Source organism: Malaclemys terrapin, chromosome 3, assembly GCF_027887155.1.
Source record: "Malaclemys terrapin pileata isolate rMalTer1 chromosome 3, rMalTer1.hap1, whole genome shotgun sequence".
Classification (NCBI taxonomy): domain Eukaryota; kingdom Metazoa; phylum Chordata; order Testudines; family Emydidae; genus Malaclemys; species Malaclemys terrapin.
Genome location: NC_071507.1, coordinates 16,398,817 through 16,470,905, shown reverse-complemented (window position 1 = coordinate 16,470,905; position 72,089 = coordinate 16,398,817). Strand labels below are relative to the sequence as shown.

The 72,089-nt window shown below is 45.3% G+C and overlaps 1 protein-coding gene across 1 annotated transcript; it reads right to left on the bottom strand.

Moving 5' to 3' along the window:
• Window positions 1-22,377: 22,377 nt before the first annotated feature.
• Window positions 22,378-55,674, bottom strand: SLC1A4 (solute carrier family 1 member 4). Its single transcript, XM_054022341.1, has 8 exons — window positions 54,922-55,674; window positions 41,195-41,237; window positions 39,337-39,399; window positions 32,612-32,778; window positions 28,439-28,672; window positions 27,886-28,080; window positions 26,088-26,222; window positions 22,378-23,179 (listed from the first exon to the last, which is right to left on the bottom strand). The coding sequence occupies exons 1-8, from the start codon at window positions 55,449-55,451 to the stop codon at window positions 22,945-22,947; spliced, it is 1,602 nt and encodes a 533-aa protein (XP_053878316.1). The 5' UTR covers window positions 55,452-55,674; the 3' UTR covers window positions 22,378-22,944.
• Window positions 55,675-72,089: the final 16,415 nt, after the last annotated feature.

Below are 72,089 nucleotides of genomic sequence, written 5' to 3'. Positions count from 1 at the left end.
CCAAAAATTAGTGGCAGGAAAATTCCAGTTTTTCACCATTCAACTCCTCAGCTGAACGGAGAGGACAAGAATGAGCTAAAGAAAAGGAGACTAAATAAAGAGTTTGCACTTCCCCTGTCTGGCCACATGGTGTACTCCTTGCTCCAAAGGTTGCTTGGTCGCCTTGGTGATTAAACACAGAGTTTGGAAGTCTGGTTTAGAGTTTTCCTTTTGTTATTGCTAACTGCTTCCCTTTTGAGTTGTGTTTTAAAATTCCCAAATAAACAGATTCAGACAGGGCCAACATTGACATATGAGGGCCTCTGGTAGTTACAGAGCAGGAATAGGTGATACCGTCCATCCCAGTATGGATGAGATTGACACACTCTTGTGAAATGAAAGGGATCAAATCAGAGGGAAGTGGCAGCTTTTAATCTATGTGAATGTTAATAGACATGGGATTGGTATCTGCAAGTAAAGGCTTGGATAATAAGTGACATTTTAATTTTTTTGACTGGGCAAAGCCGCAAGGTTGGTTTTTTGTTTTTGTTTTTTTAGCGACACCAGTTTGACAATGTGTATTGGTCAGCAGGGTTGGCCTTACCATGAGGCAAACTGAGGTGGCCGCCTCAGGTGCCAGACTATACGGGGGCGCCAGTAGGACCCAGAGTGTAGAAAATTGTGTCTGCTGCTGGTGCACATGTATTCTCTTTGCTCTAGATGCACAGAGATGGTGGAGTGCTGTGCTGGAGGAAGGAGGGCACAAGAGACATAACAGGCAGGCAGGAGAAAAGGTGAGAGGGAATAATAGAAAGCAGCAGGAGCTGCAGGGAGAGAGAGGAGGAGGAGCCTCTTATGTACCTCGCTAGCACCCCCAGGAACCTGGACTGATTAACACCAGCTTCTCAGGGAGCTTCCTGTTTCCTGCTGCTTCCCTGAACCCACTTGAGGAGAACAGGCAGTCAACTGAAGTAGTAGGAGCCAGTTAGGCCCTTAAGATGCTGATATCTTCCCTCACTCAGGCCCTGCTACCAACCTGCTTATTTGTCCCCTTCAACTGAGTGTTGAGAGCAACTATAGCTGGCACAGAACAGCAGTCATGAGTGAAAGAAAAAAACGCCCCTCTGGGGCAGCATTCAGAAAAAGAAATAAAGCAAAGGAAGCTTTTCTATCTAAGCAGGAAGGTGCTCCCCTTAGATACAGAGACACAAATGTTCACGGTGAGCCCTCCGGCCCCAGTGAGGATGTGAATGGTGAGGAGATGCCTGATCTTCCAGTTAGTCAGAGTGCAGGTGACCTGGCAGCTACTGCAGCATCCATATCTCCATCTCAAATGGATGTAACCATGCACATTCCTGAAGAAAAGTGTAGATCAGAGAAGAATGTGGTGGAGGCGCAAGAAACAGCTGTTGCTGAGTTTAGTTCCTTAAGTCAAGATGATCCAGGACTGTGGACCCACTTGAGCAGTAGCCTGAGGGACTTCCTTGTACTGCCACAGCAAGTGAAAAACTTCATGTTCCCCAAAGACAATGAAAATAGAAGTTTCCATCCAACACATTAGTGGCGTGAAATCCCCAATGGTAACGAAGTGGAGAGGCCATAGCCTATGTATTCAAAAACCCAGAATGCTGCATCCTTTTTTTTTGCAAACTCTTCCAGTCTAATGTTCCAGCCACATTGGGTTCTACAGGAACAAAGGACCGGAAAAATCTGGCTAGAAATCTAGCATGCCATGAGAAGGCAGCAAATCACCAGAGCGCATTCTATAGGTGGAAAGAGCTTGAGATGAGTCTAAGGTTAAAGGACACCATAGATGATCAGCATCAAGAGAAGATTGCATCAGAGTCTCTTTACTGGCAAAATGTTCTGAAAAGGCTCATTGCCATTGTGAGAATGCTTGGTACCCAAAACCTAGCACTGCGTGGCACTTCAGATCAGCTGTATGTGCCAAATAATGGAAACTTCCTTAAAATTGTGGAGCTGGTGGCTGAGTTTGATGCTGTACTCCAGGAGCATCTAAGAAGAGTCACCACCCAAGAAATGTACATACACCACTACCTTGGAAAAACAATTCAAAATGAGATCATAACTTTACTGGCAACAAAAGTCAAACAGAAGATTGTGGCAGATCTGAAGTCAGCAAGATATTACTCTGTTATTCTGGACTGCACACCTCACATCAGCCATACGTTAATGGTGCGTTATGTAACAATAACAGAACCTAGTGAAAATGTCCCTGCAATGGTGACTGTCAGGGAGCATTTTCTAGAATTTATTGACATTGATGATACTTCAGGAGCTGGTGTGACAAATGTGCTTAAAAAGCTGGAAGATATGGGAATTGCGATAGCTGACATGAGAGGTCAGGGCTATGATAATGGTGCCAACATGAGAGGAAAGAACAGAGGAGTGCAGACACGGATCTGAGAGTTAAACCCTCGAGCATTTTTTGTCCCGTGCAGTTCTCATTGATTGAACTTGGTGATCAGTGATGCAGCATCAGCTTCTAGTGAGCTGCTGAATTTTTTAATGTAATTTAAAGCATCTATGTATTTTCTCTACATCAACTCATCGATGGCAAATTTTGAAGCAACATCTGGGATCATCCTCTCTGACACTGAAACCACTGAGTGCCACACGATAGGAAAGTCGAGTGGAGGCGATAAAGCCTATCAAACACCAAATTGGGAAGATAGATGATGCCATAGTTGCCATTATGGAGGATAATGCTATGACAGGAACTGTTCATGGGAGAACAGTGGCAGAGGGAAATGGAATCACCAGAAACATACATAACTTCAAATTTCTGTGTGGCTTAGTGTTGTGGCATGACATACTGTTTGAAATAAATGTTGTAAGCATGAGACTCCAAGGTGTTGACCTTGATATATCTGGAGCAATGGAACAACTGGACAAAGCAAAGTCATACCTACAGTCTTACCGGTCAGATGCGGGATTTCAAAATGTTCTGAAGAGTGCACAGAAGTTGGCAGAGGAACTTCACACTGAAGCTATTTTCCCACCCATTCAAGAATACAAGAGTCACCGAAGATGAAGACATTTTGATTATGAGGCACGGGATAATCCCATAAGAGACCCCAAACAACAATTAAAAGTTGAATTCTTTAACCCGGTGCTAGATTGTGCAATACAGTCAGCTGAAGAACATTTCATGCAGCTCAAGGAACACAGCAGTATATTTGGGATGTTGTATGATATTCCAAAACTCCTCACTATACTTGAAGAAGAAGTACACCAGTAATGCAGGGCACTAGAGACAGTGTTGGCACATGATGACATGTGCAATATTATGCGAGTTATTTGGGTGATGAACTGAAAGCCCTTTCAAGATACATTTCAGCAGGATCAACTCCAAAGGTGGTTCTGGAATATATGTGCACAAATAAGATGACCACCTTCTTTCCAAATGCTTTTGTTGCTCTGCACATACTTCTAACACTTCCTGTAACAGTTGCCAGTGGAGAACGCAGCTTCTCCAAGCTGAAGTTAATAAAAACACATTTACACTCCACAATGACACAGGAGAGGCTGGTCGGCCTTGCAACCATCTCAATAGAGCATGAGCTGGCCCAGACTGTGGACCTTCAGGAAGCAGATCAAATCTTTGCAACCAAGAAGGCATGGAAAGCACCACTTTGATTATTCAAACAGATAAAAATGCCAGTGTTTACTATGCAGACGAGAAAAGTTACATTTGCCATTCAGGCGTTTGAAAGTTGAGTGTTACTTAAAGTTTTTGAACAAAGCATTTTAAGTTGTTAGTTCTCCTTTATTGGGGTAGGTAGCAGAGCAGTACCACGAGAGGAATAGAACAGGAAGAAGGCAGAATTGAGACCTTTCAAAGTTTTGGCCCAAGCGAGGTGGCATGGGGGCGTCATTCGAGCTCCCCGCCTCAGGTACCAAAATGTTGTGGGCCGGCCCTGTTGACCAGGAAGGTCATTTGCATTAGATTTTGGACCTTACATGCCTTTTTGGATAGAGCTGAAGAAAAGGAAGAGGCCCTGAAAAAGAAGAATTGTGTTCTAAAAACAAACCCACAAAATACAAGGCCAAAGAGAACAAAATCAGAGTCTGCGGGAAGCGTACTCAGTTGAATTATTTTGATTAAAGATGCACTAGCAGGAAAACAATGCTGATTCGTCACGCATGACCTAGATCAGTGGTTCTCAGACTTTTGTACTGGTGACGCCTTTCATATAGCAAGCCTCTGAGTGCGACCCCCCCTTATAAATTAAAAACACTTTTTAATATATTTAACACTATTATAAATGCTGGAGGCAAAGCGGAGTTCGGGGTGGAGGCTGACAGCTCACGACCCCCCATGTAATACCCTCGTGACCCCTGGAGGGGTCCCGACCCCCAGTTTGAGAACCCCTGACCTAGATCAACCAGTTTGTGATATTCAAGGTACAAATTTTATAGGCCTCTCTCTGAATCTGGTGGCTTCAGTCGCCTTCATCTAATTACAGTGCATTACACCATAATATAGAGCAATGGATATAATGCTTCATGATTGTATATATTTGTGTGATCTTCTGATGATGATAGTAACCCAGCACTTCTGATCACCCTTCTCCAGAGAAGTATTAATCCTATTATGGCTCTGGGGGCTTAATGCAACATAGATGGCCTCTGGATTCTGGAGCCAGCTTGTATAATCAGCCTGGTCCCTGGCATAAATTGCAGCAGCCTAGCCTGCATGATTGTGACAATAACATTCAAAGAGTGAATCAAATGTAAACCAAGGCAGTGATGTCTGCCTGTGCCTGCAGCTGCCAGACAGAAACAATGGGTGTTCCGTCCCATGCAGCGCAGAGTTAGGTCAAACAGTGGTGATTTAATGATAACCATTGTTAACTATTTTCCTAACGATCAAAGCACGCACAACAAGGGGGGCAATTCTATTATGAAGAGCTGTATGATTTACTCTGAGTCGCATCTCACCTGCAGCATCTGGGAGTACGGTATTAGCACTTATTTTAAAAATCTGACTTCTGGTGAAAAAATACCCAAGGCCCATGTTGTTTAACAGGTTGGTGTAAAGCAGAGCAGCTCTGTTGAAGTCTGGGGGTTACACTGATTTACACCGGTGTAGAATCTGGCCCTAAGAATGGGTTATGAGACTGCTGCCCAAGGAAAGGAATGTTAAGCAGTGGTAGAGATCCTTCTTATCTTGTCACACCCATCCTCCTTCTTCTCCAGTTCTCGCAATCTCTCTGCCACACGCACTATCTTGGACAGTAAGATAAAGTGCATCCATTTGTTTTCTGTACTGGAGAACTAGTGCTTAAAAAAAAAAAAAAGAAGAGGGGGGAAAAAGGGAAACTCTCAAAGGGCATCTGTCCTTTCAGGAGGATAAACTGTTGCCACATAAGCCAGATAGCATTATAAATCCACTACTACAGCTCTTTCCTAATAAACAGACTTGAAAAATAAACACAGGTGCTAGCAAAAGAAAAATACAAAGCAGGAACGCAATTTTATTTTTAGTAGAAAAGCAACAACCACTGTTGTCTGTAACTTCCATGATTCCATAACTAACAGCAGAATTATACCAAAACCTGTTTTAGACCCCAGCCATTCACTTGGCAGCAAAATACAGAGGAAAAAATATGGCATGTCTCTCTTGCAACCATTTAACCCATCAGCACAGGAGCTTCATAGAGATCTGAGCTGGAAAAAGACTGGTCCATCACCCTATCAAACCTGGATATGGCCTCCCAACAGAGGATGTCTCAGAGATTAAGCTATAACCGTGGCAGCTGCTTTTGTTGTAAATGTATAACAAATGTTGCCCTTCACATGAGTCAGTTAAGTGCTCTGTGTTTTTAGAGCAACAACTTGAGCTGGTTAGGAAGAATAGGAAAAAAAGTTACAAATATTTTCTCAAAACTTTTTTCCTTTGTTCTAACATTTAGAGAAAAAAAATCTCAAAAATTTCATTAAAATTTTTTCAATATTTTTTGTTTTAAAATGTTTACAAATGCCCCTCTTTGATTCCGCACTGGTCAGTGTCTCTGAAAGCCTGTCCTCCTCCCCACATCGGCAAACAGTGGCTGTCCCAAGAAGCCCCCTTAAAGAAGGGTTCTTGCTGCAGTGGGCTGTGCAGAAATGTAATGCAGCTTCGGGCTGCCCAGAGATGCGTGTGGCCAACGGTGGGCGGAATGATGTGAAGCTATCATCACTGATGTACGTCTGAACAATGCAGGAGCAAGGGTGTAGGACCTGAAAGCAGCTAAAGCCCAAGATCCCTACTCAGTTTTCACTCTGTCCTTAGGCACACTCTCAATAAAGTCAATAGCAATTTTCTAGAGTAGAGATTTTAGGACTGGGACTTTGGGGGTTCAAACCTGCAGTCCCCTGCTCAAGTCTTCTGGGAGTTTTGTCTGAACAAGATCTGAGATTAGGAATGTAGGCCCAGTGACGTGTTATGTTTTCTACATACTGTGTCTAGATGACTTTTATTTCAGATTAAGGAAACCAACTGTGTCTAGATGACTTTTATTTCAGATTAAGGAAACCACCAAAGAACGAACAAATAATAACGTTCAATGAGAGAGCGAGTGCATGAGCAGTGTCACTGCCTCTGTGACAACCATCTTGATTTGACCTGCAGCACTACCTTCCCCACTAGACAGGCAGGGGGACTTTTTTACATTTAAAGGTTCAGTACACAGAAAACAGAATTATAGCTACCCAAAATTCACTTAGCTACATATACAACAATAAGGTCCTTTATGAAGCTGTGCGCACACATACAGATCTGAGCTAGCTGGATAATAACTAGGCTTTTATGGAGTCACAACGGTCAAACCAGAGAATATCTTTAAAATACTATTAGTTAGAGACATTCACAAAGTGCACACAACAGCACTAGCTAGCTAGCTAGCTAGCTAGCTAGATAGATAGATAGAGACACATATATTTAATGGAGTAGTTATTATTATAAGTATAAGCAACATTAGTTTTGGTCTCAAGGCAGATACTTGTATCTGAGGGATATTAGTTCAGTCACCATTGAAAAGCTCTAGTACGGATGTTGGAGTTTTTTGTGATTTATTAAAGGACTTAATCAAATTACTTAACATATAAAAATATAAGACCTGTCCCTCCTAAATAGGGACAATTTGTGTCTATGTAAAGAAACAAAACCCACCCACACAAAGGCTGAAACATTAACGGTGAGGAGTTGACAGGGTAAAGGAAAGAAACTCACTTTTCCCCTTGCCTTGAATCAGGTTCCACTTTGATACCAGCTTCTCACATACTCCTCTTTATCTCCAGTGTCAACTGAGTCACATACCTGTGGGTGCATAGTTATAGTCAACAGCCAGACAGTGAACAGGGAATCAGGCCAAAACACAATAAGGCAGGTTTCATAGCTCTTGTTTAGAATTAGACCCTTTATACTTTGTAGATGTGTCTGGTGCCCCTGAGTCGAGCCTATTGGTCAACCCCCCAAAGTATGAGTGGGTCATGATCAGTTTCCCCTAAACACGAGGGTCTCCAGAGAAACAGAAACACCGCCCATTAACATACCACGGATGAGTATTGGGTTCCTCGTGCGACTAGGCAGGCTCTCCCTAAGCCATGATGCATGTTTGTATGTACAAGCCTTACAAAGGTGTTACAGAGATCATCAAGATAGATGTTAACCAGTGTAAATAAAGTGTTGGATGGAAAGTAATGTGAAATAGGTAATGAGATAGGGCCAGTTCATGAGCCCATTTCTTCCACTCGTGAGCAGTTGTGCTGGTCCGTAAGGCGGTATTGGTAACATAGAGCCTACCATGCGTCACAGTGAGGAGCCGGACAGAACTTAGCTGGCTTGATTGGGACCATTAACCATGGAACCCTGCTTAGCTCCCAAGGGTGAATTGCTCTTCAGGTCTGGTCATGTTGTCTCTAGGCAGCTGTTCAGCCCAGCCCCTCCCCCAGAGTTGGAATCCAAGGCTCCATCTCCCCGCAGCAGGCCACAAGACACTCCAGCACTGGTGAGCCAAGTCAGAGGAGACAGTGGTAACTTTACTAACAATGCACTAAAGGGCCCTGGTCCTAGCTCTGATCTCTTCCCCATGGCAGCAACTACTACAGCAGGAGTCACCTCTGCAGGCAGAATACAGAGTGGGGAAATGAATCCAAGGAATTAGGGCCACCTTCTTGGGGATCAGGGCTGATTCATCTCCAGAACTAGTCTTCTTTGAGTGGATCCAGTTTACATGGCTACATGGCTAATGATGAGTGCTCCATGATGAAGATGCCTCTGGGTATGTCCCACAATCTTTGAAAATACGCACCCCTTTCCTCTTTATTACACGATAGGCATTTTTATGAACAGTAGCTTCTTAAAATGAAAAAAATATTGGGACAGATCCTCAGCTGGTGTAAATTGAGGTATCTCTATTGAAGTCAAGTCCATCAAAATCAATGGGGCTATGGTGACTTATGACAGATGAAGATCTGGCCCAGCAATTCGAGTTTCTGTTAGTACTGATGTAAGCTCCAGTGTGTATTAGTTAATATTTGGGGCTATTTTCATGATTATACAATCTGAATACTGTTCTTTTTGTGTGAATGTGTTTAATACTTAGGGGGTTTTGGCAATGTGTATAAAATTTCCTTGTAGCAAAGCATTCTGGAAAGATCTCATATTTAGTTCTGCAATTTGTACTGCAGTTAGCATAGATTTTATGTACACATCGTTCGTCTTTGTTCATAAAGTAAATATTAGCTAAATAGTATGTTGCTCTGATCAGCCTTACGCGACTATGTGATGAAAGACCTTGTCATAACGCAGAGTTGCAAAAGGGCAGAGCGAACGTTATCCTGAGAGCCTTCATGCTGTATTTCCTGGCCTCTGTGGGTTTAAAACCATAACATTCATGTTGCTTTAATACAGGGTTGCCTTTGCAGTTGTTTCCTGTCAGGTTTCTGTAGCAGGTTGACCTTTTGTATGAGTAGGCCAGCCTGCCTTGCAGCCAACTTCTGTGGCCCTTTGGGAACTTGCCTACCTGGAAAAGCCTACTGTGCATTTTTGTTGAGTGAGGCATATGGGGTCTCATCCTCTGAGGTGCTGAGGACCCACAGCTCTCACTGAAATCAGTGGTAAAATATGAATAGCACACGATGTTGTTTGAGGATGCTCAGAACCTCAGAATCAGATCTGTCGGGAAGTAACCCAGGGAATATGTGTCAAATGAATGAGACCCTCATTTTATGTTTCTTAGCTTGTGGGAACTCCAGCTCAAAGGAACGATGAACCTTTACATGTTAACTCTTCACTTTTAGTTTTCCACCCAGTATAAACCAGAGTCTGTGACATATTTCCTCAACTTCAAACAGTAATATTCCTTGCCCAATTTATTAACCCCAGAATGATGTTCTGCATCCACTACATATTCCTTATTTTGAGGGGAAGGAGAGGCTTCTAGCTAATGCACCAGATTGGAAGTCAGGAGAGCCGAGTTCTATTCCTAGCTCTGTCTCAGACTTTCTGGGGGACCTTTGGCAAGTCAGTTCACGTTGCTGTGCGTTCATTTCTGCACCCGTTAAAGGGGACAATAGTACTTGCCCATCACAAATGTCCATAGCTATCTGTGTGTGGGTGGCACAATGGATGCGTGAAGAATTAATATCAGTGTGAGCTGTATAACTTCTTCAGGTGTGAAGATGGCGTTATTGTAGCTAGACAAATTCTGAGCCGTTTGCATCACGAGGAATATATAGAGGGCAAGCTTCTTCAATGTGCTGTCCAACATTGGGAAAGGTCTTGGAATCATTTCCCTTGCCGCCTTCTCTCCTCCATGAAAATGAAGTGGCAACTGAACATGGTTCTCATCAATACACTCAACAAACTCCTCTTTCTGGTTATATAAAAGCTTTATATGGAGAAGCTTTTGCCTCAGCCATTCAGCATATAGAAAAGTGGGACAGTCAGTGATCCAGAATTGTACTGTTATTTCTCTGTGTTAATGGCTAATAGCCAGTAGCGGCTTATCAGAGGCCTGGAATTGGCATTCTCTGTCTGCTTATTTCTCAATAATTGTATACCAGACAAATCTCTGCACTCTGCCTGGCCCCCCCACAAATCTTTGCCAGAGTGCAGGGATTTGCATTTCCTCAAGTCTGGAATATGCAAATTCCTGCAATCTTTTCCACTATAGCCCATACAAGGCCCTGTCCATTTGCCCATAGCAAACATGGCCACCTTTGCCTCTCAGCCCATTCCCTTCTCTATCAACCCCCACATTCCCCTCAATCTCTTCCCACCCCCAGCTCCTCCTTCCTCACAAAGAGTGTCCCCTCCCGCATATCTCCGATGAATGGATTCCTTTATTACCTTTACAGTTGTAAAGTTTCTACCCTAGCCTTTGTCTAACATCTCATCACCTCTTTGACCTTGGGAGTTTGTTTAGCGCAGGGGGTTCTCAAACTGGGGGTCGGGACCCCTCAGGGGGGCGTGAGGTTATTACATGGGGGGGTCGCAAGCTGTCAGCCTCCACCCCAAACCCCACTTTGCCTCCAGCATTTATAATGGTGTTATATATATATATATATATATATATAAATTTAATTTATATGGGGGGGTCACACTCAGAGGCTTGCTATGTGAAAGGGGTCACCAGTACAAAAGTTTGAGAGCCACTGGTTTAGCGTATAGTGGCTATTGCCTAGTACACAGGAAATCCCCTCAATGTGACATCTAATGTTTCCCTCCAATGAGGTCACTGCTCATCCATATGTAATTAGAATGATGAAGAGACACATGAGAGCAGGATTATATTTTTCCCAAGCTTCCAGAAAATGTTTATATAACTTAAACCGTCCAGCCACTGCCCTAAATCCCTATCCTCCTTCACCAGCGTTAGGGTGTGCATGGGGACCCTTATATTAGCAGATATATGTGGGGAAATACATTTCCCCAGTACTTACTCTGCCTTGTGGCTCTAAATGAGCAGTTGTTATTCCACTTGATTTGGCCTTCATGTAATCCAGGATCTGTCAGGATGGAGGGCAGTGATTTCACAGGGTATTGCACTCCCTTGTTTGACCAAACCACACCCCTTTTGGCATGCCAGCAAATCTGAAATTGCCCCACAAGCATCCACTGAACTAGCACAGTGAATCTAACCTGTAAGAGATTGATGCCTTTATCTGTCAGATAAAGAACACACTGCACCTTGTACACTGCACCAGTGACTTGAATTGCTGCACAACAGATTGATCATGTTCAGTCCCGTATCGGCGGGTAGCAATCGATTTATCTGGGATCGCTATATCGCGTCTCGTTAAGACGCGATATATCGATCCCCGAACGCGCTCACCGTCAATTCCAGAACTCCACCAGAGTGAGCGGCGGTAGCGCAGTTGACGGGGGAGCCGCGGCCGTCCATCCCACGCCATTTGGACCTCAGGTAATTCGATCCAAGATACTTCGACTTCAGCTACATAGTGTAGCTGAAGTTGCGTATCTTAGATCAATCCCCCCCAGTGTAGACCAGCCCTTTGGCTAATTAGCATGTTTTATTCATTGTTATTAATATTTAGGGCTTAGCATCTTCAGAGCACTTTACAGACATTTTAACTCCTTGCTCCTCACCCTACCCCTATCAGGTAAGTATTGTTATTCTTATTTTACAGATAAAGAAACTGAGTGATGGAGGATTTCAGTGATTTGTCCAGCTCCACACAGTGAATCAGTTGCAGGATTAGAATTTAGGGGGAAGACCTTCAGCAGGTGTAACGTAGCAGGGCCCCACTGCAGTCAATGGATCTCAGGCAATTTACAGCAGCTGAGGATCTGTCCCTAAGTTTCCCATCTCCCAGTCCTGTGCTTGTTCCTTACTCTCTTGGGAGGAGTTATTTACATAGGTGGCATCTGTAGAGGCTGAGAGGCAAAGGATGGATTTCAACATGAAGAACGTTGTCAGTGGGCTGTGCCAAACAGAACTGGGCTGTGCTTGTGGACTGCTGTGAATATAGATTCAGCCCCAGAGCGTTCTCCAACTTGACTCTCTGCAAAAGGCACCTTGTGTAGCCGTGCCTCAGAAGTGTGGTATGTAACACAAGGAAAGGACACAGCGCCCAGTGCCCTAAAATTTTGGATTTGGTGTGTGGACTGCCTGACAGATGAAGCTCTTTCTTCAATAGCTGCCTAACGCTTCATCCTTTATTTGTTTCCTGCGGCATATGACATACGTTTTCATAAGAAAAAGGGATTCAGCAGATAAGCAACCATGCCATAGGAGCCAAATTATCCAGCAAGAAGGTGGCAGAGGTTTGGTTTTATCAGTTGATTTGGTCGTGGCTAGCAGCCCTTGTTTTCATTCTTTCTTGAGGGCCAACAATGTGCACAGCGCTGTACAATACACACCTGTAAACACAGCCTCTGCTTCCTGGAGCTTTCTGTCCAAAACTATTGAGCACCGTTCATCCTCAGTCTAAGCTTGCGTCTATCAGGCAGGCATAGCCATTCTCACCAACCGTGAGGGACGTCCCAGGAGGATCTTAAGTTCTCACAGTTACTGCATTTCATGCAGCCTGATGGCACCACTACAACTCAACGACTAACAATAATGACTTTATTCAAATGTTTCTCACGGGTGACGCATATTGACCCTTCCTCTGCTTAAAGCAGAAGTGGCTTGTTAGGCAGCCCGTCATACCAGCAGGGGAAAAATTCCTCTTTCCCAGGATAACCATGTACGGCTTCATTTCCATACAGAGAGAGAGAGAGAGAGAGAGAGAGAGTGAGTGTGTGTAGTGTTTATAACCATTTTGCTTCTCTTTCCTCTATTCTTCTTCTAGGAACTATTTTTCACAGAACCAGGAAGGATATGTGGCACACCCCCTTCTAGAAAATGGCCATTTACGATGACTGAGCCGTTCTCTCACAGCGCTAAGCCTTGGCAGACGGTGCATCAGGAGGCTACTGGAGCACTTCATGTGTTGAAATTGTGTTTCAGACTCACTTCTTGCAATGCTTCCGAGGCACGAGCAGTGACTCACACACACAGGTGTGGCTTCGTACTGTGCTGTCTCCATTTGCAGAGAGATTCTCTTTTTTAACCTAAGGCCTCTTTACATCATGCTGGAAGTTTAAACAGACATTGAAGTCCCAGTGCCAAATTGTTGTAAAGGCGTCTTAGGGCAGGTCTACACTACCTCTTGAGTTGATGTAACTTACGTTGCTCAGGAGTGTGAAAAAGATACCCCACCCCCTGAGCGATGCAAATGACAGCGACCTAAGCGCTGACGCCGACATAGCTTCCGCCTCTCACAGAAGTGGAGTGATTGTGCTGATGGGAGAGCGCTCTCCCATTGACATAGAGCGTCTTCACCAGACACACTACAGTGGAGCAGCTGCATCACTGAAGTTGCGCCAATGTAGCGCTTCTAGTGTCGACCTAGTGTAAATGAGAATCTGGGTCAGATAAGTTAAGTGACTTGAGTCAGTGGCAGAACTGGGACTAGACCTCAGGGGTTCCTGGCCACCAATCCCATACTTATCTCTAGCCCACCCTGCCTCTCACAGGCTCTCTCTCTAAACCGGAAGCATTCTCTCCCGTAGTACATCCCACAGTGGAATCACAGCAAACTGACAGACTTAATTGGGAAAAGGGCCACACCACAACGACATAATAAAAACAGCAGCACTTTGGAACTGCAGTATAAAGATTGCTCCTCACACTGACAGCCTGAGCGATGTTCAAAGTACCACAGTGAAACCCACAGGTCCCTATATGCGGACACCTGGCTATCCTAAGAAGGACTAGAATACTCCTGTTTATATGACTTCTTAAACTGTTCAAACTAGGAAACTTTAGATACTTCCCATTACAGAGGTAGCCTCTACCCAAAGCAAAGGCAGGTTACTTGAAGTCTCCAAAGAACCTCTACCCGCTGAACAACAATGTGGCACTCTCTTCTCTGATGTCACACGCAGAAGTGCCAGCCACCTCTGCAATCAGTATTTGCACGAGCATTGCTGGCTGGAATAGGCTGGTGAGGTCATACTGTGGAAATATCGCTTTGTGGAATAACGTTTCCAGGAGTGATATCAAGAAAACAATGGTCTTGTGTCAGAGAAACCCACCACTAAACCAGAGAATCTGAGGCCTGGTCTACACTACGAGTTTAGGTCGAATTTAGCAGCATTAATTCGAATTAAGTTCACACAACGAAGCCCTTTTTTTTTTACTTAAAGGGCCCTTTAAACCGGTTTCTTTACTCCACCTCCGACGAGGGGATTAGCGCTAAAATCGGCCTTTGCGGGTCGGAATTGGGGTAGTGTGGACGGAATTCGACATTATTGGCCTCTGGGAGCTATCCCACAATGCTTCATCGTGACCGCGCTGGACAGCACTCTCAACTCAGATGCACTGACCAGGTAGACAGGAAAAGCCTCGCCAACTTTTGAATTTCATTTCCTGTTTGCCCAGCGAGGAGAGCACAGGTGACCACGCAGAGCTCATCAGCACAGGTAACCGTGATGGAGTCCCAGGATCGCAAAAGAGCTCCATCATGGACCGAACGGGAGGTACGGGATCTGCTCACCATATGGGGAGATGAATCAGTGCTAGCTGAACTCCGTAGCAGTAAACGAAATGGCAAAATATTAGAAAAGGTCTCAAAGGCCATGAAGGACAGAGGCCATAACAGGGACACACAGCAGTGCCGCGTGAAAATTAAGGAGCTAAGGCAAGCCTACCACAAAGCCAGAGAGGCAAACGGAAGGTCCGGGGCAGAGCCGCAAACATGCCGCTTCTACGTGGAGCTGCATGCGATCCTAGGGTGTGCAGCCACCACTACACCAACCGTGTGCTATGACTCCGTCAATGGAGAAACACGCAACAGGGAAGCGGGTTCGGGGTACGAGGAAGATGAGGATGAAGATAATGTAGATAGCTCACAGCAGCAAGGAAGCGGAGAAACCGGTTTCCCCAACAGCCAGGATATGTTTATCACCCTGGACCTGGAACCAGTAACCCCCGAACTCACCCAAGGCATGCTCCCAGATCCTGAGGGCACACAGGGGACCTCTGGTGAGTGTACCTTTGTAAATATTACACATGGTTTAAAAGCAAGCATGTTTAATGATTAATGATTAATTTGCCCTGGTAATCGCGGCCAGTACAGCTACTGGAAAAGTCTGTTAACGTGTATGGGGATGGAGCGGAAATCCTCCAGGGACATCTCCAGAAAGCTCTCCTTCACATACTCCTAAAGCCTTTGCAAAAGGTTTCTGGGGAGGGCTGCCTTATCCCGTCCGCCATGATAGGACACTTTACCACGCCAGGCCGGTAGCACGTAGTCTGGAATCATTGCATAACAAAGCATGGCAGCGTATGGTCCCGGTGTTTGCTGGCATGCAGACAACATCCAATCCTTATCGCTTTTTGTTATCCTCAGGAGAGTGATATCATTCACGGTTGAAATGGGGTGATTTTATTAAGGGGACATTCAGAGGTGCCCGTTCCTGCTCGGCTGAACAGAAATATTCCCTGCTGTTAGCCACGCGGTGGGGGGGGGGAGTGAAGTGATCATCCCAGAGAATTGGGTGTGTGGGGGGGTAGTTGGGTTTGTGCTGCATGTTAACCCGGAAACCGCAGCCCCTCCTTTTACATTGCATCCGAAGAAGTGGGCTGTAGTCCACGAAAGCTTATGCTCTAATAAATTTGTTAGTCTCTAAGGTGCCACAAGTACTCCTGTTCTTCTTTTTGCGGATACAGACTAACACGGCTGTTACTCTGAAACTTCCTTTTACATTGCAAACCCATTTTAAATCGCCAACCCAACGGGTGCTTGGTATGGGAAATGAGGGCGCTACTGTTTGAAACCATTCCCACATGTTAAGAAGGTTAAAAAAGCCAAAAGACTGTGGCTTACCATGGCTGCCTGCAAGCCGAAATCTGTTGCCTGGCACTGCGTGAGTGATCTCTCACACCAAACTGGCAGGCCCTCAATATAAGAGGAAAAATGCAACCTTGTAGCGAAAGCACATGTCCTGTGTAATGTGAACAGCAAAATTTAACGTGAAAGAGTGTACCCATTGTTCTCTAAAATGTGTCTTTTTTAACCACTTCTTCCTTCTCCTCCACCAGCTGCAAATGTTTCTCCTTCACAGAGGCTAGCGAAGATTAGAAGAAGAAAACGGCGGACTCGGGATGATATGTTCTCGGAGCTCCAGATGTCCTCCCACGCTGACAGAGCACAGCAGAATGTGTGGAGGCAGTCAATGTCAGACTACAGAAAAGCACAATATGAACAAGAGGAGAGGTGGCGGGCTGAATCGCGGGCTGAACAGAGCAAGTGGCGGGCTGAAGATGATAGGTGGCGTCAGCTTGCAGACAGAAGGCAAGAGTCGATGCTCCGGCTGCTGGAGCATCAAACTGATATGCTCCAGCGTATGGTTGAGCTGCAGGAAAGGCAGCAGGAGCAGAGACCGCCGCTACAGCCCCTGTGTAATCAACAGCCCTCCTCCCCAAGTTCCATAGCCTCCTCACCCAGATGCCCAAGAACACGGTGGGGGGGCCTCCGGCCACCCAGTCACTCCATCCTAGATGATTGCCCGAGCATCAGAAGGCTGGCCTTCAATAAGAGTTAAAGATTTAAACTGCAGTGTGTCCTTTTCCTTCCCTCCTCCCCCACCCATCCCGGGCTACCTTAGCAATTATCCCCCTAGTTGTGTGATGAATTAATAAAGAATGCATGAATGTGAAGTAACAATGACTTTATTGCCTCTGCAAGCGGTGCTCGAAGGGGGGAGGGAAGGGTGGGGTGGTTGGTTTACAGGGAAGTAGAGTGAACCGGGTGGGGGGGGCGGAGGGTTCATCAAGTAGAAACAAACAGAAGTTTCACACCGTAGCCTGGCCAGACACAAAACTCGTTTTCAAAGCTTCTCTGATGTGCACCGCGCCCTGCTGTGCTCTTCTAACTGCCCTGGTGTCTGGCTGCGCGTAATCAGCGGCCAGGCGATTTGCCTCAACCTCCCACCCCGCCATAAATGTCTCCCCCTTACTCTCACAGATATTGTGGAGCGCACAGCAAGCTGCAATAACAATGGGGATATTCTTTTCGCTGAGGTCTGAGCGAGTCAGTAAGCTGCGCCAGCGTGCTTTTAAACGTCCAAATGCACATTCCACCACCATTCGGCACTTGCTCAGCCTGTAGTTGAACAGGTCCTGACTACTGTCCAGGCTGCCTGTGTACGGCTTCATGAGCCACGGCATTAAGGGGTAGGCTGGGTCCCCAAGGATCACGATAGGCATTTCAACATCCCCAACGGTTATTTTCTGGTCCGGGAAGAAAGTCCCTTCCTCCAGCTTTCGAAACAGACCAGAGTGCCTGAAGACGCGAGCATCATGTACCTTTCCCGGCCATCCCACGTTGATGTTGGGGAAACGTCCCTTGTGATCCACCAGGGCTTGCAGCAGTATTGAAAAGTACCCCTTGCGGTTTATGTACTCAGTGGCTTGGTGCTCCGGTGACAAGATGGGTTCCGTCTATCGCCCCACCACAGTTGGGAATCCCATTGCAGCAAAGCCATCCACTATGGCCTGCACGTTTCCCAGAGTCACTACCCTTGATATCACCAGGTCTTTCATTGCCCTGGCAACTTGGATCACAGCAGCCCCCACAGTAGATTTGCCCACTCCAAATTGATTCCCGACTGACGGGTAGCTGTCTGGCGTTGCAAGCTTCCACAGGGCTATCGCCACTCGCTTCTCAACTGTGAGGGCTACTCTCATCCTGGTATTCTGGCGCTTCAGGGAGGGGAAAGCAAGTCACAAAGTTCCATGAAAGTGCCCTTATGCATGCGAAAGTTTCGTAGCCACTGGGAATCGTCCCACATCTGCAACACAATGCGGTCCCACCAGTCTGTGCTTGTTTCCCGGGCCCAGAATCGGCGTTCCACGGCATGAACCTGCCCCAGTAACACCATGATTTGCACATTGCTGGGGCCTGTACCTTCTGTGAGGTCTATGTCCATGTCAATTTCCTCATCACTGCGCTGCAATCGCCTCCTCAGCTGGTCCTGGTTTTGCTTTGGCATGTCCTGGCTCTGCATATACTCCAGGACAATGCACGTGGTGTTCATAGTGCCCATAATTGCCGCGGTGATCTGAGTGGGCTCCATGATCCTAGTGCTATGGTGTCTGGTCTGAAAAAAGGCGCAAAACTATTGTCTGACGGAGGGAAGAGGGAGGGGCGAGTGACGACATGGCATACAGGTACAGGGAATTAAAATCAACAAAGGTGGCTGTGCATCAGGGAGAAACACAAACAGCTGTCACACAGAATGGCCCCCCCAAAGATTGAACTCAAAACCCTGGGTTTAGCAGGCCGTTGATTTCATGGAGGTAGGGGGAAGCAAATGAATAAAGAACAAATCTATTTTTTACATCTTAAACTGGCAGCCAACGGTGCAGCATGACTGATCGCCCTCGGCATCTTCTGGGTGCTTGGCAGAAAATACTGGGCGCTTGGCAGAAAATAGTGTACTTCGACTGATAGCCGCCATCATCATCGGGAAGGCAGCAGAATATGACTGGGGGACATACAGAGTTTCAGCCATCATCTGATCAAACTGCAGTATGACGACAACGGATACCAGTCGTAATACACCATCTACTGCCAAAAGGCAAGGGGCTGCTGCTGTGTAGCAATGCAGCCCCACGTCTGCCAGCACCCAGATCACCGATGAAGGCTACCAGTCATACTGCACCGTCTACTGCCAAAAGGCAATTAGCTGCTGCTGTGTAGCAATGCAGTACCACGTCTGCCGGCACCCACATGACATATGGTGACGGTGAACTGAGCTGACCCATGCTTGGCGTGGTATGTTGTCTGCACAGGTAACCCAGGTAAAAAGGCGCGAATCGATTGTCTGCCGTTGCTCTGACGGAGGGGGAGGTGCCTGTCGACACATACCCAGAACCCCCCGCGACACTGTTTTGCATCATTCAGGCATTGGGATCTCAACCCAGAATTCCAATAGGCGGAGACTGCAGAAACTGTGGGATAGCTACCCATAGTGCAACGCTCTGAAAGTCGACGCTAGCCTCGGTACTGTGGACGCGGTCCGCCGACTTAATGCACTTAGAGCATTTTATGTGGGAACACACACAATCGGCTGTATACAACCGATTTCTATAAAACCGGCTTCTATAAATTCGACCTAATTTCGTAGTGTAGAAATACCCTGAGATAGCTGTGGATAACCTGGTAGATCTTCTAATCCCACCTATGGTCCCTCTCTGCCTCCCCTCTCACTGGTATAAATCAGTAGTAACCTCAATGAAATCCATGCAGCTGCACCAGTGCTGAATAGGGTTAAGTGAGGGCCTTAGCATCTAAACTATGCCGTTATCCATGATCCTGGTCCCTGGCTCCCTCTCCTTAGAGAGTGCAACCACAGGAAAGGGAGGGCACAACCTCAGAAGATGCCATAGCAGCCTGGAGTCTGTTGAGGGAGGGCTATCTTTCAACCCCTGTGGAGTACGCTGGCTCCAAGGAGAAGGGACAGCAATTTCCACTTCTGATTCATACAAGGGAACTGGTATATTAATGGAAGGAAAATCAATTGACTCCACATGTTTTCAGCCCGGAGCCAAATCAAGGAAGGGACCAGTGAAATTGTACAACTCAATTATACACATTCATGCAAAGGAATTGGAATTGTTTACAGATCGTATCAATAGTTCAAAGAAATCCTGGTGATCTGTGCTGGCAGCAGTACAGATGTGATTGGCTTTATTGGCCTGGCTGCCGAGCGCATACAGCTGCTTTGTCTGCCAACATGCAGTCCCTTTGCCACAGCTTCTGTAAAGTGCTCTGAAATACGGTGTTCTGTGTGTAATACGGTCTGGTGCATCATAAGTACTATAGCCGAATACCAGGCCAGTCCGACACAATAAGAACAGTGAAGATGCTTCAAGGACCTTTTATATAATTTTTTTGGTAATGATGTTATTTTAAGGACCCGATTTAACGTCAAGTGAAGTAAACAGAAAGTTTCTCATCAACTTAATTGTGTTTTGGATCAGGCCCCATGTTACAACAAGGACAGATGCTAAAATGTACAATCTCATTTGCATTAAAGATACTATAACCTTGGATCCATTACAATTTTGCATAGTACATGCAACTCAAAGAGTACAAACAAAAGGAACACCCAAGTAGAAATGACAAAGCCGTCATATAGGACTGCACAGTGTTTAAGGCAACTAACATCATGTATAAGATCAGACAATGAGAAATATTACTTATGACAAGGATTATCAAAAGACATGTGTAGTTTGACTGGCACCGAGAAAGTGATTTTCCAGGGAATCTCTTGGATGTTTCTTGCTACATTAGAATAATGAAAGGACTGGCTCATTTTACAAGCTTAAAATAGTTTTGCTACCTGCAATATTCCAGATTTCTTGAACATTAAGAAGAATGGTCCTGAACAATCTTGTGGTCCATACAAATGCTCTGGCACTTTTTTGGACAAGCAGGAGTGTTAGCCTTGGTTAAATTCCAACTCCAGTAATTGGCCTACCTCCCTCAATGTAACGAATGCAATGTGCTTTATATGAGGCGCCATCTAAAATCTATCCAGAAACTGAAGCTGGTGCAGAATTCCGCAGCTCATTTGTTACAGGGTATGTCCCGTGGGGAACACATGACACCCGTGCTTTTGGATCGGCCCAGGCAACCTATCAGGTACCATGTACAATCTGAACGATGCGCTTTGCCCTATAAGGCCCTCAATGGCCTGGGACCTAATGAACACGCTATGCTGACACAGTTGGGACTGTGGAATAGGGACAACTGGGTTGGCACCCCAGAGAGGGGGGCAGGGTATTCTGTCAGGGGCCTGCCAATCTAAGAGTCGTACCCCACGTTGGTCCAAAATATCTCTAGTGTATTGACCTTCAGGACAGGTGGTAAGGTCCCTTTTGTGTTCCTGAGCTAAGAGGAACTGGGAGGAATCTTACGGGGGATTGTAAGATTGTGATATTACTGTCAGGTGCTGGGTGGTGAGCACAGAGTCTCTTTATACCACTGTATTTTTAAAACGAGTCAAGGAGTGTCATGTGCTCTTTTTTTCTGAACATGGGTTTAAATCAAAAGAATAAATTCTATGTGCAGTTTCAGAGCTGACTGACTCATTCGTCGCTTTCTATCTTAAGCATGTGTGTAGCATTGCTGTGCACAATTCATTTCACCTCACAGGTGGCTGCGTTTCATTGGTGTGGGCTGTGATCCCTGCGTACACCTTGTGTAGCAGTTGGTAAAGGAAGACTAAGGGAGAGAATTGCTGCTTTTTATCCAGGATCAATGTTCATTGCTGAGACAAGCCAACAATAGCACAACTGCTCCCCTCTGTTCCACAAGCAATAATCATGCTAATCATGCCTGGGAGGCTCACACGGAGAGGAGCCGGGGCTCTGCATTGGATTGACGTGTGAGGAAAGGGAAGCCCCACCATTTGAACAGTATTCAATCTGGGGCCCTGTCTTTGTGGCAGTCTGGCCATTGCTTTCAATGAGCTGTGGCTCTGGCCCTGTGGGGGCAGTGTAGAAGTCAGGGAGCAGCTGGTTCAATTTCAGGCAGAATACCCTGTAGGAATTAAAACTTGCACCATTAAGTCCTGGCCTATGGCTTCTTCCACCTCCTGTGGTAAGAACGGACACGATAAGAGTGAACTGCTGCAGACAAGGGGTCCAACAGCAGCACAACTGTCAAGCTGGCTCTGCTGTTCGAAGGGACAGGGACACCAGGGCAGCGTACAAAGAGGGGGAGGCACAGCCGTCCCAAGAGCCAGCAGGAATCAGTGGACTCCACACGCCTTCCCGTCTCATGCCATCAGTAGTCCCTACTCTGGCCATCCAGGGGATAATGCTTTGGATTTTTCATCAGTTTCCACATTTTGAGTTTTTATATTCCTTTCTCGTCTGAGAAATGTTGCTTGGAAAAGGATGTGTCCCAGGACGTCTGACTTGAGCCATTAAAGAAACATGAACAGTTTCGAGTGGCAGTAGATGCACGTGTGTGTTTAGGTGCGTAGAGCTGAAGTCTTTGTCACTCAGTGTTTTTATAGACAATTCTCTTGTAGACACAGTTATACTGTAACTATAGAAGTTCGTGTAATTACTTTGCCAAAACTGGCTTAAAAGTGGTTTGTCGGTTTTAAATAGGGAGTAAAGCAGATCTTTTGTCTGACTCCAATCTTTGTTATTTTAGAGTTTAAAGTTGTGGGGTTGATTTCTATCACCGACAGCTAGGAGAATAGAGAGTGAACGCTGCCACACTGTCTGCTTCCTGGGGATGTTTTGATAAAGTTGCCTGGCAATAGAATGAAGATCAGATTCCTCTGAGCTATTAATTTGGATTTTAAAATTACTGGTCTTCAGTATTTATTTGCTGTAATGTGTGCACAAAGGACAAGGAGGGTGTGTGTGTGTTATAGAAAGTGCATTTCTTTTCCCACTTGATACTATTAAATAGGTGTTTCTGAGAAAGTACTGGTTCCTGCATAACATTACCCTGCCACTCAGGATCCCCTAGTTCTCAGACCTGTTTGTGGTGCAAATTCCATCTACAACCAGTATGTCCTCTCTGTTTAGCCTCTTTTCCCCTCCCCATGGACTTTTACTAATAAATATCTTTTTAACCCCAAAAAAGAATCCTTATTGGTACTGTTGTCATATGCATGTATGCATGTACACACACCACACACATACCTGTGTTGTAGGAAACATCATAACATCATTGTGAAGTGATTGCTCTCTCCAGGGAGAGACAGACAGACATACGCCTAACAAGTCTGTAGCTTCAAATCATTGCCACTGAAACTCAAATGTGAACACACAGCTAGTCCCTAACAGCAGTGCAAATGGTCTAGCATGTTAACAAGGCAGCAGTCCACCTGTTTGCAAGTTTTCCCCGAGTTCACAGTACTGATTCTTTTGACTCTGGCTCCGCAGTGCTGGCTGGGGTGGGGACTTGGTTCCTGTGTGTTACCAGAGGTGATGTTTCCCCTTCAGATTTGCAGTTGGGAATTGCTTCTACATTGACTTCATTTAGCTCCTGCTCTTTCGACGTCTTTTCTTTTTGATTCAGATAATGAAGGATACCTGCTCCCAGGGCATCTCCTTCAACGTTCACAACAGTGGTGGTTCGGTCCCTGGTCAATGGCAAAAGCACATAGGCACCCTTTTAACTTAAGCAATACAATTCAATATATGGGGCCAAATTCATCCCTAGTGTAACGCCACTGAAGTCAATGGAGACAGAAGATTGACAGTGGCATTAGCTGTTCTCTATAGGTATCATCATAGTTTAAGTATTATAGAAATGTAGCGTGTTTTATGGGTGGCTCCAACTATTAGCATTGGCTGTTCTCAAACTCTATGCTTCCTCTTCAGCTGCCAGTGTAACACTTCACCTCTAGACGGGGGGGTGGGGGGGAGGGGAGGGGGGAGACGGACACACAAGGGATCTCCCCTGAGACAGATGAGCTTTCTCCACTATCCCACTGCTTCCACTTCCCTCCCTCCACAGCTGTCTCCACCAGCACAGGAAGAGAGAGCCCTGAATCCATTCCTGACCTTGAGTCCCCTGAATGGCCACTCATGGCCCACTGCTAGTCTTCCATCACAGAGGTGGGGCAGGCTGCCAAGTTTGGATATGGATGAATTGGGCTCTTTGTTTTTAACTAAAGGGAAGCCTGTAATATCTACATCACCCAAAAGCTCAGCGAGCACGTGGGGGCCCTGTTCCAGGACATAGACAGGCTCTGTTCATGCCTTTCCTTCTCCCCCACTGAGCTCCTTTTCATTAGTGCCTCTGTCCCACCGGGCCCAGCTTTTCATCCAGCTTTCACTGGATTGTTTCGCTGCCTTTGCTCCATATTCCTTTTCCAGCCTCCTCTAAGCGCAGTGAAACCTGGTGATGTTCTAGCCTGAGTCAGACCTTCCACCCCATGATGTCCAGGTGAGTATGAAATCAGGCACAAAGGGTTCCCCCATCACTAGTGCTGCTGTCTGAGCTTTGGCACCATGTCCCATCCTGATGCCCCTTGGCCAAGCACCACAAGCGAATGTGACAAGGCTACAGTGTAATGAAAGGAGGTTTCCGGATCACGTTGTCACTCTGAAGTGGGAGAGAGGATTAAAACAACAGCTATCTGCTAAGAAAGGCACATTTCTTCCCTCTCTGCTTTGGGACCTCACTCAGTCTGCTCACGGCCTAATTTCACCATGTGCTTAACTTGTGACTTGGTACTACTTGTTTATTCAACGCTTTGCAATAAAATGAGTCACAAGGTTACTTCCCTCCCACCCCACCATCCTCATCATTATAACCACATCAGCTGCAACAACCAGGCTGCTTCCCGTGCAGTGCTGACAGCAATGCATTGCTGTGTACTACGAAGGGAAGGGGACTGTGTGGAGGAGGCAGGTGATACACAGAGAGCGCAGTTTAGTCCTCAATGAAGAGTGGGCTAAGAGCCATCCAGACCTAGAGGGAGCACTGGGAAACCCTATGCACCACGACTCCTGCAGCACCCACGCCCACAGAGGATGGTGCAGCCACTGTCACACCCGTCAGGCAGGTGCGTCATGTGTGGCGACGTGTAGAGGGAGGGGGGTGGGGCTACTGCTTTGCCTCCTCCCACAACCCCTTTTAAAGTGGCTAGTGCCCTAGGCGACAAGGCCAGGGCCTCTAGGAAGCACAAGGACTGTGACTATGGCTGGCCCTGCACAATGAGGACAGAGTGGGTGGGGGTGAGGTGGGAAGGAAGAATGATTGTTGCCCTTTTCCCTTGCCTTGTGCATCTAACAATAACCTGAGCCAAGGATTTGCCTCAATAGGCTTCTCCAGCCAATGGTCTTGACTGCAGACTAGGTCAGCGCACTGTAAACCTGTTATTTCACTAGCACTCCAAGGTCAGTGTTAAAGTACTTTAATGTTAGGCTTTCTAGGTTATTAAGATTGATTGATAAATTTTCTGGCCATCGGGGCACGGAGGGGTTCAGAGTCAGTGGGTGAAACTTTGCTGTAGCTAGGCATGGGCACCAACTGGGGGGAGTTCACAGGCAGACAGCAATGATTAAAGGGGGTAAGAGATTGGTTGAATGGAAAGGCGAAGAGCCCCATTTTGGATAGCTCAGTTAAAGTGACAGGAGAGCTATCTACACCTCTCAGGTATTCGCAGATGGTCTCCGTGTCACTTAACTGAGCTATACAAATGGAGTCTTTTAACCTTTCCCCCGGGAGAGGAGTTATTTAGGGCGGTACAAGAGGGTAAATCTAGGAGTCACGAGAAGAAAGTTAGTCTGAATAGCAGGATCAGACTCTTCACGCTGGGATCTGTTAGGCTGTGGGATAATTTCCCCTGATTTCAGAAGGGAGATATGTCTTGGTAAGAACTGAGCAGAACTGAATAAGAACGTCAGAATTGGGGCCTTACCTGGCCCTTTCCAACAGCAAAGAAAGGAGAGGTGCAAAAATAGCTAACTAAACTCCTGATGAAAATTGCTCCTGTCCAATAACATGTTCATGCAGCAATATCAGCTCTTATGATCACTGCTTGTCCCCTGACTCCACTCTTCTGCCAATGTAGGATTGTTCCCAGTCCTTTGTCTAACCTAGTTTTAAATGTCTGAAGCAACAGGATGTGTACTGCTTTCCCCAGGAGACCGTCACACCACCTAATGAATCCAATACTTAGGAAGCTTTCTCCATTATTCAGCCTCAGTTCTCTTTCTCTTCCATCTAATTTCTAGCAAGACCCTTTGTACAGCTCTAAATAATTCCTCTTAAGGGAACTAGCATCTATGGGAATTTCATCTCAGCAAAGATGAAGTACAAGTTGAATAAGTACTTTAGGATCTGCCCCCCAGTTCTTATTTAATTGAAACTGAATTATGTTATTCTTGGCCTTTTCCGGTGAAGAGAGAGAGTGTGTGTGTGTGTAAACTCGATATACAACTGTGTGATTTCCGTTTTTATTTTCTAGACTATTGCTTTTGTTCCCCCAGTCCTGTGCTTCCAATTACATATGTAGCAGCATATTATACAGTACTTACACAATCCAGTCCACTGCTAATATCAAGGATAGATCGTTGGTGGGAAGTCCAATGGCCTCCAGGATAATAGCAATGGTCAGAACTCCTCCAGCTGGGACTCCAGCCGCTCCAACGCTGGCTGCAGTGGCAGTCACACTGAGAATGTTTTCAAACACGCGTTAGTGCAGTTTCAGTAACACACTCATTCAATGGTCACGGTGCCTATTTTCCTACAGTGTCAATTTTAACCAAAGCAAAAGGAGGGGGGCAAATGTAACTTCTTTGTCTACAAATTCTTCCGTATCGGGCCATGCATTCTGCAGATGTCCAATAATAGAAATTAATACTGTTGGGTACTGAGTGCTGTTATTCTGCAAGACTCAAAACTAGCTATCCAAGTAATGACTCTGCTGCGAATACTACCAGTGTATTTTCAGATGAGCAACGTGCACCACGGTGTATCTCTGCCATTTTCATGAAAAATGATAACAGCAATCAAAGTGTGCTGGATGCTTTGCAGTCAGAATTAGACCTGTTCCTGCCCAGAGGAGTGTGAGTGATCCAAATGGACACGGTGCAGGCAAAAGAGCAAGGGAAGGAAGCAAATAACAGGAATAGGGATGGCTGGAAGGAAGCGGAGCACCCAGAATATGTCCCAGGGATGTCTGCGGGATGCAGAATGTTGGTGGCTTAGGGGTGTTAAAATGATTTGTGGGATCACTGAGGGATTTTGGAGGGTCTTGGGGAGGGATCTGAAGGAGGAAAAGACGGCTCATGGTATATAGGGTATTTCAGGTGTGGAAGGGACAGCCCGGCATGAGGGTGCTTGCTGGAGAAGGTGTTTGATTAGCACAGGGATGGGTGCAGTATTGATAGACAAAAAGGAGGGCACAAAAGGAACATGCAAAGTGATAGGCGGAGTAAAGGCTCCGAACAAGGCAGTCGTGGAAAGCTAGGGATGGGACACAGGCCAGGGCAGAGGCACCCAGCACGTGAGGGCAAGGCGTATGAAACTGACACAGAAGGTGATGTGGAGCAGCCAAACGGAGCGCCAGGGGAGCAATATGGTCAAAGTGCTGCATGCGGATGATGAACTCAAGGGCAGCACTCTCGATCGACAGGAGGGCAGCAGCATGGGCACTGGAAAGGCCAGAGAAAGGGAAGTTACCGTAGACAAAGTGGGAAATTATCAAGGCAGGGAGGAACACAGCTATTAGCAGTGAGGACGGGAAGGAAAGGACAGGGTTTGGATTGGTTGTAAAGAAAGAAGTGACTTATTGGTATCCAAACACGAAAGGTAAAAGAGAATAAGGGGTTAAGGAGGATACGGAGGGCAGGGGCATAGGAGAGGCCATGGAATTACCTAGCTTGATAGCCAGAGGATGGGGAAAGGGGAGCTTGAGATGGAGGGAAGAGTTCTGCACAAATGGTGTTTTTGAGATGTTCAGTATCCATTTAAGATTCAGATCTAGCCCTTAATCTCCAAATCTATCAAACCTCCCTAAATTCCAGTACACGTCAAAATGAGATTTATAAAGCTTGAAAGATTCCTGTTGTATTGTTGGATAATATGTTCCACAGCAATTTACAGACTGCAGTTCAGAGGTCTGGTTTGGGTTGTCCTGGAATCTCCAGGAATCAAAGATTATGCCATGTGATGAAATCTCCAGGAATACGTCCAACCAAAATTGGCAACTGTAGGTCTGGAATTTGAACTGCTAGGTATTAAAAAATGATTTGTGTTTAAAAACAGAAAGACCCCAGCTTAGCATGGCGTTTGGGGGCCAGGGAGATGTGGTTTGAATCACAAGCAACTTACAGAATAGTAAATATCTGTCCAGCATTGAGGTCAACATTATTCAGCTGAGCAATAAACACAGCTGCCACGCACTGGAATATGGCGGCTCCATCCATGTTCACAGTGGCCCCAATAGGAAGGATGAACCTACTGATCCTCTTGTCTACTCCATTGTTTTCTTCAATACACTTGATCATTGATGGGAGAGTAGCTGAGCTAGAAACAAACAGGAAATAAGACAATCATGGAGCAGTACATTCCTGTCCAACCCGGTGCATAAGCGGTCAGTTTATTAGTATTTTTATTATTTCCATAGTACTGCTACACAGAATTCTAGGCCAAGATTTTCAACACTAACTAATGATTTTGGGTGCCTGACTTGAGATGTCTTAAAAAGGCCTAATTTTCAAAGGGCAGGTCGGAGGTCAGCACTTTTTGAAAATCAGGACCTTTTATAACGCCTCAAATTGGGCACCCCAGATCACTAATCCCTTCTGAAAAGCTTGGCCAAGAGCAATGTATAACTATTCTCAGCAAGAGCACAGCTTGTTTGCGAAGTGGTGTTGCCTCATACCTTGAACAAGTGGCAAAGGCTGTTGCGAATGGTGTTATAAGTCCTAAGAGAAAGCTGAAAGGATTTTTGCGTGTGAATGCAAAATATATAAGTGGCAAAATGATTCCTCCATGGATGACGTGACCCAGAATTGAGGCAAAGATGTATTTTCCCAGGCTGGTTACCAGAAGGACAATATCTTCCATTTCTACAATCTTGCTTCCAACAAGGAATGTAATGCCAATAGGCACATACCTGCATAAAGAAAAAACAAGGATTGTCTTTCATTAATATTAAGCAAGAGGAACAAGCCTTAAAAAAGACACATACCACTTTAATTTTTAGGGACCAAATTCTTCCTGCCAGGAAACCTGTGTACAGCACTCTGCCCCTCCTGAAGGGGTGGAATCTGAAGTAAATTCCATGCCTCCAGAACCACACAATACACAGGGCCATGTGCTCTATACACTTATGATAAACAAATTTACAATGGACCGAGTTCTCTCTGGGTTGCTAAAGGGGATGTTGTCAGCCTGGATAAGTTGTCATTGGCCCCTGGCCTGAAAGAAACATCCAGGAAGGCTGTAAGTGGCACTGCCGGGAGTGGAGCTGGTGCAGGAATGTTGGCAGAAGCTATCAGGGAGATTGCATGCCCATAGGAGAGAGTGCAGGAGAAGATGTCTATTGTGGAGTTTTATTCCATCAGCGAGGGTGCCAGGTTAGTTCCTGAAGCTCAGAAAGCACAGGGAAGGCATTTAATTCTAGTATTTGTCTACAACAACTGAGTGTCTGGAGTCTCACTCTGGCCTATAGCTCTAGACACACAACAAATCTTCGGACATCAATAATTTGTTTGTGGTTTCCTTTGTCAGCAACAGTTTACAGTCCTCAAAGGGAGCTCCTTGGGAGCTGCATTTAGGCCCAAAAACACGTCTCCAGCTCAAGGAGCCTCGCTATATGCTGGGGAATTCCCTGGAGACAAAGAGGGAAGAAATTCTCACCACAGCACAGCAGCTACTACTCCAGTTTCCAGGCTTACTCCAGTCCCTGGGCCCCCAAAGCAACAGCTGGTGGATCAGAATATGAGTAGATCCACTGACATGTCCCTTCCTCTTCCACCCCACAATCTGCCCCGGCCCTCAGGAGCGAACCAATGTCACCTCTTGTACAGTGCCCCAGTCCTCCCCCTGGTCTGTGTGAGCAGCAGCTCCCCCTCCTTGGCTGGTATGATGAAGGCTTCCCATCTTATTTCAATTTACTTTAACCACTGGCTAACAACAGCCCTTAACGGTTTGGTGGTTGGGTTTGGTTCACAGAAGGGGAGGAGATTCCAGACACTTCTTATCTTGTAAGAACAGTTTTGCCCATCCCTAACTGTTACTTGAAAAGTGAGAGAGATTTGGGATAAATATCCAGAGGACACGGATAGCCTTAGAGAAGGAAAGAGGAGAAGTGAGAATTACTGTACATTACCATGTCAGGCTCAGAAGCAGTCCAATAATCCACAAAGAAAAGGATTACACACAGCTGATTAACGTGGAGAGTTAGCGTCATAATGAGCTGAGTACAAGAACCACTACCCATCAGTTTTTGATAGCCTAGGAATTACACTCCAGAGTGAAAGCCTTAAGCTGCTTTGAGACTTTTACATTTAAATCCCTAATGACAGAAACTAATGTATTTATAAGGTCAGATATTTTGTTGAATCCATTCCATTTCTTGGGGGGGGGGGGGGGAAATAGCAGTTCAAGTGAAAAAACTCACCTGTCTGGATGTATATACATGGAGTTAGAAAGGGACAGAGCATAATTTGAGAGACTTCTTGAATGGTTACAGGTTTCAGAGTGGTAATCCTGATTATCACTACAAAAGTTTTTTTTTCTCCTGCTGATAATAGCCCACCTTAACTGATTACTCTCATTATAGTTGGTATGGCAACACCCATTTTTTCATGTCCTCTGTGTGTGTATATATATATATATATATATATATATATATATATATATATATCTTCCTACTGTATTTTCCACTGCATGCATCCGATGAAGTGGGTTTTAGCCCACGAAAGCTTATGCTCAAATAAATTTGTTAGTCTCTAAGGTGCCACAAGTACTCCTGTTCTTTTTTCTTGAATGGCTGTGGTTCTTCTCTACAGCAGTTTCAGCACCTAGAGTAACATGCTATTGGCTAAGCATTGTTTGATTGGGCTTGGCAGAATGATATTCCCCATAGACAGTTTAACAGTTTGGGTTTCTTACATAAGATGTAACCTCCAGCCCTTCAGTATACAGTACATAATGAATGGCAGGCATGACATTTGGGGCTCTGGTTTGGATTTCACTTAAACTGGTGTAAAACAAGTTACACTTCCAGCAGAGTGGTTTTAGAAACATGCTTTGAAACTGCAGAACTTTTCAGAGGTCTTTGCTAAGTATGAGTTGCTTACTGTGAAGAGTCATAACCAACCTACCCATGTGGACATCGAGTCTTTCAGCTGGCAAATCTGATCTAAAATTAACACCGTCTCTTACCCCATCAATAATTACACCTTAGATTATTAAACCTGGAAGAGTGTTTAAAATTCCACTTTCTTCTTTCCACTGTTTCTTTACTTCTTGTTTTGCTCTCAGCTTAGACAACGAAAAACAAATCAATGGATTCACTTTTACTTTCCTTTATAGTCTTAATGTTGCACTGGTCAAGTTGCAATTACCACATGGGAATATTTACTTTTTAAAAACTGAAATAAAAAAACAAACAGATTTCCACTGGATTAAAATATATATAATCTTGGAAACATTTATGATTGACCTTAGCTTTTGTAAAATGTTGGGACAAATGAATTCCAGCTATCTTTCACTGTAATTGTACTTATGGTTTTTCATTTCTATACTTTGGATAGTAGGATAGTTAGTTCTCCTCATACTTTAGCAGGGATCTAAAACTCTCATGGCAAATGTCACACAGAAATGTAGGCATGGACTCCAGAGAAGTGGGTGAAGGGGAGGTCCCGCTAATTACAACTCTGCAGAGGAGATAAAATAAACTATCATCAGAGGTTCAGCCTCCTTAGAAAATACATAGGCATCCAGCAGATGAGGGTGCAGGGCTGTGGAGGGCTCTCTGGGAGATTAGGAATGTTAATGAGATGTTGGTTTGTAGGTAGGGTTGCCAAGCCTCCAGGAAGTAAAGATTAATCTTTAACTAACAATTATGTCACGTGATGAAACCTCCAGGAATATGTCCAACTAAAATTGACAATCCTATCTGTATGTTGAAAGTACTGGCTCCCACATTCCCTTCCCACCCAGGAATGTGAAAGAAGTCTTTCCTATATGAATTGAGACCTAAGATCTAAGGTGAAATCCTGGGTCCACTGAAGTCAATGACAAAACTCCTGTTGACTTCAATAGGGTCAAGATTTTCACCTATTTTGTCACTCTAATGGGAACTCCTAACTACTCTTGTTATGTGAAGGGACTGAGGTTTTCAGTTGTGTTTTGTCAGTTCTGTGTTCTGTAACCAAGCACTTCTTCAGCAGCAGACATTCATTGGAACCCAAATAACGTTGAGTTATTGTTAAACGTCTTCTTTTTCTGCGTGTATTGCTATAGCTTAATTTGTATTCAGGGCCTGAGTTTCAAATAATCACAAGATAAAGGAATGAACTAAAATATGTGATCACAACTGTGCACCTAGTTTGCATGTGCAATTATTACAACTGCGCATGCAAATTGGGGTTTTGCGTGTACAAATTCCCAACTTGCTTGTGCAGCCACAATAACATCGCATAAAATTAGGCATGTAATTGTGTTCTCACCCAGGTTTCTGATGCTTAGAAAAAATAGGGCTTGATTTTCAAAGTAATCAAAATTGAGTCCTGCAGCTGATTCCTAGAGGACTGTCTGTCATTCTCAAGAGACAGCCTACAGTGCGAGCGACCTTCTGCCTACTGCTCATGTGCAAAGAAAGAGGCTGCATTCTTTATTTTCGAGAGGCAACACTGATAAACACAGGAGAAAATATAGTGGGCAAAACAGCCATCAAGTACCAGACTCATTGCACAGATGGAAGGCCACTCACTCTTTACTCTGGTGATGGATGTGGCATCAAAAACAGCTAGGCAGGTAAAGACAGACATTCCTAAGCCAGGAAGCACTGCTGTCATGGTAACGTATTTACAACCACACTTACCACATAATCCAAGACACCAAGACCATAGTTGCCTCATTGAATGAGTTAAAGAAACGAATCAGTTCTTCTCCTTCTGGGCCAAGCTTTTTCAAAGCTACTCCCAAAACCAGAGCAAACAAAACCAGTCCCAGAATATTCATCCCTTCGATCTCTGTGCCAATAGGGATCTGTGATATCAAAATAAACAGCATGTTTGTTAGGCAGCATACTGATGTGGAACTGAATAAAAATGAAGCTCTTGTTATTTTGCTCTCTAAGTCTGAAGTCAGCATGGCAGAACCTCCCAAGGAATGGAAAAGGACATTACAAAGCAACCCAGCAACACTGCAGAGGAAGTAAAAGGGAATGTGCTTCTGTTTCAGTATTCAAGGGAACTAGTTAAGATCTGATCCTGCAGTCCTTGTGCATACAAACTTCCCCGTTGACTCCCAGTGGTAGTTATGCAGGCATCAGGGCAGAAGGACTGGTACAGGTCAAAATGGTGACAAATCACTCATGGTCAGGACAGAACTGGGGCACCAGTTAAAGGTTAGAATGTCTCTTCTCCATGGCTCTGAGAGGGAGCATGGTCTGTAAGATATTTCAAGTATTGAAGCTACTCCTATATTTTTGTAAAGCAGGTATCAGCCATAGCTAATTACCCATCTCTACTGATAATACATAGCATTATTTTGTGGGAGGAACCAAAACCTATTCACGCTTATTCCACCTCCTATAATACCTCATCTATGCAAACAGCCTCCTGCAGTCTAGACCCCTGGTTTGCTCTTGGTTAGCTACTGATACATTCTACAGGTGGTCTTTAGAAAAAAGGTGGGAAATAGTGAAAAATTCTTAATCCATCTTTCTCTGTCAGCACCATCAGACTTAGGCGGTGCAGATGAAAACATGCTTCATGTTCTCAGAAATAGTTCCGCTAATTTTGCAAGTAAGAGGATAACAAAACTGATCTAGCTTTTCACATAAATGAGCTCACGATGTGCTGACAAGCGCTCTCTGTCAGTCCTTTTGAACTCATTTCCCTAGAAGAACTGTGGACTTGTTTGGCGTAATAACAAAATAGGATCTGACTGAGTGCTCTCATGGCTTAATAAAAATATAATCATTTTGACAAACCATTTTTTCCCATTGGCAACACATGCTTCTTAATATCCCAGGTTGTTTTATTAGCTCATCTAAGCACAATAAAAGATTAGATCAGTGACTTACAGAAGGTTTAGACTTCTGGCTAGTTGAAGTAGACATCTGCTCAACACCAGAAAGATAAATATATTCCCAGATAAAAGTTTAAAATGTAGAATAAAAGTAGACAAAAATTCAGAACACTGATGCACTTCAAATAAAACCAGCAATTTTAAGAGAGAGAATCCTTGTTTGAAAAGTGGCGGAGGTTGAGTGCAAGGGTGTCTCGATGCACAGGGGTTGGGCTGACAGGGGGAGCAGCTCCCTGTACAGTGATCCCTCCTCCGCCTGTGCACTCAACCCCCACCCCACCAGGAGCCCCCCCACCCAGAACCCCACCCCATTGAGCCCCAACTAGCTGCACACTGACCCCTCCACCAAGCCCCCCCCACTCCAGCCCACCCCCACCCACTGAGCCTTAACCACCTTCACCTGGATTCCCCTGCAGAGTCCCATTCCCCCTGCACCCAGAACCCCGCATCAAGCTTCTGTGCATCCAGATTCCCCCTGCACCCAGACCCCCGACCGAGCTGCCCACACCCAGATTGCGCCACACAGAACACTGGTACTCTTGAGGGAATGCTGCACCAAAAAAATTTAAACATTTAAATTCTGCAAAGTTCTGCATATTTTAATTGTCAAAATAACACAGTCACAATATAATCACACCATTTTCAATCCTTTTGGTAATTTATTTCAAAATACTTGTCAGCAAATAGTTGAAAATGGTGTGATTATATTGTGTTATTTTGACAAATAAAATAGGCAGAATTTTAAAATATTGTGCAATTAATATTTAATTGTTTGGTGTAGAATTTGGTGTAGAAGTAGGTGATACGCAGATCAGAAAGAACCCAACTTGAATCTCAGATTCCAGGCTGTTTGCTTGCAGGCAGCAAAGAAAAGGAGTGTCAGTAGAGCTGCTAAAAAAATTTTCCAACTGAACATTTTTTACATCAGAAAATTCCCTTTTGTTGAAATCGAAACTTTTCATGGGAATGTGTTCATTTTGATGAATTTTCATTTTGGAAAAAAATATCATTTTAATAAGGTCAAAATGACCTTATCACAACATTTTGATTATTCACTTTGAAATGACTTTTTGTTTTGAAATCTTCTAATATAAAAATTTTAAACATTAAAATCAGAACAAAACGTTCCATTTTTGAAATTTTCGTTTTGCAGGAAATTTTGAAGTTTTCTCACCTCCACATGAAAGGATTTATTTAAGTATATTTACTTATGTATGCTTATTTACATAAACAGTGGCGTTACTCCGAATTTACACTGGTTCAAATGAGAGAAGAATTTTCACGACCAGTGCACCAGGCCAAATTTTGCCAGGAGTTGACACCCCAGTGAACTGCCTGGACTCAGGCCCACTGTACTTATCTGACTGGGATTCAGCTGCCCAGCACGCTTTGGGATGCACTTGGAAAACCATGTTTCTTTTTCTCAAAAGATTTGAATGTGACTTTTGGCAGCTTAAAGGGTAGAATTCTCTTCTGTTCTCTTCTCTTTTAATTTTTACACCTTGCAGGGCTCTTGTTGGATGGAACGCTGTGTTTCCTGCAACACCATCAAGTATTCTTAGTCTGACAATAATATCTGGCTGTGATAGCCAGTGATGTCTTGTAAAGAGTTTTCCCCATCACGTATAAAAAGTTTTTTTCCAAACACTGGAATTATGCCAGGGTGGAGCCTCTTTAATTTCGCTGGGAGTGGTCCTAGTGCCTCTAGCGATGGGTGGTCAGACAAAAGGAAACTAAAAGCACCATTCAGCAGTTGAATTTCAACTCTGCTGTCATGTTACTTATGGATGGATGATAGTTACCTTTGGACAGGGGTGCTTTTTTTTTTTTTTTTTTTTTTTTTTAAACAATACATTGCGTCAGAATCAAGATGGGCTCCAGACTAGATCTGAAGGCGATAGGTGCCTTACAGCAGTATTCTTCATCAAGATATAAAGTATTCAATTTAACATGGGGCAATGTTTTTCCTTCTTCCCCTTTTTGTGCGACCAATGTTAAGGACATTACGGGCCTGATCCAAAGCCCACTGAAGTCATTGGAAAGCCTCTCATTGATTTGAATGGCTACTGTATCAGGCTCTGTAGTATCGGTGGATTATGCTAGAGGGGAGTTATATTTCTGCTCAGCTATGTTCATTTTATTATCTCATGTTCCCACTCAACTCCACCCCATCTATCTGTTTTGTACTGCTGTTGCATCCTCTCTGTTACTTTCCAGGGGCAGGGACTGTCACCTTTATTACTTGTTTACACATTGCCTACCACAGTGGGGCCCTGGAGTGAGATTCACAGATGCTACTGTGATATAGTTAATACTAATCATGTTTTAATTGTTATATTTCTTGCCTACACCATATTGCACATGTACATCTTTTTTGAGGTTAACTACATACTGAAATTGGATAGCCTATTTCTCAGCAGACCCTTTCTGGGATTTAGATTTCATTCAGTGTGCTAAAAAATAAACAGTAGGATCTTCAGAGAGTTTTGAGGAACAGAACAGTGATCAATAATGTTTCTGCTAAATGCCTAAATTAAGGCAACAAGATGTGTGTCCCGTATATCACCAGGGAACAAAGCTCTCATGAAAGTTATTTTTGTTGTGTGTCCATAATGCTGCTTTGTTGGGCAGTTTCTTAGGGGTGATGCACTCTAATGTTAGAAAAGAAAAGGCTTTTCAGTGGCAGGCAGTTTTAGAGACTGGAATTAAGAGGATCTTCCTCAAAGAGTTTATCAGTGGGCGTTTTTCATTTCCCCATCTTTTTCAAGATGTAGTGAAATACTTTAAATACTGCAGCTTACTCAATGGGAGCAAACTCCTGGAGTAAGGTGCCAGGACTCCTTAATGACAACTGGCAAGGGGATTACAAGGATAATCCTGATCCTGGTACGTAGATTCTGGTTTACCAAAGAATGTCATGCGAGGTCTCAAATGAAAGCCAGGATCACATTGGTCATTGATATCGTTGTGAAATGTATGTACAGATATCATGTAAGGAGTTATGTATATATATTGAAATGTGTTCTTAGAGTCTGTATCACAACAGAGATGGAGAAATAGGCTGTCAAACAAAAGATGTCTATTCACCTGTCTCTGTTGAGATGTTAATTAAGCATTGTAAGCGAACACAATGGTTGCCCATTTACACAGAAGTTATCAAAGTGAGGTAAAGCCAACAGGGCAGCGGCAGCACATAGGAAAACAAACCATGGGGGTTATGCTGTCTCTGAAACATACATGAACTTTGGGGATATAAGCAGAAGGCAAAGAAGATGCCTCCGGATCCTGCACTTAGGAAATAAATGGGCAGCGCCTTTACAGTCATGGAAACGGGATGAAACGTTGGGTGAAATGCCGCAGAGGACTTTGGGTGAGATAAGCTTCTTTAGGCAAGATAACTTGTTAAGTCTAGTCTAGTCTCTAGGAAGAGTGTTATAGTTTTGTTTTATATATAACCTTTTGTTTCCAGTTTCCTTACTCACTATCACTTGACTCTTGACTCTTTTATAATAAACTTATTGTTATTTTCTCTATAAATATACCTCAGTGCTGTGATCTTAAGCAATGTGCTGATCCTGAGTTGGATTATAAAAGCGAGTGTGTAGACACCAAACCTGGTATTTCTGTGAGTGTTCAGCGGATAAGGGGTTGAACACTTCAAAGGGACACAGGGACTGGAGTACACCTGCTGATAACCTGAACGGCAAGGTAAGGGCTGGAATAGCTCAGAGGAGAGTGCTTGGGTGGCTACTAGGCCGGTGGAGACTCTCGGTCCTGGGTACCCTGAGAATCATCACAATGAGTACCTGCAACTTCCACTGCAGTCAATGGGGGGGGAAGGGTTTGATCTCTCAGGGGTCAGCATTGCTCAGGATTTGACCCAATGGGAAGAAAGTGACTTCTGGAGGCAGCAGGATCTGGGAGGGGCCCGACAACAAAACGGGGATGAGGGAAGCAGTTGACAAGCTTGTAGCTGCCCAGCACAAATCCTGCAGTGGAGGAAGTACTCTTCTTCTTGCCTCCAAGAACTAGGATAACCAGACAGCAAATGTGAAAAATCGGGATGGGGGTGGGGGGTAATAGTCACCTATATAAGAAAAAGACCCAAAAATCGGGACTGTCCCTATAAAATTGGGACATCTGGTCACCCTGCCAAGAACTGAGAATCCCAAATGCCAGCAGGTTGCAGACCCCAGGGGCCAGCCAGGATGAGAACCAGCAGAAGAGGGCAAGCGACAGCTGCTGCTCCGCTGGAGCACATTAGAATCATGGCTCCAGCCACAGAAGAAATGCAGTGGGAATTCCCAGTCTCATTATCCTGGTGAGCTGAAAAATAGTCTGGCCAGTGCACCTTCAAGCCAGTCTAGGTTGTGGGTAAAGGCTGCTGCCACAGCTACCAGCAAGGAGGTGCTGAAAACCTGAGGGAGAGGCAGGCCATGGCTCTGTAGCTGCAGCACTAACAGGATCCAGCTCCTATCTCCTCTCCTCCACTGCCTTCCCCAGTCCCTATTGCTAGCAGAGAGCAAGAGGAAGCGTGGGCAACCCCCCTGTACCAGAGGCTATGAAGTAGGCTGGAGGTGCTGCTGCTGGTGAAGGCTGCGAGAGCCTAGACTTGAACTGGAAATGCATGCAGGGGCCCGTTACACTCCAAATTCAAGCTAAACATTAACTGATTAAAAAATTCAGTGTGATAAACACCCCCTCCTGCCCCGCCCAACAGAATGGGCTGAAAGTGCTGTTATGCTTGGGAAAGTGACCATGAAAAATAATATCCTGGAATCTTGTGTTGGTCTCTAAATAACTTCCAGGTCAAATATACTAAGTTTACAAGACTAACAACAGGCATGTTTGAAAATCTCACCCTATGGGTAAGATTCCCCTGAGTGGGGAGCAGAGGTAGGCCAATGCTGACCACTTCTGGAAATGACACCCAACGTCTCCACAGGCCATACTTTTGAAAATAAGGACGGCTCCCATCTCCAGCACCTGCAAATCAGATGTAGTTTTCTGGCTACTTGCAGATATGCCTCTGTTCTGCTTTAATTTGTCATGTTCATCCCCTTGAACCAACTGTTTCTGCCTTAAATCAGTGACTAAATAAAATAAAGATGCAATGAAGCTGTAACTAGAAACAATCCCAACCAACCTACTGGTTTAAAGAATGCAAGGAGGAAAAGAGTCATGTCTGAGCTTCTCTTGTATTTGTTTATAAAGAATAAGGGCTAAGAAACTAAGGGCTACGGATTAGTCCTCCAGCGAGTAGGGCACTAACCTCGGACTCTGGAGCTGTGATTTCAATTCCCTTCTCCTCCACAGACTTCCTGTGTGACCCTGGGCAAGTCACTTGGCTTCTCTGTGCCTCAGCTCCCCATCTATAAAATGGGAGTAATAACACTTCCCTACTCTCAGGGATGTTGTGAGGTAAAGACATTAAAGACTGTGAAACATTCAGATACTACAGTAACACGGGCCATATAAGTACGATAGATAGAGAGATAGAAACTGCCTTACCTTCTCAAACGTAACATTTCCAACAGAGATGTTTCTTACTATTATCTTATAATCCGTTGCATACTGTGAATACAAAAAACAACACGTTTTCTGTCCATCAGATTATCACTGTGACCCTAACTGTGTTAGTACAACATTTCATCACTGTAAGGTTACCAGTATGATTTCACCAGATTGTTTTGATCTGGGCCCAAGCTCTAAATCAGGATAAAAAGGATCTCTACAAACTAACTAAACTTGCATAGAGAGAGAGGACACTAGTGAGAATCAGAAATAATTCTACTGGTAATGGATAAATGGAGTTATTCCTAATTTACACCAGTGCAATAGAGATCAGAATCAGGCCCACTAACCCAACTTGACTTTGGCCCTTCTCACATAAGAAAAGGGAGCAATTAGGTATTCAGTTCCCTCCCTGTGTGGAGATACCAGAGCACAATCTTCTACTGCACAGCTTTAAAGTGACAGTGTTCCTTTAAGTTGTCCAATAGCTGTAACCTCCCCACTACAGTACACTGTCTATAAATATCTATTTCTTAAATACCAAACAGTTTTAAATTCAAAGTCATGACTTACATTTTCAAAACTGATGGGTATTTTGGGATTGGCATGTATTTTTGGTATGCAGTGTTGTAGCTGTGTTGGTCCCAAGATAGTAGAAAGACAAGGTGGGTGAGGTAATAGCTTTTATTGGACCAACTTCTGTTGGTGAGAGAGAAGCTTTTGAGCCTTGTCTCTCAAATATATTTTTGGGAGCTTTTCAGACAAATGTACTGATTTCAATTAGTATTCTTTGAAAAACAGACAGCAAATGGCCAAGAGAATTAAGGTAAATGAAGTCATTATCTGAAAAGCTCTAGCTGGCTGAAATTCACCCTGATGCAGAGGACAAGCACAAGGCCTATGCAACACCAACGTCCTATTTTGAGGGCTTAAGTGGAATGTATATAGTGCTTATATTGGCCACCTATACAAATGTAAGTGTCACCCTTAAAACTTACCTGTAAGTTAGATTGAGATATCAAGAATATTAATTAACACACACAAAAACAAGGCCATAAATGTACTTTGACGCCCAAATTAAACACATCCCAGGAGCAAGGCTCTTGATTTTTATTTTTTTAAATAAGGAAACAAAGAATTTGAATAATTGTGAATTGTGTCAATGACAGCGTAAAGAAATGCAGAATCTCCTCACTTAAACCTTATTACAGAATACCACTACACCAAGGAATACTGTGGCTATATTTCCCACTTTTATTTCATATGAGATTTTGACCTGTGCTATTTTATGGTTTTATATGAAACCCGATTTTGGAGTTCGATCTTGCTTTGAAGAAAAGAGCACAATGGAGCTAACAATGGTTATTTTTCAGCTCGGCTATCTGAAAGAATTACCCTGACTTATAGCAATACAGTATCTTCAGCAGTAAGTATCTTTTACATACATCTAAAATTAGAAATGGGCCCAAACCAACATCTTCTTCAAACATTACAGCTCAGGCTCATCTAGTTTAAATAAGTTCATACGTTCTGGTGCCAGCTAGTGTACTACCACGCTTAGCTCATAGCACTGTACGTCAGATGAGAAATGAGACTGAACTGGGGACAAGTGATGTGATGAAAAATATTAGGCAGCAAAAGGTAAAGCCAGACACCTAACTCATACTGGCTTGCAAAGGGAGCTAGGTGCCAAGTTACCACAGGTGCTTTTGAAAATGTGGTGAATTATTGTGGTGGGGGTTTTGTTTTGTTTTGTTTTACAATCTACCACATCTCCAGTCTTTTATGAGAAGCCAGCATTCCTTTGGCCTGCCTGCTCAGTGCAACTCATTTCTGAAAGCTACGTGGGCCTTACCGTTCGAAAAGCTGCAACAACCAGGTTGGAAGGAAACAGATTTCTGTAAAAACAAAACAAAACGAAGTAAAATATTTCCTGTCTAAAGAATAAAATGAGTGTATCATGGCTTTTTATTTTGGAGAAACACCAAACCTATAGCAAGGGCAAATATTTTGGCATTAAAATGCTGTATATTTAATTAACTTCCACCAGTTTTATGCCTAAGTGAAACTATTACTTTCCTTATTACTGAACAGCATTGTAATTGAATTACAGTTAAATTAATACCCATTCTTTCGCCAAATTCTCATGTGATTTTTTTTTCATAGCAAGAACTTGAAGAACATCATTATAATCAGCAAAATCAATTTCAGGGGACCATTTCACCCTTTAATACTGCATGGGCCATTGAGTAGATCCAGGAACTCCGCTTCCCTAAGTACCCAGTATAAAGCCTGACAATACCATAGACAGCTGCTGCCTGCAGCACTGAAGTGGTTAAAAATCCTAGGTTTAAGAAGGTGCAATCCCATGGAAATCCTTAGTCTAAATTCAACGGTGGTTTAAAATAGTAGTGTAAACTGCACATCAGATGTAAGAGTCCTGAAAATGGGTATGACGTGCAAAGTAATAACTCATAAGATAAAGCTGCACTCCCTATTTCATTTTGCTCCCCATCAGTTGTTTTTACTGCTACACTTCATTTCTGTTCTCTCAGTAGGTAAATTACACTTGTTTTGCACCCCAATAGACTGTCAGATCTATGCAAGTTTCATAACATGAACCCATTTTACAATCCTTTGTTCGATAGCTCTTTTTTTGTAATGTGCTACCTTTAATTTCACTGAATGCCACTTTGTTCTTGTGTTATGGAAGCTCGTAATCTACCTTCTCAAGACCATTCATTATTTTATATACTTTTCTCTTGTCTCTTCTGATTTGTTTAGTTTTTCTCAGGTAAACAATCCCAACCTTTTCAATCTCTCTTCATATGAGATTTTTTCATAAGAATGTAAAAAGGGCCATTCTGGGTCAGACCAATGGCATCTACTCCAGCATCTTGTGTCTAACAGTGGCCAATGCCGGATGCTTCAGAGGGAATGAACAGAAGAGGGCAATTTATCAAGTGATCCATTCCCTGCCGTCCAGTCCCAGCTTCTGCCAATTGAAGGTTTAGGGATACCCAGAACATGGGGTTGCCTCCCTGATCATCTTGGCCAACACTTCCCTATTCACTTTCTCTAGGCCATTCATGGATTTATAGACCTCTAGCATATCCCCACTTAGTCATCTCTTTTCTAAGCTGAACATATGGAAGCCGTTCCATACCCCTAATCATTTTTGTTGCCTTCTCTGCACCTTTTCCAATTCTAATACATCTTTTTTTTAAACGAGGTGAACAGAATGGCACACAGCATTCAAAGTGTGGGTGTACCATGGACTTATGTTGTGGCATTATGATATCATCTATCCCTTTCCTAATGGTTCCTAACATTGCTAGCTTTTTTGACTGAGCAGATGTCTCAAATATCTTTCTTGAGTGGCAACAGCTAATTTAAACCCCATCATTTTGTATGTGTAGTTGGGATTATGTATTCCAATGTGCTTAGTTTGCACTGATCAACATTGAATTGCATCTGTCATTTTGTTGCCCAGTCACTCAGTGTTATGAGATCCCTTTGTAAACTCTTTGCAGTCAGATCTGAGACTTAACTATCTCAAATTATTTTGTATCATCTGCAAAGTTTGCCACTTCACTGTTAACCGCTTTTTCCAGATCATTTATGAATATGTTGAACGGCACTGGACCAAGTACAGCTCCTTCAGGGACCCTGCTATTTACCTCTCTCCACTGTGAAAACTGACTGTTTATTTCTATCCTTTGATCCTATCTTTTAACCGGTCACCATCCCAGTTAATACTTAACAATCCTGTTCTTAGAAACCTCAACATCCTATGTTACAGTTTTAATTACATCTCCTACCTTTGTACTAACTGAGGCTTAACAAGCCTGTACCCTCTGCCTGTGTGTAATATTCATCTGTATGTTACGTATGTAAATGCACATGTAGTGAGTTACCCGCATTTCTAATTGTAGGCTTGATCTTTCACCTATCTGTAAATGACCTTTTTGAGAAAGAGGAAAAGCTTTAAAGAGAAGTGTCTACTCGATTTAGATATTTTAGAGATGTACTGCCATCTGGCATGATTCTGAAGGGAAGTTCCTGAGGCAGCTACCACACAGTATGCAAGATGTGCTGTTTATTTACCTTGGGTCTTGAGGTGAGATGGGGAATGGTCAGGCTTATCACTTAGGACATGACAGGAATCGGAGGGTAAAGTTTGTGGGCACTGTGGTGAAAAGGTCTGGCTTAGGCCAAGTCTACACTTAAAAGTTTTGCGGCACAATATGTCAGTTAGGGGTGTGATTTTTTTTTTTTTTGACATAGCTATGTCACTAGTTATACTGGCCAAAAAATGCTTTTGCCAGAACAGTTTATTTCACTCACCAAGTCACTATACAAGCAAAAACATAGTTGTGTCAGTATAACTGTATCTACACTAGGAGGGTATAGCTGTAATGTCAGTAGACCTCTGTCTACACTATAAAGGTACAGCTTTACAGCAAAACTTTTAAGTGTAGCTGAGGCCTTAGGGTATGGAAGAAATGGAAGGTAGCAAATCCAGGGAGCCGCAAAGGGAAAGTGAGCAGAGAAGCTACATCTTTTAAAGGAAAGAGAAGCTAGTTGAAGGTAAGGGTATGTCTCCACTAGCACTTTTGTCGGTCAGGGTGTGAAAAAAACCCAACCCCTGACCAATATAAGTTTCACCAATAGAAGCAATGGTGTGGACAGTGCTATGTCAGTGGGAGAGCATCTCCCGCCGACATAGTTACCGCCACTCGTTGGGGGTGGTTTAATTATGCCAAAGGGTGAGCTCGGGCCCAGGCCTTCAGCATGGAGCAGCTACAGGGGAGAACTTACAGCAGCACAGCTGCAGCGTAGACATAGCCTAGAAACTCAACTGATAACCTGTTTGGTGTTCTCCTATTCATAGCTCCTTTATCCAGTCACTGTATGGACTTTCCCACAGCCTTGATGATACTACAAAGTACACAGACTTTCACAAAACAACTGGCTGTTAACACTCAGAGCCTCTCTTTCTGTTGCTTTTGTCAGCAGCATTGAAAGCATGATAGCAATAATTTGGGGCTTATTGAGTCAGATCGCATTATAGCTGAGAAATATGATTTTATTTCATAGAAATTCACAATATAAATGTTTTGCTGAGCTAAGAAAAGAAAAGAAAAGAAAAGAAAAGAAAAGAAAAGAAAAGAAAAGAAAAGAAAAGAAAAGAAAAGAAAAGAAAAGAAAAGAAAAGAGAGAAATTCAAGCAGGCTCCAGTACTGCAAACAGTTATTCACATGATTAACTTGATGCATGTGAGTTGTGCCATTGACCTCCATGGAACAACTCATATGCATCTAGTTAAGTGCACATGTAACTGTTTGTAGGATCAGAGCATTAGGCCCAGTACTTAAGCACATACTTAAATTTAAGCATGTGCTTAAATCCCATTGGATTTTAGTAGGTGGCTTAGTGCTGTTGAAAGCCCCAATTCAGCAAAGCAAGTGGCAATTTTTGGCTCAAACTGCTAGATAATGCTTCAAGGTCATTCTGAACATTGGTGAATGTGGTGCACAGAAATGTGACTGTACTTCCCCAATCACCTGACCTGATTTTGACCCTGAAGGCAGAAAAGAACATTTTAGGTTACAAAGGGATACAATTATGGGCCAAATTAATTAACACTGAAAGATCAATAGGAACCCCATTACATTGGATGTTTTGTCCGCTCAAATAATAAAGTCACTTTAGACTATCATGGAAGCATCTAATTTAATGTGTTATTCTTATTTGTTGTGCAATCTACTATGTAGGAAAAAACATTTTTAGTCATAAAAGCCTATTATCAAATAAGTGGTTTAATCAGCTATACACTTAGGTGCGATTTTACACAAAGTAGAGTTATAATTCATTAAGATAAGTCATCATATGAATTAAATCAGCCTTTGATGACAGACAGGCCAGTGTGAAAGTGCACAGGCTTTCAACTTCATCAGAGGGTGAATCTGGGCAAACACCCCCACATAAAGCACAGTAAATAGTTTAATCGAATGTGTTCCATAGGAAAATGCCACCCCACAACTGACAGGCTATTCGGGCTGGTCATGTGCTCACATCAGAGGCAGTGTTTATCATGAGCAGTGAAGCAAAACTAAGAGACCTTGGAAAGCCAGTCCCAGTTCTGTCAGTACAAGTCTGTGTTCATTATGTCCCCAATTCAAAATGGAAAATTCACATATAAAAGCACAAACATACTTCCTGTCCATGTGTGCCACCATAAAGGAAGGACGGCACTTAGGCGAATGTGTAATTGCACATGAAAATCAGATACAACCACTGGACAACATTTTTTCTCAATGCACCAATTTACTCCTGGAATTTACATGGGTTCCTATGAAACAAAGTAATAAATAATTATATAGAGCACCATAGATCTTCTGCACTTTACAAAGGAGATCAGTATCATTATCCACACTTTACAGAGGGGTAACGTGAGGCACAGTGAAAGGAAGTGACTTGCCAAAGGTCACCTGTTAGGCCAGTGGCAGGAATAGAACCCAGGTCTCTTGAGTCACAGTCCACTGCTCAATCTACTAGAATCCACTGCTTCCCTATAATTTTTTTTTGGCGGGGGGGGGAGGGAGGGAGAACAGAAGTAATTCAGGTGATCAGACAAAAAATAACTGCCAGGATCACCACAAAAATACACACACATTCACTCTCTCACACACACTTACTGGTCCCCCGCATCTATTGCTCTTTTCCTAGCCTACTTTCGGCCAGGAAGGATAGACAGCTTCCCACAGTATGCTGCTCCAATTAGAGCTTGTCTAGATAGGGAAGTTATTCTTCAGAAGTGGATTATGTTAAAGAGGAATATGGCACTCTTATTCTGGAATATGAGTGTCCACACCAGGAGATACTCCTGAACAGCGATTGCACTTTAAATTCTCACCCTTCCTTAATCTGAATTAATTTTCAAATGTTGACAACCCGTCTTTCTGTAATTGAGAGTGTCCACATAGGAAGTTATTCTAGAATAGCAATTTCCCCAGGCAGACAAGCCCTTAGAAACCTGTGAAACAGGGCCAATCCAAGCTCAGGAAGGGAACCACAGGGGAATGGTCCAGAAGGTCCACAGTAGTTGTGGATAAAGGGTGTGATGAGCTTGGGGAGTAGGGTTAGATTAATGGGTTTTTTGAATGTGTAACATTAAAAGTTTAGGTTTCAGAGTAGCAGCTGTGTTAGTCTGTATCCACAAAAAGAACAGGAGTACTTATGGCACCTTAGAGACTAACAAATTTATTTGAGCATAAGCTTTCGTGGGCTACAGCATCCGAAGAAGTGGGCTGTAGCCCACAAAAGCTTATGCTCAAATAAATTTGTTAGTCTCTAAGGTGCCACAAATACGCCTGTTCTTTTTATTAAAAGTTTAGTTTGCTCTAAAAAGACCCCAAGCCCTAAGTGCCTGTTACATCTTACTAAAGTACATGAGTGTTATCACTCTGGTGGCCACCCTTGAGGAAACACTGGGATTGTCTGATATTGAATACGCTGGTTATCCTGCCAGCATGTGGTTCAGTGATAGTACAGTCCTTGCTACCATTACTGAGGTGGTAAAACTGAATGCTGTCAGTGCTGGGAAGGAAGAGAGTTACATAACTTACATGGTGCATGTTTCATTCCTGTTTAACTCCAGAGTATCCGGTACAGGTCCTCCCCTCCCCAGGAAAGGGAGCTGCCTTACACATAGGAGCAACTTTAGCCTCAGGGGAGTGGTAGCAAATGAAGACCACCTCTGTGCTCTGAAAAGGAGGAATGCTTCCCACTGTGCCTCTCCTCAGTGCCCAGGCCAGCGACTATGGCTGCGAGCTGGGCAGAGAACTCCCCACTTGTCACAACACAGTATACATTTTGCAAAAAGAAACACAGACACCACTCATGTGGGCATCATTCAGCATGAAAGGACAGCACAGCCTCAGGTCTGGGGCACTGGCAGAACTCAGTGAGGAAGCTTGCAAAATAACCGCCCTATACCTGATGCAAGACAGCACCGTCCCCCAACTTAATTTCATCATTTAAAAAGGAACCTAGATAAGGAGACAACTACTGTTAGAGGAGATTAGACTGGGGTCTTCTCTGTTATAGGTATACAGCCATTTGGAAGCTTTTCTCCTGTTCACAAATGCACAACCGTGTAAAAACAGCTACTGTTCCATCCCCTAATAATTACAAAGAATCGGTTCCACCAATAATATAGGGGATGTTAGTTTCTGAATCAGAATGCGACAAAAAGCCAGTGCAGACTGTAACATTTCCTGTTTAACCTACAACATTCCCTTTTTCATAGTGTATACAACAATCATGAGGTATCAGAAATGGACATAGCCTGTTGCCAATAAGTGACACTCTGAGTTTAGCATTTCTTGAAAATACACAATTCAAGCAACTGTATAATTGTAACTACTAACCCACCATTCCCTATCCCCCATCATGGTCATTACAATGCAAGACTTTTATCCCTTTTGGTCTCAGAGTAGAGTGTTGGTATTTATTCTCATTTTTATAACTCTTTCAAAAACAGATTGAAAGTTTGTCGCTGATTGTTTCTAAGGCCCATTACTCTACCACAGTTGCCTAGGGCTAGTCACCGGGATCTGTGAAACCCATGCCTCAATTTACAGGACTAATCCATGGCTGTGAGATGTAGTGCCACTAGATTGTTGATTTAAGGCCACTGCAGGCAGGCAGAGTATTCTCTGAAAGCTCAACTGAGAATGGGACTAAGAGCAAAAGTACTCCTGCATTCTGAGCTTGGCTCTGATATGGACTCCTGGGGTCTCGATCCAGCCTGTTCGATTTCTCCATCTATAACATGGGGTGATAATTTTTCACTCCCTCCCAGGGGTGTTACAACTAAAGCTAGCCGAAAATTGGAACTTCCATCCTGCAGAAAACTTCAAGATTTTGAAATCTGGTTTCACCCCAACTGGGAGGGGAGAAAAATATTCTTTTTTGTTTTGACCTTCAATAAATATTTAATTTTTATAAGGTCAAAACATTTCATTTAGACTTTTATATTAAAGTATAAAATACATAAAAGCCAAATCAAAGTAAAAATGAAATGTTTTGATCTTACTGAAATGAAATTTTGATAATTTTTCATAGAAAATGTCAGTGAAATCAATGATGCTACAAAACGTTTCAATTTGATCAGATCAGTATTTTCCAATGGAAAACTGTTCAGGCAGAAAATTTTTGACCAGCTCTAGTTTATGACATGTTAATTTGTATCTGTAGAGCGCTGTATACATTCTAAAACTCATCAGAACAAGGTGAACACTGTACCTGGATGCAATAATGGTCTTCCCAGAACTTTTCTATATGCTGGAAGTTATGCCTGGATCCCAGCACCAGCAGCTAACCTCTGCTTCCGCAGCAGGAGGCTGGCAAAGACCTGAAAATCCATGCCTTAATCCCTGAATTTGAATTTTAGGTGCCCCAAAGAATCACTCACTAGCCTTCCTCAAAATTGCAGTGTGAAACTAGATCAGCGAACTCAGGACCAGATATCATTTTATATGCCAGCCCAAGGGAATCTAATGGCAGTATAGGAGAATCAAGGATACAGGAAAGGGCAAAGTGGATACAAAGCATCCTCTAAACCTGTATTTCTCAGAAGGAAATTGATGGAGGCCTCTGTATTCGCTCAGATGTAGCCCCAACCCTTTTTCTCCCTTTGAACCTATCCCCTCATTAGTCAGCTTGCTGTTAAACCACAGGAGGAACTACTTCTGCAGGAGCTGGGTGTATGTGTCGCCTCTTCAGAGGTCTGGCCTAGCGAATGAGTGATCAGTGGCCAAGCCTGGGAACAGAGCCAAGCCCCAGACTCCCATGGCACAATGCAAAGCACTACCTCTGGCCACCAAGCCAACAGACTTAAAAAAAATAATAAAAACCAACAGAACGGCATGTCCTGATAAAGGACAGCTTTTCTAAACTCCAGAGAATCCATGTTAAATATTGACCCTCCAGGCTGGGCCCCAGCTCCCATTCACTATTTCCACACACTGGAAGGTTTACACTAGCTTTCAATTCTGTGTTGTACCTAAAAAGTGCTCTAAGAGTGTGAGTGCCACTTATGATGCCATTAATAATCACCTCATGGTCCAAGTCACAGATACATGGCTTATCAGGCCAGAAGGAACCATTATGATCCTCTAGTCTGAACTCTTGCATAAAACAAGCTATAGCATTTCACTGTTCCACTCACTCCTGTCTCAAGCCCATAACCTCTAGTTGAGCTGGAGTGTATCTTTCAAAGAGCCGATCCAGTCTTGATGTTCAGGTGGGTCATAGCCATCTGTTTTCACAAGCTAATTATGAACTGTCTTGATACCACTGAAAATGTTAATTGATTTTTGACTGAATATAATTATGACCAGCCTACATATTTTGGCATTTGCTGTTGCCCCAATTTGAACTGAACTGAGTAGTAGAATCTCAAAGGACGTTTCCAGACACCACAGATAACAGCCAAAAAATCAATGCCACGTGTCCTTGTGTTTAACTGAAGTGTGTCATACTTAAAAAAAAAAAAAAATCATAGTGCATCAGTGTTGTGTGCTTTCAGTGTGAAAGTGATTTGCACTGGCTGCCAGCTGGATTCCAGGCACAGTTCAAGGTCTTGATTTGAACCTGTAAAGCCCTAAATGGTTTGATGCTTTGCCAGCTTAAAGACCTCCTCTCCTGTAGCATTCTGCCACAGCTGAGATCAGCAAACCATTTTAAAAGCAATACTGGGGAGAGAGGGAAATAACCAGTGCGGTGTTTTCCATGCAAGTCCCTCACATAACTTGCTCTACCCCTGCTCTGCCAGAGCCCTGATTTGTTAACCTTCTGGACACAGTGCAAAGCTCTTTAAAAAACAAAAACAAAACAGGTGTTTGGGGAGGGGACAGAGCAATAATCTTGGGATGGTGTTTCCAGGTTTCAGGGTGGGATTCTATGTTGAGCGGGCCAGTGTGTTGGAGGTGATGCGTGGGGTAGGGGAGTGGCGGTGTGTTGGAACAGTCCATTTCATCTGATATGTTCAAATTGGATTTTGTCCCATCATCGTAGTGGCCCCCCATGTGTTTTAGAGCGGTGCTTATTGCTAGGGACTGATTACTTGAGGGACAGGCTGCTTCTCTCCCTGTGGGGCGTTGCTACGACTGAAATCAATGCAGAGGGCCAGAGTTGGAGCACTGCTGCCACAGCATGCTCCTCGAGGGATTCTTGACTTTGGAATTTGCTCCCTTCCCTCATTCACCAAAGGCTGGATCTGTCAATCATCAGGGCATGCTGCATGGATCATCTTTTCTCCAGGACATTTGAGGACAGGTTGGGTGAGGTACGAAGGGGTTTTTCTGTCTGCTGGGGGAGGTTTTTATGGTTGGTGTGTATTTCTTCATATGGATGGGAAGAGCAGTCCATTATCTTAGGATATTTCATTAGATTAAACTATGTATGGGCACCTTGAATATAAGATAGGCACTTACGTTTGTATAAACCAAAATGGGGGGGAGGGGAAATCAGTTAATGCTTTTTCTCTAGAAATGGCATCAATGCGCAAACTAGTGTTGTTTATTGAGCCAGCATGTGTATTTTATTTATTTATTGATTTATTTTTAAGCATGAAGGATTAAATTCCATTGACAACTGGGACACAGACACCCATTGGGCAAAGGGATCATCACTATTTTTTTTACAAGCAGCTCCTGTCTCAGACCTGACAAACTCACTACACCTAATACACTGCTTTCATGGTATTTACCCATAAAAGGTAGCATGTGAGATCTCTACTGAAAGCTTGTAACTTATCAATACTTGGTCATTGTGAGATGTATTTATACATAATATTTAAGGAATAACAAAATTATATTGAAAACTATGCCTATGGGATTGGAGTAAAAGTTAGTCATATGGCCTGATGATGGCCCATTCAAGCACGAGAGAGTTGTCATCCCTCTTTGGTCAGCCGGTGATGTAATGTAAGGTTCAGTTGTCTACCCTTGCCCCATCTCAGAATAGTCAATAGAAAACCATCAAAGACAACTGCAAACAATCAAAACCATTTAGGGGTAGAAAGGGACATTAAGGGGGTCACCCTGTCTGTGACTAAAGACACAGGATGGATACATCACAGGGTGAAGAAAGACACTCTGCAGCCATTCACTGAGGAGACATCTTATGGAGTGGGGCTGTTTCATGAAAGACTGGATCCTGGTTCCTGTGAAGCCAGCCAGCTCCAAACCTTTGGGGGGAAAACCTACTTTATGAGATAGAAAAAATTAACTATTAATAAGGGTGGGCCCTAGTTTGCGTTTTAAGATTTTGTTTTGTATTGTAACCATTTGTTTCCATCACTCTCTTGTTTCTAGTGGAACCTCTATTCTTCTTTAAAAATACATTATTTTGTTGTATTATAAGTGCTCATAAGTGCTGTGTGTGATACAGCAGCATTGGTTTAAGGTAAAACTGGTAAAGTGGGGTACACTGCTCTATTGGGAGCAGAGGATCTGGGATTTCCGTGAGTAGCCTGTGTCAGGGGCTGGAATTCACGGGGGAATCACTTCAAGGGGATTTTGGTGCACCTCTTGTTTACCTGCACAGCAAAGACAGGATACTGGCACAACCTGGAGGAGAGTGGGTGAGCGTCTAAAAGGCTGGTGGTCTTAGGAATCGAACACCCCACTATCACAGCAAGACTTCCTCTTGCAAGAGGGAGAAGGTAGGGAACAAGATGACTCAGTCCTGGGAACCCCGAGAACCATCACAATACACCTTATCAAACCCCGGACTCTGAGCTCTATCTACATCATTTAAACTCAGCATCTGCATTTAGATGATTCTGGGGGGGATCTGTCTACTGCTCCCAAGTTTAGGTGGAACTTCAGAAATCCTGCCAAGCACCCTTGGAAGTGCCCAGCCTCCGCCCATCGTGTATGCATTCAGAACACTCAGAACTCCAGGATGATACATCAAGAAAACACCACACACATGCCCAGCACCTTATGAATGTGCAGCCTCAGGCTTGGGTCATTTTAGTGGTCTTCTAGATTCTCAGAGTTTAGCAGTGACAGGTCGATTCTTTCTACATTTTAAACAAATTGTTTTTCTTTTTCTTAGATTTGTTTCCCCAGCCCATCACTTCCTATTCGTCTCAATGGGCATTCTACCTATCTCCACTTTTATTTTTTAATTAGGACTCTCAAGATTTCTCACGATCAGTCCTTGAGAATTATGGGATGAGGAAAGACTGGAATGTAGCTAAATACTTGCATGCTGTTGAAAGTGTAAATCAGCACCACTAATTGCAGTTATTACCACTAATGGACCTGCTAACAAGGCTGTGTGAATCCACATTTATAGCACAACAAAAACAGGATGGAGAGCCCCAAAGTATTGTCAGATTCACCACTAGTTTCACCAGCCATAAACAAATTTCCCTCAACAATAACAAAATGTATATTTAAAAACAAGAAAAAGAAAAACAACCAAACCTTTGAACTAACATGTTTGTTAAACGTAAGTGCTCAGTCACTTTGCTTTTATATTGTAACTCTTCTCCCCAGTCCAAAAATAGACAAAATATAGACAAGAGATTATCAACTCTTATAAAAGGGAATTTATCTCCATACATTTACACCCATGATACTGTATCAGTTTCCCTCAGTATATTTTTATTTGGAGACACTGCACTCCAACTTGCAGGTTCTCATTCATTCTGCCACGTTTTTCAGATTATGTAGCAATTTTCTCATTGGTTAATCTCCGCAATGGGACTACTCACAGAGTAAAGCATTACTCAGTGTGAGTAAGATGACACTATCAGGCCCTGAATACTGCTAATATATTGTGTGTTACACTGTCAAAGTGCTGAACAAAGATTAATCAAGGAATAAGAGATTACAGTTGGAAGCAATTTTGAGAATACTGTATTAAAAGTCTCTCCCTTTGATGATGAAAATATTGGCTCTGTGTGTTTCACTGAAATGTCTTTTTTAAAAACAAATCTCTCTTATTCAGATTGTCACAGCATCTGCACACTAAAAATAGTGAACTGTAGAAATGTTACAGGCAGATCCTGATCACTACCCCCCCCCCCGCACCTATTTAAAATGAAATAACAACAGCTACTACGCACTAAGACAAAATAAGAATAACTGCTATATAATTAGAAATGGGAGCCTTGCCTTTGAAGGAAGTTCTCATGGGGATGTAAACTTTGCAGCTGGCCCCCTTTCTCTATAATAGGTGGAAGGAACCTACCAAATGTCAGGATGAAAAAGGAGTGGGATGGAGGATAATACAATCATGTCACTCTATAAATCTATGGGATAGCCTTAACTGGAATACTGTGAGCAGTTTTCATCACCCCATCTCAAAAAGGATACTGCAGAATTAGAGGGAGTTCGGAAATATGCAACAAGAATGATTTGGGGGCAGTAAAAACTTTCATATGAAGAGAGATTGAAAAGACTGGGATTGTTTGCCTTCAACAGGGGATGCCTTCGACAGGGGAATCTTGAGTAGGAGTAGAGAGACTATTTTAATTCTGTGTTTGGCACTGGTGCGACTGCCACTGGAATACTGTGTCCATTTCTGGCACCCACAATTGAAGAAGGATGTTGGTATATTGGAGAGGATTCAAAGAACCACCACGAGAATGATTAAAGAATTAGAAAACATGCCTTATAGTGACAGACTCCAAGAGCTTAATCTAGTTAATTTAACAAAGATTAAAGAGTGACTTAATTACAATCTATAAGTACCTACATGGGAAATAAATATTTAATAATGGGCTGTTCAGTCTAACAGAAAGATATAACATGATCCAATGGCTGGAAGTTGAAAGGGGACAAACTCAGACTGGAAATAAGGCATAAATTTTTAATGGTGAAAGTAATTAATCATTGGAACAATTTACCTGGTGGATTCTCCTTCACTGACAATTTTTAAATCAATACTGGATGTTTTTCTAAAAGATATGCTCTAGGAATTATTCTGGGGAAGTCCCATTGCCTGTGCTATACAGGACATCAGACAGATGATCTCTTCTGACCTTAGAGCTATGAATAAGAGGGGACATGGTAAAAGCATGCAGAATAATGAATGGTCTACACCTTGTATTCACCCAAGAACCAGGACGCTTTCAAGGAAACCAAAAGGGGCCAAATTCAAAACTGGACAAAGGAAATAACTTTCTCACACAACACATAACTAACCAATGGAACTGGCTACTACAAGATATTATTGAGGCCAAGAACTTAGCAGGATTCAAAGTGGGATCAGACACTTCCATAGGTCATAAGCGGAATTATAATAGTTAAAAAAGTCTGGAAACCCTCCCGCTTCAGGGCATAAACCAATCTCTAATTAAGGGACTAAAGAGAAAACTGTCCCTGGGGACAGGTTACTGCACATCCTTCCTCTGAAGCATCTAGTGCTAGCCACGGTCAGCGCCAGGGACTAGCTGGGGCTGATGTAACAGGGGGGGGTCCTAGGCTCCAGCAGCAGACACCCCCCAGGAGTGGGGCCCACGCTGTGCAGCCAGCTCCGAGGGCTGGCAGGTACCTGGCGAGGTCCAGGAAGGAGTCCACCGTCTCTTTGTTGGTGGGCAGGGCGTCGGCCAGCCCCAGGGCGTTGGTGTTCAGCGCCTGGGCCCCGGCCCCCGGTCGGATGATGAAGGCCAAGGCTACGGCCAGCGCGGAGGCCACCAGGGTGGTGCCCATGAAGTAGGCGACGGCGATGCCCCCCAGCTTGCCCAGGGCCCGGGTGTCCAGGCTGGCGGCGCCGGAGACCAGGCTGCAGACCACCAGCGGCAGGATGACCATCCGCAGCATGCGGAGCAGCAGCTCCCCGGGGAAGGCCAGGGCGGCCACCTGCGCCCGGCTGAGGTGGGCGCCGCGGACGGCCGCGCCCAGGGCCACCCCTAGCAGCACGCCGGCCACGGTCAGCATGACCAGGCTGTGCTTCCTCAGGCAGCGGCCGCAGCCCCGCCGCCGGGCCGGCTCCGCGGGCAGCCCCCGGGCCGCCGCCGCCTCCAGCCCGGCCAGGGCGTCGCCCTGCACGTGGCCGTTCCAGCTCTCGCTCGGCTTCTCCATGCCGCCGGCCGGTGCTGGCCGCCCGCTGCTGCTGCAGCCCCGGCTAGGCAAGGCGCCCGCGCCGCCGCTGCAGCCCGCCGGGGATGATGCAAGGCTGGCCCTGCCCCTCGCGCCGGCCGGCCGGCCCCCCTGAGATGCTTCCAGCGGCACATCACGTCCCAGAGCCAACCTCCGGCTCACAGCCCGTTGCACCGCGCAGGCTTCCTGTCCGGTGTCTAGACAGGGCTAGGGCTCGGCTTTGACTGGGCTTGTACAGCACATTACAGTGAAACCCGCCTCCTGTCTGGGGATGCTAGTCTAAACTCGACCTTCACGTACACAGGAACAGACATCAGTCACCAGCATCACTGTGTGCCCGGGCTCAAGGCAACAGCGAATGGGAATGGCATTGCCTGCTGCTGACCGCCTGCTTGGAGTAGAACAGCACAGAGCAGGCAGATTTACAATCTCCAGCCAGGCTACTAACACTGAAAACTGCTCCGAAGGACCCTTGAAACAGATGGAAAGAAGGGCTCCATCAAATGGAAGTTAAAACCCACGGAAATGAAGTTGGGCGTGCATATCTTTTCCCTTGAATCAAGGACAACTTGTTTATCCTTCCCACCTTTTCCTTTGTTCTCCTGGACTTTACAAAAAGGATGGAGAACGCGTCTAGAACAATGGAAGTGCTGCATTATTTTTATTGCAACATCATCCAGGGAGCGTACTCAGGATCAGGGCCCCATTGTTCTAGGAGTTGTCTTAACATACAAAGACAAAGAAAGGAAGGATGGTTCAGTGGACTGGGTGCTACCTTAGGTGTTAGGAGACCCAGCTGCAATTCCCTGCACTGCCACAGACTTCCTGTGAGACCCTGGGCAAATCACTTAAACTCTCTGTGCCTCCATTTCCCATCTGTAAAAGGGGGATAGCACTGGAGGGTAGTGTGAAGATAAATACAGTAAAGATTGTGAGGCGCTCAGATATTATGTAATGGGGACCATATATGTACCTAAGTATGGGCGGCAGGTGAACCGCCCACTGGAGCCGTGAGCTACCCCCTCTTCTCCCCCCCCCCGGCCAGAGGAGCCCTGGACCCCCTGCCCCAGTTGGCCCCCCTGAGTGCCGGGCCGGCCCCAGTGCTGGGCCGAGCCACTCCCCACACCCCCCCCCCCCCCGAGTGCCAGGCCAGTGCCGGGCTGAATAGCCAGCCCCCACAACTGGCCCGACCCCTCTCCCCTGGCTGGCCCAGTGCCAACCCAGGCCACCTCTGGCCACCAGCGGGCCCAAGTTCAGGGCTGCCAGCTAGAGCTGAGCCCCCAGCTCCCCGTGGGCTTCAGGTAGAGAGGGAGGGCAGGGCCGCTGGGCACAATATGGGCAGTGCTACAGCCTGAGTCAGGGGAGGCTTAGCCTGCCCTGGCCTGTGAATCCTGCCGCCCACGTACCTAAGTTAGAAAGATATGGTCTTTCTATCCTCAGTGAGTTTGCACTGTAACGTCAATGGGAGCACTCGTGTGTAAAGTTAAGCACATACACAAGGGTTTACAGAATCAGGGCCTAAAAAAGGGCAAGTGACATATGAACCACAGTAGATGAATGATACAACCAAATATACAGTATTAAAAGTAGTACTTATATAAAATAAGTGCCAGCTAATCCAATCTACCTGTCATGCTTTCATTACCTGTCTTTCTTACAGGCATGAGTGTCGGAGTGAGTATTTGAGGGTAGAGGTTTACCAGGTCAGGTTAGGTAGCATGCTGTAAGCGTAAGAGGCCACATAGAAGAAGGCACAGAGTTGTTTGGGTGAGAAGCTGGCAGATGGGTGCATCAGGCCAGCATTGCTGGTGGAGCAGAGACGGTGAGGTATGAGGCAGTACGATTCAGAGTGAGACAAGAGGTAAGACACAAGACAAGTATGGTGGGATGGAGCTCAAGAGGGCCTCAAAAGTGTGGACAAGAAGATTGAACTTGAGGTGATGAAATAAGGGGAGTCAGTGGAGGAATCAAATTGGGGTGCGATATGGTCAGAGAAAGATGATCATAGGTACAGCATGTTGTGTGGATCTGAGGACTGTGATCTGGGAGAAGAGCAGGTTACGGTAATCAAGAAGGGTGAGGATGTGGACAACAGTTTGGGCTGTCTAGACTAAAAGAGGAGGGCGGATCTTTGAAATGTTCTGGGAGAAGAATTGGTGACATTTGTTCATGGCTTGGATGTGCAGGGCAAGAGAGAGGGAAGAGTCAAATCATCTCCCAGGTAACAGGACTGAGTGATAGAGAGGTAGACGACATTATCAAAAGTGACAGAAAATTGGGGGACTGGAGAGAGCTTGCAAAGAAAAGTCAGGAGTACAGTTTTACTCATTCTATGTTAATGGGAAGACAACCAGGCGGAGATATTAGAAAGACAGGCTGAGATGTGAGAATGGAGTGAGAGAGAGAGGTCGGGGTGGAGAAGTAGATCTGTGAGTGTTCAGCACAGAGATGGCAGCTGAAACCATATGAATCAATGAGTTCCCATAGAGAGCATGTACAAGGAGAAGAGGAGAGGGTCAAGGAGAGAACTCTTTGACACCCTCCTTCAAGGGTATGGGAGTAGAGAGGAAGCCCCTCTTCTCCCCAGAAAGAGGCTGATCGTAGATCCAAGAGGAGTTTTGAAAGCCAAGAGTGAACACAGTTGCCAGGAGTGCTGAAATATAACAATAGGTAACCTTGTAATATATAAGAGTGCTCATAGGCACGTATGTAGAGCACAATCCAGCAAATTCACAGGAGTAAAACGATGGAAGTCACAGTTAGATCATAGATTTAACAATGTTGTTACTATTAGATATATTTTTGTATATTTTATTAATGTTTTTCTTTGGAAAAAATGGGAACAAAAATTTTGATGTGATAGTGTTGCCAACTTTTGCAATGAAATCATGAGTTTTCCAATATTTGATGTTGTTCTCAAAACCCCCTCTCCTAGCTTCATGTGTTTAGGTAAGAATCTCAGATTGCATTAAAGAAAGAAAGAAAGAAAGAAAGAAAGAAAGAAAGAAAGAAAGAAAGAAAGAAAGAAAGAAAGAAAAGTGTACGTTTCTAGCCATCCTGGGATGGAGAAAAGCTTGAAAAGCTTTCTAATTAGAAAATAAGTTTTAAAAACACACTACATTGTTGATAAATGCAGAAAAAATCACCCCACTATTGAATAAAATATATAATATTTAGGGTTGTCAATTAATCGCAGTTAAAAATTGCGATTAACTCAAAAAAATTAATCACGATTCATCGCTGTTTTAATCACACTGTTAAACAATAGAATACCAATTAAAATTTATTAAATATTTTGGATGTTTTTCTGCATTTTCATATATATTTTAGTCTGTGTTGTAATTGAAATCAAAGTGTATATTATTTTTATTGCAAATATTTGCACTAAAAATGATAAACAAAAAGAAATAGCATTTTTCAGTTCACCTCATAGAAGTACTGTAGTGCAATCTCTTTATCGTGAAAGTGCAACTTACAAATGTAGATTTTTTTTTGTTTCAGAACTGCACTTAAAAACAAAACAATGCAAAACTTCAGAGCCTACAAGTCCACTCAGACTTACTTCCTGTTCAGCCAATCACTAAGACAAACAAGTTTGTTTATATTTACAAGAGATAATGCTGCCCTCTTCTTATTTACAATGTCACCAGAAAGTGAGAACAGGCATTTGCATGGCACTTTTGTAGCTGGCATTGCAAGGTATTTATGTGACAGATATGCTAAACGTTCATATTCTGGCTTGCTGTGTTGTAGAGAAGAAGGGTTCTGTGGTTAAGGTAGAGGAATGAGAATATAGAGACCTGGATTTAATTTTCAACTCATCAATGGCTGTCCTGTGTAACCTTAGGAGAATCTCTTAGTCTCTCTCTACCATTCATCTTTAAAATGGAAATACTAACACAGTGCTTCCCTGTTTCACATGGTGGTTGTAAGGTTAAACTAATGTCTGGACTGTGCTTTGTGAGCCTCAGAGGAAGGGTATCAGGGAACAGAGTACTAATGTTATTAGTGTTGACATATTGACGTGATGGCGTCACCTTCTTACATGTAAAACTAACACATGCATATAGCCCAAAGAGGTCATCTATTTTAAGGTTTTCTATAGGGCCTGTCAGTGTAGTATCTAAGATTTGACCAAGTAAATAAGATTCACATTTCAAGGCCACAGAGGACTTCATGGAGCTTTCAGTTGCTCTAAGTCCCTGGATTCTAGAAAGTTCTTCTTGGGGGCTTCTTAGAATGCCAGTTTCTGTGAGAATGCTTTATCATGATCCTCCTCCAAGATAGCTGGTCTTCTCTAGGATGATGCAACTTACAAAACTCAGCATGAAATATTGTGTAAGATAAAATGCTTTTAGGGGGAAGGAGCTTGTCTGTGGAACAAACTGCCAAAAGAAACCAGACTAATCCAATGTTGGATCATTTTTAAAGCAGGCTGTAAATATGCATCTTTTTGATGAAGCGTTCCCATCAGAACTAGAATACATATAGATAAATCAGGTATATGGTCTTTCTTTCTTGTGTGTATTCAGTTATGTAAGTATATTGATACACAGTATCACTATATATGTGGAGACCAAACATACTGAAAATCAATTCCAGAAGTCAGTGCAAGTTTTAAAAGTAGACAAGACTACATGCATAACAGAAAATGGGGGGAAAGGGGGGCAAGGAATCCAACCTATAACAATTCCCAAATTCAGCCCTAGACATGCAGTGATGGCAAAGGAAGATCTTGTTTATAGATCCACACCTGCAAGGTACTAAGTGTCTGCTGTAAGGCGCTGAGCACCTTCAACTCTCAGGAGTTGGCTGTAGATCAGTGAAGTGAACAGATACATGAGTGATTGCCCCACAATCACTTAGCTTTTCCCATATTTTAATTTGTTGATACAAAAACTGGCACATTGCTAAGCCCTGTTAGAGCATGGGTAGACAGGGGAGTCCATAAAAAGCAGAGTGGATCGGATCTGCATTAAAATCCTTTCCATTCTCATCCTATTTCTGATGTGATCAGTTCAGAGATCGAAAGAAAGATGCCTGAGATTCTCTGCCATGCTGAACTTCAGAAATGGGGACGCTGTCTGACAGCTGTTTCAGGCTCCCTGATTCTCAGGGTAGATCTGCCCTGCCCTGGCATAGTTTAGAGCAGCCTTGTGTCTGCTCCGATCTGTGCTGGTTGTGTAACTCCCTAAGGTGCTGTATGCCAGCTGTACATCGTTGGAAAGAAGAGTGCTACAGCCATGCATTGTGCCATTTGGGAGTTCTCCTACACTGGTAGCTGTGTGTGGATCTGGCTTCTTTCTGCCCCTCTCCACTGCCGAGGCACAGCTACAGATCTGATCCTCTATTATGAACAAACCTGCCTGTGTGGTGAGCTTGCTGTCAGCATTCCCCAGTATTCCTTTAGGAATCGGAAGTTATTGGAAGGTTGACCTCTTTCCAATTTTTTGTTTGTTTGAATGATTGAGAACAGTGTCCTGAAGGGGCCCTTCCACAGGGTGACACTCTTCTGAGGGGATTATCCACAGACCGTGCAAAAAGGGGATATCTCCACATTGAACTCTTCAGCCAAGCCATAGCATAGTGAGCTAGTGAGATCTGGGGAAGGCACAGAGCACTTCCTTGGGGTGAAGAGTATATCTGGGCAAAAAGACAATATTATGCCTACGGTGCCAAAATACTTGGATGATTTCCTACCATAAATTGTTCCTATCAAGCACCTCTCCCTATATAGAATGGGGACTGTTGCAAAAGGGACCTCTCTGCAATCATTTTTCCAGAGTCCTTGTAGTGCCGGTCCCATTGTAAACTCTCTGCAGAGTATATCCTCCCCCCACACAGTGATCTGGGCTATTTGAATAAGGGTGGTTCCAAGTTATATGAAAACAAGGACCTGTAACCCCTGCTAATGTGAGGTCCCAATAATATTCCTAATGTCCTACTACATAAAGAATTACTACTAGCAATTAAAAAAAACCCTCCAGTGTAATCCTGTCCAGGTCGATCCACTTTCTTTTCAGTCTTTTTATGTTCTCACACACAGTGGAAAAAATTCGGATTAAACACACGCTTTTGGGAATAAAGTTAAATATTCACCCTAGATCAACCAGCCCTGCCTGTCCAGTTTATATTTAGTTGGAGTTTGGGCAATCAAGTGATATTTGCAAAGCTACTGTGTGCTTTTGCCATTTGAAAATGTGCAGGGACTTGAGGTAGGTGTAGATTACAGTCACAGTGCAGCTTAATGTTCCTTTTACGCTGCCAGAATGGTGCAAAGGGGCCTTAGGGCAAATGAGAATCAGGCCTTAGGAGACTACTGAAAAGCGAAGTAGACCAGACTGTTCCCCAGTGTAGAAAAGCCAGTGCGGGGAACAGGGTCCTCCTCTGTGGGGTCTTCAAGGAGTGTTCTTTTGGGGGCAAGGAAAGGGGACAGCAGGAAGAAGGAAGTAAGAGGAACAAGCAGGAAGTATAGTCCCCCCCAAACAAGGAAACATACCACAGTAAGAGATAGGAGGTGTAAGTCTCCCCATTAGGGTGACCAGATAGCAAGTGTGAAAAATCAGGACGGGGGTGGGGAGTAATAGGTCCCTATATAAGAAAAAGCCCTGACTATCGGGACTGTCCCTATAAAATCAGGACATCTGGGCACCCTACTCTCCATAATGCTGGGTATGCGGTATCCAGCAAGTGGTGGGTAGGGAGTGCCGGGCTTAGGGTAGGTCTATACTTACCTCCGGGTCTGGCGGTAAGCAATCGATCTTCTGGGATCGATCCCGGAAGTGCTCGCCGTTGACGCCGGTACTCCTGCTCCGCGAGAGGAGTACGCGGAATCGACAGGGGAGCCTTCCTGCTGCGTCTGGACCCGCGGTAAGTTCGAACTAAGGTACTTCGACTTCAGCTACGTTATTCACGTAGCTGAAGTTGCGTATCTTAGTTCAAAGTGGGGGGTTAGTGTGGACCAGGCCTTAGTCTTTTCAAAACAAACTGGTCTTAAAGGCAATGTAGTCAACTCTCTTAAGCTGCGTGGCAGGACATCCTCAAGCTCTGGATGGAGAGAGGAGGAGAGAGAAAGAGACAGAGGAACAACTTCAATTGATGCTGGAACTGTTTTAGTTTTAATAGTTTGAATGAAGGTGTGTCAAAAGTGGAGTATCAATTTCTTCTTCAGTTGTATGAGGGCTTGATAATGCACACTCCCAGTGGTGGGATGTTACTATTGCATTTAGTTTCCTAGAGGTTGTGCTTTATCTGATATTCTTGTTTTTTATTTAGACTCTAGCAAATACAGAAGACGGGCATTATCACAGAAGGAAAAACTAGCAGACTCTGAGCTGGCATATATCAGCTACGCTCTGTTGCAGTCAGTAGAGTTACGTTGAATTACACTAGCTGAGGAGCTGGCCCTAGGCATCCAAATTAATACCCAACCTAAATATAACTTGGAAAAGTGTAGTATCAGCCTGATTTGCATAAAATGAACAGAACATTCAGTAAAAAGCCACCTTATGGAGAACAATAGTATGAGCTATTTTAAAACTATTTAGTGTGTGACTTAGTACAGTGGTTTTCAACCTGTGGTCAACCCAAGGGTCTGCGGACTATGTCTAAGGGGTCCATGAAAGTTTGTCGTTACCGTAGAATAGTGTTTTTCAGCCTGTGATCCGTGAACACTCTGGGGGCCAGCAGATTATGTCTAAGATTCCAAAGGGTCTGCACCTCCATTCGAAATTTTTTAGAGGTCCACAAATGAAAAAAGGTTGAAAACCATTGACTTAGTAGATATAAGTAGCAAACATAATATTTATTCTTACATATTTTATCCCTGACTCTCAGTGTGAGGTAGACTCTGGGTCTAAGGCGATTGGTAAGCAGGCGTGTGTACTGTGCATCCCTAGAAGCAACCCACACATGTCGTACCTCCAGGCTTATTCTATAGAACAAAGCCCACCCTATATCACATGATGGCCTGTGTAGTACTCCCTTAAGTACTCCCTCTTGCACTTGTGGCCAACTCCAGGGTGGAGGACACAGTGGGCATGTGAGGGGTTTAAAGGGGGTGGATCAAATGGCCATGCAGGCATCTTGAGAAGGTGGCCAGCTCTCAGCTGTAGGAAGCCACTAGGCAATGCAGAAGGAACAGAGGCAGGTCAGCAAATGACACATGCCAACTCCTCTTTCTCTCTGCCAGACATAGGTCCAGCAATGTGACCACTGGACAGAAGCATAGGCGGCGAGTTATATTCTTTTGTGATGCCTGGGCTCCAGGAATATTCAGGGCTAGGGGCCCTGCTCCACCAATATTTGGAGCTGGGTCTCTCCCCCGGCCCAGCCTGGAGCGAGCCCTGGCCCCCGCCTGCCACCCAGAAGACCACAGAGACAGCTGGATACTGGGGTTATGCAAGCATCCACTCATGTCCTTGTGTGTTTTGTTCCACTTCCCAGCTGCGATTATGTGCTATGATGCATTGCTATATGTATGACATGGAGTTTTGGCAGCTTGTACGTTGTGGGGGTGTAAGGGGTGCCTTGGGGGCTTTCTCTTAGTCAAGCTATGCATATCACTGATGATTGACCTTGCTTTGTCTCATCAGTTTGTGAAGAAGGGATTAGTAAGCAGCCTTTACTGCAGCTGGGATGGATAATTGGTTCAATGAGCAAGATCCCACATACCTCCACTTCAGATAGATCCTTAATCCCTGCCTTAGACAGAGAGGTAGGCACACACCAGCACTCAGCAGAGGTACAGAAAGTGACTCTTCCTTTATTTCCTTGCCCAGGGTTCCCTCTCTACCAAGGAGTAACTCTCTTTGGGTAAACACAGGTAACTTGGCTCCATTCAGGTATGGGTTTATAAAGTGGCTCAGCACTATCAAGACTCAATTGCTGTCCTTAGTTTCTGTCCAAACACTACAAACACTGCCCCAATGCCAGAGTGTGTTTTTACGGCTTATTGTCTTTTATGCAATGAAAGTTACATGCAGGATGAATCGCTTTAATGGGAGATACAAAAATCTGTTTGCATGGATGAAGAAGGGCAAACAATTGTTTGCTGCCTCTCCTTGGCACAGAAACAGAGCTAAATATGGGGGAAAGTGAAAACACTGATACGCAAGCCAGGTGAAACATGAATGCGGCACAATGTCAAAGTAACCTATGAACCATTGGAAGGCAATAGATAATTACAACAAAATGTCACATAGGAGCCAATGTCACTCTGCCTCGCTTTCCAGTGCAATGTTTAGGTCACAGTAAACAAACGGCCACTTTCATTTTCAAACCTTGTAAACTTGCTGACAAACTCCCGGGAGTGCGACTTGGCAGGTTTGGACACATGCAGAGGATAAACAAAGGTACCTGGTGAAGGCAGCATGGCAGGGGACAGTGATAGGAAAGAGACCCTAAGGAACGCTGAGGAAGTGAGGGATGGATTGCAAAGAAGCTGGTAAGCAGGTGGACCTTAGTGCTGCCTTGGACAAATGAAGATGGCAGATGCTTTTGGACAAAGACCTGATCCCGGTTGATGTGATAAGGGGAAGAAGAATAATTAAACATGATTGGTTCTTCAAACACAGCTATAGCAGTCAGGATTATGGGCCCAGTCCTGCTGCTGTTGAAGTCAATGAGTAATATATTCAAATGGGCCTAAATGACTTAAGGCCAGATTTTCAAAGGTGTTTAGCTGCCTAAGGGTGCAGATAGGTGCCTAGTGGGATGTTCAGAAACACCTAGGTCCCACTGATTTCAAGCCATGAGCACAGTGAACATCAGTAGAAGTTATATCTAATAGCAATTCTCAGTCCTCAAAATTGAGATGAGTGTAATTTTCTGGGACAAGTTCAGTCTTCACTTGTGTCCTTTGCAACATCCCTGTCTACAGTGCAATTGAAAGGTAAATCAGAGCAGAGCTGGGTCCTTTCCCTAACAGTCATCGTGAACTAAATCAATTTGGCATCTGATTTAGTAGCACCAGTATCATGGGTGGCACGTGAACCACCGGCTGGGGGAAGGCTCGCTCCCAGCCCCTCCCCTTCCGCGCACCCCCGTCGGAGCTCAGAACCCCCCACCCACTGCAGCCACTGACCCCCGCCCCAGGCTAGCCCCCCAGCCACGGAGCTCAGGGTGGGCGGGCGGCAGGCGACTGAAGCCCCCCCAGCCCTGGAGCGCCGGAAGGCAGGCAGTGTGGCCCAGTCCCAGCCCCAGGTGGGGCGAGTACTGGAGGAGTGGAGCCTCACACAGAGCGGGAAGCAGGAGGGGGGACTGGAGGTGGAATGTGGGCGGGGCTACACCTGGTTGTTTGGGGAGGCACAGCCTCCCCCAGCCTATGGTATCTGCCGCCCGTGACCAGTATTTAGATCGGGTGCAGGGAGGAGGGAAATAACACAGAATAGCTTACTGGTTCTCAATCTTTCCAGACTACCGTATCCCTTTCAGAAATCTGATTTGTCTTACCTACTCCAAGTTTCACCTCACTTAAAAACTAGTTGCTTACAAAATCAGACATACAAATACAGAAGTGTCACAGCCACACTATTACTGAAAAATTGCTTATTTCTCATTTTCCCATATAACTATAAAATCAATTGATTGAAATATAAATATTGTACTTACATTTCAGTGTCTAGTATATAGAGCAGTATGAACAAGTCATTGTCTGTGAAATTTTGGTTTGTACTACTTTGCTAGTGCTTTTTTATGTAGCCTGTTGTAAAACTAGGCAAATATCTAGAAGAGTTGCTGTACCCCGTGGAAGACCTCTGAGTACTCCCAGGCAGGGCCGGCTTTAGGAAATGCGGGGCCCAATTCGAACATTTTCGGCAGGGCCCCGGCAGGGATGACTAAAAAAAAAAAACCATGTAAAAAAAGCCTTTCATTACTTAGCAACCAGTTCCCTATAAAAAGTTTTGATTTAAGGGATGTGCCACAGTATGTATTTTTTATACCAATAGGGTTACCATACATCCGTATTTCCCAGATGACGATTTAAGAACCAAAAAGTCTGACATGTCCGGGAAAATATGGATGTATGTTAACCCTACCTAAAGTTCTTTTTTAAAAAGATGGGCCTGAACTAGAAATGAGCTCTGTTTCACAATCCCTGGGGGTGTGCTAGGGTGACCAGATGTCCCGATTTTATAGGGACAGTCCCGATTTTGGGGTCTTTTTCTTATATAGGATCCTATTACCCCCACCCCCTGTCCCGATTTTTCACACTTGCTGTCTGGTCACCCTAGGGTGTGCACATGTGTGGGTCCCAGCTGCTCCTTGCCCCTGTCATTGAAGTAGGTGTGCAGGGTTATGCCCTGGGAACTGCAGGGCACCACTGGACATGGGGCTGGCTGGAGGCAGGGCAGGGCTGACTGGAGGTAGGGTCTGGCTGCAGGCAGGGCAAGGGGTGCGAGTCTGGCTGGAGACAGGGGTGTGTGGGGTGGGCTGACTGGCTTCAGGCAGGGCCACAGGGGTTGGCAGGGCTGGAGACAGAGGAGTGCGGGACTGGCTGGCTTCAGGCAGGGGGTGCGGCAGGGGTTGGCTGGAGACAGGGCAGGTGGTGCGGGGCTGGCTACAGGCAGGGCAGGAGGTGCAGAGCTGATGCGGGAAGGGGTGTCTGTGGGGCTGGCTGGTTTTGGGCAGGGCCGCAGGGGGGTGTGGCAGGGGCTGGCTGTGGGCAGGGGGTGAGGGGCTGGCTGCGGGCAGCAGCAGGGTAGGGGGTGCGGGGCTGCTGCAGGCAAGACGGGGGTGCAGGGCTGGTGCGGGCAGGGCAGGGGGTGCAGAGCTGCTGCAGGCAAGACGGGGGTGCAGGGCTGGTGCGGGCAGGGCAGGGGGTGCAGGGCTGCTGCAGGCAAGACGGGGGTGCAGGGCAGGGGGTGTGGCAGGAGCTGGCTGCAGGCAGGGGGTGCAGGGCTGGCTGGAGACAGAGGCTGGCTGCGGGCAGGGCAGGGGGTGCGGGGCTGGCTGGAGACAGGTTGGCTGGAGGCAGGGCAGGGGGTGCAGGGCTGGCTGGAGACAGGAGCTGGCTGCGGGCAGGGCAGGGGATGCGGGGCTGGTGCGGGCCGAGGGTGTGGGTACAGCCCACCCTGTATGGTAAGTGCCCCCTCCTCCTCCTCCCTCCCCCACCGGGGTAGCAGCAGCCCGAGGTTCGGGGGCTATTTAAAGGGCCCGGGGATCCCCTGCTTCCACCGCCCCAGCCCTTTCAATAGCCGCGGGAGCCCTGGGGAAGTGGCGGGGCTCCAACGGCTATTTAAAGGGCTGGGGCGGTAGAAGCAACGGAAGCCCCGGACTTTTAAAATAGCCCCCAGAGGCCCGCAGCCCTACCCCAGGGCTCCAGCAGTGGGGCTCTGGTGGCAATTTAAAGGGCCTGGGGCTCCCTGGGGAAGCCGGGCCACCCGGGTACAGCACACTGTCTCTTGCCGGTAAGCCGTACCGGGGCTTGGGCATGGGGCCCTCTTAGGGGCGGGGCCCGATTCAGGGGAATTGGTTGAATTGGCCTAAAGCCGGCCCTGCTCCCTGGTTGAGAACCACTGGACTAGATAACACACCATTGAATATTGTTATTTCAGGTAAATGCTATTTGGTGCAGGATTGCACTGAATGGCCTAGATTGGGGCCAAATTGTAATTGGCACCGACATGGGTATTCAAGGATAAAAGGAGCATTCCCCACTAACATACTTCTCCCACCCTCTACCATAGCCAGGAATGGTTGCAGGCCCTGCGCTCTGGTAAGCATAGATGCTGCCCTCTGCTAGCGCTCCCTCGGGTGCCAACCACCCCAAGGGGGGCATGAAGTACTGAGGTGGAGGCTAAGCCATAGAATCTTAGGGTTAGAGGGGACCGCAGGGGTCATCTAGTCTGATCTCCTGCCAAGATGCAGGATTTGTTGTGTCTAAACCATCCAAGACAGTTGGCTATCCAGCCTCCTTTTGAAAACCTCCAGTGAAGAAGTCTCCACAACCTCCCTAAGCAGTCTGTTCCATTGTCCTGCTGTTCTTACAGTTAGAAAGTTTTTCCTGAGATTTAATCTAAATCTGCTGTGCTGTAGTTTGAACCCATGGCCTCTTGTCCTGCCCTCTGTGCAAGAGAGAACAACTTTTCTCCATCTTTTTTATGGCAGCCTTTCAAGTATCTGAAGACCGCTATCATATCCCCCTCCCTTGATCTGCTCTTTTTCCAAACTAAACATGCCCAGTTCCTTCAGCCTTTGCTCATGTGGCTTGCATTCCATCCCTTTGGTCATCTTTGTCGCTGGATCCTTTCCAGTTTCTCTACATCCTTTCTATACATTGGTGACCAAAATTGGACACAGTACTCCAGCTGAGGTCTAACCAGCACCAAGTAGAGCAGCAGTATCACCTCCCATGACTTGCATGCGATGCCTCTGTTAATGCAATATGACATTGCATTTGTCTTTTTTTGAAACAGCACCCCATTACTGACTCATGTTGAGGGTGTGATCCATCACAACTCCCAGATCCTTCTCAGCAGTGCTGCTGCCAAGCCAGTTATCCCTCATTCGGTATTTGTGCATTTGATTTTTCTTCTCTAAGTGGAGCACCTTACATTTGTCTTTGTTGAATTTCATTTTGTTGTCTATAGCTCAGCTGTCCAGTTTATAAAGACTCCCTTGGAATTTTAGCTCTAGCCTCCAAAGTACTGGCAGCCCCACCTAGTTCTGTGTCATCTGCAAATTTGATCAGCATGCTCTCTATTCCTACATCCAGGTCAAGATGTTAAACAACACTGGACCCAGAACAGATCCCTGCGGAACTCCACTTGAGACCTCCCTCTAATCCGACTTCATTCCATTAATAGTTACTCTTTGTTTCTGGTTGTTTAACCAATTATGTATCCACTTAATGGTAGTTCTATTGAGCCTGCATTTCTCCAGGTTACTTATGAGAATGTCATGACCCCATTCCCTCACCTCAGCACCAAGCAGCTGCTGCCAGTTCCAGCAAGAAGCATATGCGGTGCCCCTGGGAGCTCTAGGAAGCATTGCACAGATGATGCTCCTGTTGGGGTGATGCACTTCACTCCCAGTTCAGAGCTGTGTCTAAAAGCCACAACAGAGAGATTACGACTGGAACTGCTGGAATTCAACATGACTGAATTAAAAGCAGTATTCGCGGAGAAGAGACCTCCCTAAATCCTGAGGGTGAGTGGGAAAGAAATGTGGTTCTCCCCAGAGCTCTTTTCTCACTTCCTGTTGAGAAGAAAGGTGACTGGCTATCAGTGGGCCTGACCTTTCAATCATTTTGGAAAGTTGTAACGACAGTAAATGTAACTGCATTGATTTACTTTTTTAAAACATGTAATCAGAAATGAGTTGTTCCTAAATGACGGGCAATGCTCAGGTATCATTGCCCATTGAAGGAAACTGCTCTATCACTGCTAGCGAGCAGTGTGAAATGACACAAAACCTGACCTCCAGCTATATAGACTCCATATGGGGTCAAATTCTGCTCTCAATTACTCCAGTGTCAATCTGGAGTAACTCTACTGAAGCTATTGGATTTACATCGGTGTTAACAAGTGCAGAATTTGACCAACTGTGTACATCTGGAAGGGGAGTTTTCCCTTTATAGCTGCAAGTTTCTCTTGGCTTCAATGCTGCACAACTTGTGTGTGTGATGTGTGTTTGTGTGTGTATGTGTTTGGTTTTTCAAGGTTTTAGCTCCATTTCTAGAGTCTCCATCGATCACAATTCGCAGAGTTCTTGCTCTGGTCACCAGGGCCGGTGCAAGGATGTTTCGCGTCTTAGGTGAAACTTTCACCTTGTGCCCTCTCCGCCCCCCACGCCCTGAGGCGCCCGCCCCCCCACGGCAGCTCCCCAACCCCCCTCCGCCCTGAGGCATTCCCCCGCGGCAGCTCCCCACCCCCCCACCCGGCAGTGGCGTAGCCAGCTTCTCAGTGCAGGGGGAGCAACCATAAAAAAGGTGCCCCCCGTTGGCTCCTCCTCTGGCCACGCCCCTCCTTGGCTCCTCCTTCGGCTGCTCCGCGCCCCCCCCTTGGCTCCTCCGGCCATGCTGCGGCCATGCTGCGCCCCCCCTCGGAGCTGGTGGGCAGATCCCCTCTGGTGGGCGGATCCCCTCTCCCCGGCAGCTTCCTGGTTCCCTCGCCCGGGCAGCCCAGCATTTTTTTCAAAAGCAGAGCCTGCCGGGCCGCCGCTGGGCTCCTGCAGGCAAGGGGGGGGGGCAGCATGGCCGGACTCCGGAGGAGCCATTTGCGGGGGCGGCGGGCGCGGCCAGAGGAGCGAAGCGGCTGGGCTCCTCAGCCATCGCGCCCCACGCTCAGCACGGCCACCTCCTGCGGCGGCTCAGGGCTCGGCGGCCGACCCCTCCGCAGCTGGCGGGCAGATCCCCTCTCCCCAGCAGCTTCCTGCTTCCCTCAGCCCGGCGATGTTGGGGCCGCGCTGAGCGTGGGGCGCGATGGCCGAGGAGCCGGCCCCTTCACTCCTCTGGCCGCGCCTGCCGCTCCCCCCCCAATGGCTCCTCCGGAGTCTGACCGTGCTGCCCCCCCACTTGCCTGCAGGACCCCAGCGGCGGCCCGGCAGGCGCCGCTTTTGAAAAATGTACTGAGGGGAATCGGCTGCTTACCCTGAACCCCCCTAGCTACGCTACTGCCCCCCGGCCCAGGGAGCCGTGCAGCAGCTCCCCACCCCAGCTCACCTCTGCTCCGCCTCCTCCCCAAGCCCTGCGGCAGCTCCCCACCCTCCCCCCCACCCTGAGGCACCTCCACCGCAGCAGCTCCTCACCCCCTCCTCCGCCCTGAGGCACCTCCCCCGTGGCAGCTCTCCCTCTCGCCCGGGGAGCCGTGCGGCAGCTCCTCAGCTCACCTCTGCTCCGCCTCCTCCTGGAGCACGCTGTCGCTGCTCCACTTCTCCCGCCTCCCAGGCTTGCGGTGCCAATCAGCTGTTTGGTGCCGCAAGCCTGGGAGGGAGAGAAGCAGAGCGGGGCAGCGTGCTCAGGGGAGGAGGCGGAGCAGAGGTGAGCTGGGGCGGGGAGTTCCCCTGCGTGCTGCCCCCCCCCTTACTTGCTGCAGGCGGCCCTCCCCGCGCCCCAGCTCCCTCCGCCTAAATGTCGACGACGACCGGGGCGGCCGAAGATCCGGCTGCCGCGGTCGCCGCCGAAGAAAATGCCGCCCCCCAAATGCTAGTACCCTAGGCGACCGCCTAGGTCACCTAATAGGTTGCACCAGCCCTGCTGGTCACTCAGGAACGCTAAGGACCTTAGATTTATGCCTGAGAAGTTGAGGGGGGGTGGAGGGGAAAGGAGGCTGGAAATCAGGCCCCACATTTTCAAACAGAGACTTGTGTGTGTGCCCATAATCAACCCCACAGGCAATGAGTGAGAGCAATCCCTCCTGAGTGCCACTGGTAGAATTTAAATGCTGAAACAACACTGCCATGGATGTGCTACTAACACTTATTGAATGGAGTCCAGAAACATTACTCATGTCACTGCGTATGGAAAGGGATGGGGAGGGAGGGAAAGAGAGCAAGGTTTGTGGGATTCTTAGACCCTGATTTAGGCAAGCTTCTTTATTCAGTAGAGCAGGGAAGCATGTGCTTAAATCAATGGGACTTCAGTACATGTTTAGATGCTTCCCTGAATCAGGGTCTCAA

Coding starts and splice junctions, on each gene's coding strand:
- SLC1A4 (XM_054022341.1), bottom strand. CDS start 55,451: ATGGAGAAGCCGAGCGAGAGCTGGAACGGCCACGTGCAGGGCGACGCC. Junction 28,673..32,611: donor TTGGTGTCTTGGATTATGTG/GTAAGTGTGGTT, acceptor TTCTTTATGCAG/GTATGTGCCTATTGGCATTA. Junction 23,180..26,087: donor TTAGCAGTGGACTGGATTGT/GTAAGTACTGTA, acceptor GCCATTGACCAG/GGACCGAACCACCACTGTTG.